Consider the following 58,489-nt stretch of genomic DNA (forward strand, 5'->3'; position numbering starts at 1 on the left):
CATTCCTGACATGAAGGTTAGCATTCATCTAGGCGAGGAACAATCCTTCTAATATTGTAGAGATATCTCAGCAACATGGCCGAGAAGATTTCCCTCCTTCTCCTCCTTTGTGTAGCCGGACCTGTGACAAGTGTCCCTCTATCTCCACCATTACAGGTAAGATCCATCTATATGTCTACACGACAGCAAGACTCTTACATAAGCTGCGGAGGGATGGGAGACTTATTGTATAGTTCTCTGCTATTGGTGGATTATTCTTGGGGACTGAATTTCAATGTCATTACTGAGACCTGTAAATAGTTTTCTATAACTAACACTCTAATATGATTAAAACCCAATATTACTGTATTATTATTAGACATTTCATATTTAATAGACATCTTAGACACATTGCTAATTCCTTTTAATCTTGTTTTCCTTTTGTTTTTATATCTTCTATGACCTTACAGAGTTTCATTCTGAAATTATTATTTTCAGACATTTCAAGTTAGAAAATATTAAGATTTTTTTATTTATTGGACTTATTTTCAAATTTTTATTTTAATGCTTTTATAAAATATTGATTTTTTTTACTCTAAATAATTAGTTTATAATTGGAATTTTACTACTGCAAAAACTACCTTGTATATTATATATCACATTTCTTATAGCAATCTTTTCTTACATAGATCTGTTTTTCTTGAAATTGACTTTTTACTAATGATGACCAATGTGTTTTCTACAGATTTCCATTCCAGGATTAGATGAATATGGTAAGAAGTCTACACCTGGTATTTGGGCTATTCTTAGGTGTCCGCACCTGTCATTTGTCCACAATGTTATTAATGTAAATATAATAAGATGAAGATCATTGCACAAGGACTGTTATACTAAGAAATAGAGATGAGCGAACGGTGTTCGATCGAATTGATATTCAATCGAAAATCAGGCCGTTCGAGGTGTTCAATTCCAATTGAACACCAGGTGGCAAACTCACTAAAAATTTGATTTACCTCCCACCTTCCCTGGTGTGTTTTTTGCACCCATAAAAGCGCAGGGGAGGTGGGACAGGAAATACGACAACGTAGACAGTGAAAAAAAATCGGAAAAAGGAATTGGCGGCCGGAAACAGATAACCTCTAGAGATGAGCGAGTAGTACTCGATCGAGTAGGTATTCGAAATACTAGTACTCGATCGAGTACCAATCACTATTCGAAAGTAAAAGTTTGATGCAGAACCAGCAGTGATTGGCTGAATGCTATACAGTTGGCCAATCAACGCTGGTTCTTTTCCTACCTTTAGAAGTCTTCTCCATGCAGCTTCCCCGCGGTGTCTTCCGGCTCTTCATTCACTCTGCCAGGCATCGGGCCTTGGCAGAGCCGACTGTACGTGTCCGCTTGTAGTGCGGGTATGCGCAGTCGGCTCTGCCCAGGCCCGATGCCTGACAGAGTGAATGAAGAGCCGGAAGATGCCGCGAGGACGCTGCACGGAGAAGACTGCTCGGAGGATCCAGTCCGACCCTCACTCATGGACTTGGTAAGTATAATTTGATCGAATGTTGCCTACCCCTGAAACAAGCATATTCACCCCATAGACTATAATAGGATTCAATATTCGATTCAAGTAGTCGAATATTGAGGGGCTACTCGAAACGAATATCGAACCTCGGACATTTTACTGTTCGCTCATCTCTAACAAAGAGGTTTTTTTTTTTCTAAATTTCTTCTGGTTTCCAGGACTTGAGAATTCTTCCATATAGATGGACTTTGTAACCTGATCAATATTCTTCTCTAATTTTATAGAAAATACATTAAATATGAATAAGAAAATGTCAACATCTGACCCAGGTAAGATAATGTTATATAATGTAATGTAATATAAAGAGAAATGAGATAAGATGAGTTAGAATAACTCATAAGATTTGTGACGTTATTGTCTAACCATTGCTTCATCTCTCTGTAATGTCCATGAAGGTGTAATATTAAGAGTAATATATGTGTGATATAGCATTTATAATGGAAATCTTCTTTATTTAGCAAATCCCACGGCCGTATATCATGATGACATGCTGATAAATCCCGGACGCAGTGCTACAACCTGTACAGATTGCTTGTGGCCCAAATCTACAGATGGGACGGTCAATGTGCCCTATGTAGTTTTCTCTAATTATAGTGAGTTTTTGCTCTTTATTTTATACCTATGGTGGTCCTGCCAACTGCCCAACACTGGATCACCCTATAAATATTCATGTCACCCCCCAGGTTCTTGGCAACTCAGCTTGTTTAACAATTCAATGCAAGAATTTGAGACTCTTACATGTGTGAGGTTTGTACCCCGGACAACGGAGAACGACTACCTCAACATTTTGGATACAGAAGGGTAGGTCCCACTACTCAGACTGCAGATTTAGTGGACTAAAAGCTTTTTTAGAAACAGAAAAGTTATTATAGAAATGATCATAACATGTTATTTCTTCTATCTATTCAGGTGTGTAGCGAATGTGGGACGAGTCGGTGGAGGTCAAAGAGTTGGATTGGACGGTGGTTGCATGTACAGAGGAATTATACAACATGAGCTAAACCATGCCCTGGGCTTCTACCATGAACATATGAGGAGTGACCGTGATGACTATGTCACCATCATTTACAAGAACATACCATCAGGTAATGTCCTCACCATCTGCAAATATGGACCCCCTGCTCTATAAACCGTCTACCAGGTCATTAATAAAGATTAGTGAATCCAACAACAATACATTTTCTCTAATACAATCAATGTTGTGATCATTACAATATCCAATGTAATAGAATTTTTTTATGTTTCAGATTCTGTTTACAATTTTGCCAAACTGGACACTAATAACCTTGGTCTGGAGTATGACTATGGATCGGTGATGCATTATGACCCGTAAGACTGACGTTAATAATAAATACTTCATAATATCTAGATACAATAGAGGACAAAGCTGTAATATGTCTGATTTATTCTGTTCTATGATGTATCATTCGGTCACATCCTTATGTCTCCTCCTTGTGTCTATCTCTGGCCAGGTGGGCATTCTCTAACACATCAGGACAACCCACTATTGTGACCATCCCCATCCCAAACATACCAATAGGACAAAGAAATGGACTCAGTGTTCTAGATGTTTCTAAAATCAACAAATTGTATCAATGTGGTAAGTTCTTGCAGGTCTACAGTCTTCAAAAAGTTGTATTCAAGATCTCCCATCAAACCATAAGAGACCAATAAAGATATTTTTCTAAAATATAAATATATTTATTTTTTCCCTTTTAGACATCTGTGCTAATTTACTGAATGATGACAATGGGACTCTGACCTCAGCCAACTACCCATCATCCTACCCACATAATACCAACTGTGTATGGCTGATCAGGACGCCATCAAACCAGGTACAGCGATGAAGAACCAGAACTAGTATATCAGGCGGATCCGGTATATCAGGAAGGAGATCTCAGATCACTACATGTATACAATCTTCCTCCTGATACATGGGGGTTATCAATTAACCTTCATTCAGCAAATCAGACAGCAATTGTAACCTCTGCATTAGAACCATGGACTTGTGGTCCCACCATTATCGCATACACTACATAGAAATCCAAATGTAACATGGCGTCATAATAGAATTAAATGGACAAGAAAATTAGCCCCATAGCAATTCAATATGGCACATCCTTAGCTTATCTATATAAAATCCACAGCAATAAGACACTTGCCATAAGCACATTATTGGACAGAATTATTAATACCAGTCTGGTGGTTTATTCATCAGATTTCAGTTTTTTATTGTTTTTCCTTTTTTTTAGATTTCCTTGAACTTTACTGCCTTTGATATCCAGTCATCTCCCAATTGTGCATCTGACTATATTAGGATTTATGATGGTCCCACTAAGAACTATCCCCTGATTTTGGACAGAACTTGTGGGTCCGGACTGATCCCTCCGATTATTTCTTCTACTAGCCAACTACTGGTGGAGTTTTCTAGTGATGACAGTGTTGCTGGGGTCGGCTTCAAAGCTTTATACAGCTCAGGTATAGGATAACATTGTGATTGTCATATAAATAATTGTTGTTATTTAATAATATAAATGGCTGTGGAGGAATTACATTGATGGCCTCTCCATAAGATGGATCACACCATTGGAACCTTCCTGATCAACACAAGAGATCAGATGATTGTTTTTCATTAGAGATGAGCGAGTAGTACTCGATCGAGTAGGTATTTGAAATGCTTGTACACGATCGAGTACCACTCGCTGTTCGAATGTAAAAGTTCGATGCAGAACCAGCATTGATTGGCCAAATGCTATACAATCGGCCAATCAACGCTGGTTCTTCTCCTACCTTTAGAAGTCTTCTCCGTACAGCGTCCCCGCGGCGTCTTCCAGCTCTGAATTCACTCTGCCAGGCATCGGGCCTGGGCAGAGCCGACTGCGCATGTCTACTTGTAGTGTGGGCATCCGCTGTCGGCTCTGCCCAGGCCCGATGCCTGGCAGAGTGAATGAAGAGCCGGAAGATGCCGCGGGGACACTGCAAGGAGAAGACTGCATGGAGGATCCAACCCGACCCTCACTCGTGGACTTAGTAAGTATAATTTGATTGAACGTTGCCCCTGAAACAAGCATTTCCCCCCCATAGACTATAATAGGGTACGATATTCGATTCGAGTAGTCGAATATTGAGGGGCTACTCAAAATGAATATCGAACCTCAGACGTTTTACTGTTCGCTCATCTCTATTTTTCATTTGATCATTTGGAACATGGCAGGTCAGCCAAAATTGACTTGATATGTGACACACTACATACTATGCAATGTAATCTCATGGACTGTATTAAATGTTAATGTAATGTTTGAGTCGAATGAATGTTTTCTGCATCTCTAGTTCCAGATTTTTAGCCCTATAATTGCTCTGTGTAATGGGGCATTACTATGTAAGGAATGTATCGGTCAGCTGAAAACCATTAATATATAAGAATGAAAAAAAACTATTTATGGGGCCACACGGTGGCTCAGTGGTTAGCACTGCAGCCTTGCAGCACTGGAGTCCTGGTGTTCAAATCCCGCCAAGGGCATAAAATCATCTGCAAGGAGTTTGTATGTTCTCCCCGTGTTTGCATGGATTTCCATCCCATATTCCAAAAAAGACATACTGATAGGGAAAAATGTACATTGTGAACTCTATGTGGGGCTCACAATCTACATAAAAAAACAAAAAAACAAAAAAAAACTATTTATGTACTTTATCCTCTACAATATAATGTATGTTTTTCACAGTGCAATGTGGAGGAACCTTCTATACACCACAGAGAAACATTACTTCACCTGGATACCCCGTACGCTATTACCCAAACATGAGATGTATCTACACAATCACGGCTCCTGTTGGACGCCGGGTAAGGACTTATATTCTTTTAAGATGTTGGGTTTCTTAGGGAAATCCTGAATCTATCCTACAATGATATCTCTTTATATTGTCCCTGAAATTGATCTTAGGTGTCACTAGTTGGTGCGATGTCTTTATGGCCTAATCTGAATTCCACTACTAGGACCCATGTTATGTAGAATATATGAAGGAATTTCATAATGTTCCTCATTTTCTCACTGATACAAGATATTTTTTAGTCTGTACATTATAATCATTCTGCCTTTGATGTAATAGAAAACAGGTCTCCATGTCTGACCTTCTGAGGAGCCTGTGATAGACTTATGTTTATACTTGGTGGTCAGCCTAGGGAGGGAAAACTTCTGGGAAGGAGAGAGAGGAACAGCCTGATGGAACCAATGATGTATGGAGGGTCTCAGATTACCAAAAACTTCATGTAGACACAGTAGCCAGTCAGTAGCCATCATTCACAGCTCTGCCCTAAAAAAACTGAGATACAAAGCTGCCAAGGAAAAAGATTGTGACTTAAAGAGAACCTTTCACCTCCTCAACACAGTCAATATTTTACCATCTGTTAATAGTCACTGCAACAATGATTCCCACACAGTTAGAATTTTCTCTCTAGTCCCCATCACTCCCGATCAACAAGTGCAGGTAGTTTTGGTGCCTGATGTGCTATTTAACATCTGCAATTCCAGAAGGGTGGTGTCAGGCAGGGGGTGTGATTCAGAGCTCCAATCAGAGGCAGCCAGTGTCACAGCTCAGAATCACACCCCTTGTCTGCTCCTGCCTGACACCGCCCTCCTGACAGTATGAAGCCTTAGCTGCTGATCAAGCCCCAGGAATGCTCAGGAACTGTGGGGTCTACAGAAAATGTTCCAACTGTTCCAGAATCAGTGGAGCAACAATTATTAAACTATAAGTTGCTCTTATAAACCCATGTAAGGATATTGGCTAAACTTCTGTCCTTGAGAATCTTGAAATATATTCCCAAACTACTTAACTCAGAAAAAATGAAAGATAACGTAAGGGCAAATACAATACGGCCCAGCTTATGATGCCGAGGAGGTGTTTACCAGGGTTGCCTGGGATTTTGTACAACAAAGTCTCTATACATAAATACAATTTATTTCTGCAATATTTACTCTACAGACTTGTCCATTGACACATATTACAGATAATGTTCTCTCCCCCCACTTTTTAATAAAAAATCGGTACAGTCATGGGTTCCCCTTGTTACGCTCCTCTTCTGATATTAAGGGTGTAACAATAGGTGCTCAGACACATCTTACTTTCTAATAATGTTACCGAGTTTCAGATCTTTGAGGACATTGGTCAGATATCCAACCTTAAAGTAAATTGTGAGAAACCTGAGATATTGTAATATTCTGCCATTATTCCTCATTATTAGTTCCCATTGTATGTTATAGTGTGATGTAATATTCTGTATTACCATTGTGTTATGATAACATTACAATATCTGCTTCTTATCTCTACAGATTTACCTGACCGTCAGTGATTTCCAGGTGGAGTCTTTTACTTTCTGTGCAGTTGACTATTTAAAGATCCTGGATGGGACCAAGAGACTGGCCCCCCAATGTGGTGAAACTAAGATAAATCCCTATACCTCTTCTGGGAACACCTTGCAACTGTTATTTGTTAGTGACAGCCGAAATGAGCTCCGAGGCTTCCAGGCATCATATAAATTTAGTGAGTATTTCAGTAGCTTCTTTATATAACCCTCCCAGTACCAGTGGTGTAACTAGGAATGATGGGGCCCCGTGGTGAAATTTTGACATGCCGGCCCCAACGATCCAGACCGAACCCTTCTCCCCGCCTTCCTACCACAGTATTATACCCCATTGTGGCTCCTGCACACAATATTGTGCCCCGTTGTGGACCTCCCATGAACAATTTTTATACTCTGGGATCTTTTCAGAGTATGATAATTGGAGACCCAGAGAGGGGGGGGATTCAAGCATAAATAACCTATTACTTACCTCTCCCTGGCTCTGGCGCACTCCCTGGTGATGTCAGCCATCTTCAATGATGGAAGAGACGTCACTTGACCTGGGTCTTGTATCGCGATGCATAAGCCCATGTGACATCTGTGACATCACCAAGTAGGCCTGAAGCCTTTCAGAATGTAGGAGAGGTAAGTAACAGTGTTTTTCTTTAGGTTCCTTCACCTCTCCCATCCCTCCAATCATTAAACTCGGGGGGGGGGGGGGGGGGTTGGAAAAGACCCCCCCGAGTATAATAATAATGGTTGTGGGGTTCACAGTCTCACGACCTTACTTACCGAACCCGGCTTCTGCTCACAGCCTCCACAGAAGAAGAAGCGCCAGTGGCCATGAGCAGGAGCCAGGATCGGTAAGTAAATAGGGCCCGTTACCTGTTGGATGTATAGATTGGACGTCCTGTATTTGATCTTCTAATCCATCTTTATGTCTTTCTCTACAGTATAACTGGAGATCACCGCACACCAGAGTACAGATTCATTCAAACACTTTATTCCGGAAATAACATGAAGAGAAATATCTATAATATTCTTCATCTCCTTCTTCTTTACCGAATATATAGGAAATAAGTAATGATTTCTGTCCCTTATATACATTCCAATAAAGTTTTTATTTGCACCATCAATAATATTATCTTCTGTGTTTAACTACTGAAATGTGACTGCATGGTTGTATGGATTAATGTGAGGATGTGCGGTAATGGCGGCCATGTCAATGTCTGTCTAATGTGACCTGATGAAGGCAAAGATCTAAGATCTACATCATCGTGTTTTTAAGAAAGTTCATTTTAGTCCGTGTCACCACGTGGTGTAAACACTCAGATACTGTCATCATGGAAACATTGCATTAGAAAAGGTGGCGTTTTACAGTTACTATTCTAGTAAATCACATCCACACATTACAGAAACATAAGCCAGAATGCTTTCTGACAGTTTTGGAAATTACAGCATGTCTATTATAACTACGGAAACACCAGAGGAGTATCTATAGGCAGAATTAGAGATGAGCGAAGTTTTAAAAATTTCGATTTGACAACTTCGTACAATTTTCCAAAAAGATTTGATCTGAATTAATTTGCAATGGATAACATTAAGTCATTTCCTGGCTGCAGAGAGCCTGTTTAGTGGTGTAGGATACTGTGCCTTGCAGTGACAAACATAGGGAGTCTGCTGTGGTAGTGAAACAATACAGTGAGTCAGAATAACCCGCTCATGATAGGACTCATTCTTAGAACCAAAAAGGCAAATTAGTGGCCCAGTCATGGAGTGGGGAGTGAGGGAACTGAGAAGTGACATAGTTTTAAGGTAGCAGCAGCATGAAGAGGCCACAGAGTGACCTGGTGAGAGAGTGGGGAGGTGAAAACAGCATGAGGAGGCCACAGAGTGGAGAGGTTGGTGGCACAAACAGTACCCCCTGACAATGGTGGCTGTAAGAAGGAGCACTTGGCATCACATGTGTGGCATCAGGTGGTCATCAGCATCAGAATAGTAACTGAGGCAGGTAGCCAGATGAAACTGGTCTCTTTTGTTAAGCTTTGGGTGAGGCAGCATGCATCATTTAATCTGATACATCAGACGTTGGTTGTTGGAAATCCTAGCTGATCACACCTGATTTATGTTGACAAAGGTCAGTCTCTTCATATCTTGGGTAAAAAGAAGACGTTCTCCTTGGGGTAGCTATGGTCCGTGCCACACTAAACACCCACTCTGATGCCACATTACTGGCTGGGCAGGATTGCTTTTCCAGGGAAAACTTAGCCATTTGCGGCCACAAATCCAGCTTGTCTGCCCAGTAGTCCAGAAGATCTTTCATGACAGAAGGCAGGATGCATTCCAAGTATGCCACCACCTACTGGTTCAGGTTCTGCTCTGTGTCTAGCTGCTGGTGAGTAATTTCTTTACTATGCAGGTGAAGAAAGCTGTTAATCAGCGACTCTAGGCTCAGGCTGCCGCTGATGGAGCTGTTACTGCTCCTGCCCTACCACTTCCCCACAGATGCCATGGCAGTGCAAAGTGAGTGCCCAGGGCCCCCCTAGTTAGACCTGAAGAAGGATGGACAATGGCGCAGATAGGCAGTGGCCAACTCAACTACATAGAATGTCTCTATATTAGTTCAGTTTGTCCTCCCTCTCAGTGGGTCTAAAGCAGGCCCCCATTTTTGACTGGCAGCAAGAGTCTAAAATGGTGGCGCGTCAGTAGTCATCCCTCTGCCTAATGGTGACAATTCAGCTGTCACTACGCAAGCAAGTGAGCATGCTTCAGGCCAATTTTGCAAGTGACTTATAGAGACTTTCTGCATCCATCTCCACTGTATACTGCCATGGTGTATCTGGGTCATCTGCCTCATCTTCCTCATCTTCCTCTTGCTCTTCCAGCTGCTCCTGCTCCTCTTCTTCTGTCACCTGTGTAGAAAAACCACAAATTTAGCTACACATTGCTTGTGCTCCAATGTCCTCCTCCTCCACTTCATAGCTCAGCCCTCCTTGATGCAGCTCCGACACCATGTTCCTCCTATTATTGGTCACCATGGTTCCGATTTTGAGTTGTCACAGAGAAAGCCAAGATTCAATTTCTTGATGCAGGGCACGGAGTAGTTCCTCCCCTGTTTGACTCTGTATGCGTAGACATACAAGGTTTAGAACAGCGCGACACCGCCTTACCCTGCACATGTGGTATGCTGGAGGAGCACTGTGAATTGTCCCTGCAGTGGAGGCTGAGGACACAGTGGAGGATGAGACAGACATTGTTTCAGGACCAACGTGATGAGAACGTGGGGGTGGTAGCAGTGTCACCTGGCCAAGTTGCTGGTGTGTCTGGGCTAGAATCACATTCACCCGTAAAGGACATATATTGTCCTTGACCGTAGTTACAGCTCCAACGTCAGCGCTGCCGTCCACTTTGGCAGAAACTGACATGCTCGAGGACTGGCCAACCTTCTGTTCCACATATTTGTGCAGGGCTGGTCCTGCCTTTTTGGCTAAGAAATGATGGCTTGGGACAACCACATTGGCTCGGCACAAGCAATCAGGTCTCTGAAAGGTGCAGAGATGACCACTTGGAAATGGAAAAACTGTAGCACCAGCAACTTGGACAGGGGCACGTTCAGCTTCAGCACCAGTGGATGAGTGCACACATACTGTTGTCTCTTTGAAATCACTTCGGTGATTGTTTGCTGGTGCAATGGCTGACTAGGGGGGGAGGAGGAGGAGCATCAGGACCAGCAAATAATGGGAGGGACACCCAACTTCATTCAGCTGAGGTGGTGGAGCTTTGACTGCCTGAAATGGGGTGCATGCCACTGGGTGATGCAGCGGTTGCTGCGGCAGGCTGGACCACCACATTAGAGCCACAATTCTCCCAGGTCACTTTATACTGATGCTGCATATGTTGACGAGAGCTGGTGGTGCTACCGATGGCACCCTGGCCGTGCTTTACCTTCTGTCCACGAATGGCCATGTTCAGCTTTCCCGGAGGCTTAACCAAAAAACTGCCACTAATTTTTTTCCCCCATTAATTTCCAATTATTATTATTATTTATCTGATTATTACAGATAACTGCGGAGATTAATGGATAATCTCTTTTTATGGCACTTAATCACGGCAAAAAGGCCTGTAATTTTGCTGCGCATTACTATAATGGCAGTCAGTGCAGCCAGTCATAGTAGTATTGTTACTATTACCCAGGCTGCAAACATCACTGTTTAACCATTTTCTACCACTGTCCCTAGCACCTGCTGAACTCTCTCTGTGCACTAAGTACAATGGAAAATGCTTGAACCTAAGATGGTGGAGGGTATTTATAGGGCTGTGACAGGGCTGGCTGCTGATTGGCTGCCTGAATGATATTGTGGGGGATCCTGAGTTCCCAGAGTTCCTTGCCCCATGTCCCTACTTCTCAATTAACTTATTGACTCTGGGAATTGGGTAGGCATCAAATTTTGATACTTCATTTAGTTTACGGAAATCATTACAGAACCTTGTGGTACCATCTGTCTTAGGAATAAAAACAAAGGTGTTCGACCACTGACTGTTTGACTCCTCAGTTACCCCAATTGCCAACATATTTTTGGCACTTGGTGTAATTGAGACTGATACTTTGTAAGTCCGACTTAATAAATTGTCCAATAAGTGTAAATCACGCCTGATTCATCAATAGGTTGTGTCTTCTTAACCCTTTCTTGACATTGGCCATAACAGTATGGCGGATTCCGTGTCTTCGTGTACTTGTGCACTTGTCCCTTATATACTTGCCCCTTGTACATTTGTCCCTTGTACTTGTCCTTTGTACTTGTGCACTTGTCCCTTGTACTCGCACACTTGTCCCTTGTACTTGTGCAAAGTCCCTTGTACTCGCACACTTGTCCCTTGTACTTGTGCACTTATACTTGTATACACCTGTACCTTGTACATACAGTACTTGTCCTTTGTCCTTGTGCACTTGTCCCTTATACCTTGTGCACTTGTACTTGTAGATTATAGAAATCTATCCAATTACAAAGCAGAAATAAAGATATCTGTAACAGTCAGTAGAAGACCCTGGGGCCGGTATACGCCTGTTATCCATACAGAATTAACTTTACATGTGACCACATGGTGATTACCAGGACAATACAATACTGGGCAGTTTCATGGATTACTGATGTCAGATTTTTGATGTGGATAATTTTGTCATATTTCTAAGGTACATACAATAGAATAGTCATTGTTACAGCTGTTACTAATATCCAGTATTATTTTACACTCTTTTGATTTGGCTTAATTTAAGAACTCTTCAATGGAGTTATTATGTATTATTATGTATAGACCTTCCATTGACAGCTACCTGTGTAAGGGGTTACTAGAGTTCAATGACTTTGACCCGTGGGAGCTCCAAGCGCTAGAGTGTGGGGACCCCTCTGCTACTGATAGATACCCTGCACTTGTGGGCCTACTTTCTCTACTTCAGTAACCAGAAGCCTTGTGATGGAGCCCTGACATCTAGTGAGGGGACTTATAGACCTCTCCTCTAGAGAGTTTTTGACTTATGTGAACTACAATATGTCGACCTGCATTGCTATTGAAGGTCTTGATTTATTTATTTATACAGTTATCCACTTACCTTGCGATATATATATATATATATATATATATATCCTTATACAGTGGGGAAAAATTATTTAGTCAGCCACCAATTGTGCAAGTTCTCCAACTTACAAAGATGAGGTCGGCCTGTAATTGACATCATAGGTAGACCTCAACTATGAGAGACAAAATGAGAAAACAAATCCAGAGAATCACATTGTCTGATGTGGAAAGAACTTGTTTGCATATTATGGGGGATAATAAGTATTTGGTCACCTACAAACAAGCACGATTTATGGCTCTCACAGACCTATAGCTTCTTCTTTATGAGCCTCCTCTGTTCTCCACTCATTACCTGTATCTGGGGATAATATCACTCCTTAAGGAGACAGCACCTTTGCAGGCATATGGAGACTTAAAAGCCATTTTTGCTCCACTGGGGGATTATGAGAAATTAGCAAATCAGTTTTCCAGGATGTAATTAGGAAAACAATGCCTCTGCTTGCTGCCCTCTAGAGACAGCCCCCTTAAACATCATGCAATACTTTTTCAACAAGCCTAATGTTATGATGCGAGGTTTAGCCAAACCATTAAACCTATTCCAAAAGGAACAATATCCCAAATATGGACAGCACTGTTTCAATCTGTTGGATCTTTTCAGCAGAGCGTAGGGAAAACTGGTTTGGCTGAGATGAGAAACTTCTAGGCATTGTTTCCTAATTACATAGTAGAAAACAGATTTACATATTTCTCATTACCTGTAGTAATGGCTCCTGTTTGAACTTATCAGTATAAAAATCATCTGTCCACAATCCACAGTCAGACTCCAAACTCCACTATGATGAAGACCAAAGAGCTGTCGAAGGACACCAAAAACAAAATTGTAGCCCTGCACCAGGCTGGGAAGACTGAATATGCAATAGGTAAGCAGCTTAGTGTGAAGAAATCAACTGTGGGAGCAACAATTAGAAAATGGAAGACATACAAGACCACTGATAATCTCCCTCCATCTGGAGCTCCATGCAAGATTTCACCCTGCGGGGTCAAAATGATCACAGGAATTGTGAAATGGCAATGAATGGATATCCAGCACTCCGTAACTTCTTTGTATTAAAAATAAATTTTATTTCGGAGACATGCTCCCTTTAAAATCCGAGTATATACAAAAACATATAAAGATGCAGACGTTACCATCCCGTCTGCATCTTTATATGTTTTTGTATATACTCGGATTTTAAAGGGAGCATGTCACCGAAATAAAATTTATTTTTAATACAAAGAAGTTACAGAGTGCTGGATATCCATTCATTGCCATTTCCTCCTCACCCACCGGAAGGTTCTCCGTGCATCTCCAGGATACTTCTTGGGTCTCATCGCATTGGACAAGTAAGCAAATAAGCAATCTATGTTTTTGTAATTACACGGGGCTGTGACTACACTTTGTATTGTAAGGGCTAGTTCACACGTGAGTATAAGGGGAGGTTTTTGACAGCGGATTTCGCGTCCAAAACCTCCCCTTATAATGGTGGTCTATGGAGACCGCTGGGCTTCTATTCTCCGCTAGCGGCAAGCTGCTGCTAGCAGAGAAAAGAAAGGACATGTCCTTTCTTCAGGCGGAAGCCGCGCTGTCTCAGTCGCGCGGCTTCCGCCCCCCGCAGCTCCCTCCTATGTCGGCTCATTCATTTGAGCCGACAGCAGAGGGTTAAGCCGCGACAGCGATGGTCGCGGCGGGTGGGTTTTGACAAGAGAGAGACGCGGCTCGCCGCGTCTCTCTCTGTGTCAAAACCCGCGCGGGCAGTTCACGTGTGAACTAGCCCTAAGACAGGAATTGTGCGCAAAAATCCCAGAACCACACGGGGGACCTAGTGAATGTCCTGCAGAGAGTTGGGACCAACATAACAAAGGCTACCATCAGTAACACACTACACCACCAGGGACTCAGATCCTGCTGTGCCAGGCGTGTCCCACTGCTTAAGGGTGCATTCAGACTACGTAACGCCGGGCGTGTATGAGAGCCGTACATGCCGGCATTACGGCAGACTGCCGAACACTTCCCATTCACTTCAATGGGAGCGCTCGTAAACGCCGCTGTTACGAGCGCTCCCATTGAAGTGAATGGGAAGTGTTCGGCAGTCTGCCGTAATGCCGGCGTGTACGGCTCTCATACACGCCCGGCGTTACGTAGTCTGAATGCACCCTAAGTCAGTACATGTCCGGGCCCGTCTGAAGTTTGCTAGAGAGCATTTGGAGGATCCAGAAGAGTATTGGGAGAATGTCATATGGTCAGATAAAACCAAAGTAGAACTGTTTGGTAGAAACACAACTCGTATTTGGAGGAGAAAGAATGCTGAGTTGCATCCAAAGACCACCAGCATTGGGATGGCAACATCCGGCTTTGGGGCTGTTTCTCTGCAAAGGGACCAGGACGATTGATCCGTATATATGAAAGAATGAATGGGGCCATGTATAGGGAGATGTTAAGTGCAAACCTCCTTCCATCAGAAAGGGCATTGAAGATGAAACATGGCTACGTCTTTCAGCATGACAATGATCCAAAGCACACCGCCAGGGCAATGGAGGAGTGGCTTTGTAAGAAGCATTTCAAGGTCCTGGAGTGGCCTAGCCAGTCTCCAGATCTCAAGCCTATAGAAAACCTTTGGAGGGGTTGAAAGTATGTGTTGCCCAGCGACAGCCCCAAAACATCACTGCTCTAGAGGAGATCTGCAGGAAGAAATGGGACCATACCAGCAACAGCGTGTGCCAACCTTGTGAAGACTTACAGAAAACGTTTGACCTCTGTTATTGCCAACAAATAATATTGAGATGAACTTTTGTTATTGATCAAATACTTATTTTCCACCATCATTTGCAAATAAATTCTTTCCACATCAGACAATGTGAGTTTCTGGATTTGCTTTCTCATTTTGTCTCTCATAGTTGAGGTCTACCTATGATGTCAATTACAGGCTGACCTCATCTTTTTAAGTGGGAGAACTTGCACAATTAGTGGCTGACTAAATATATGTCTCTCTATAACAATAATGATAGGACTGATCTCACTGGGTTCTAGTTATATCCTGAGTGATTATGGGATACAATGAGTTATATTGTTGGCTCTTCATTCTAATGTTCTCTGGAAACAATGTTATCAGGACATTGAGATAGTGAGGGATGTTATTGCAGCTAGTGTCCTATATCTCCATAGTGGTCCATGCCCCTCTCTTACTATTGGAGGTTGGAGTCCCGGGGTGCATGCCCGTGGATGACAATTATGTTTTGGTCTTAGATGTCCATCTTGCCTGTTGCTGCTGTGTCAGTTGTGGATGGGCAGAGAAGGCTCTGCATTGAGGAGGAGGCGCTATGGCTTCTAAACCTCGGCTTTTATGGACCATGTGTACTGTTATTACGGACAGACATATTAATCTCATTATGTCACAATGACCCCTTTGGATATAAGAAATAGGGGCCAGATAATAGGCTTCAGTTTCTCTGTATTTTACCCTATGGCAGGTGGTTTGTCCCATCTGACATGGTGAAAAACCAGTAGCCTGAGGGTTAGGAAGAGATCACCATCAGAAGATTAGTGTAATTGTAACCATGTAGATTTGTCTCTCCATAGGCTTCTATGATCAGTCCTCTTGTTGGAGGTAATTATTATATATTGAGCATAGAATCTATTGATTATGTAGCAGTTGTGAACTTTGAACTCTCTGTCTGTTATCTTCAGTGAATTGGTAGATCCAATTTTGAGGGCATTATATTACTTTACAAGTGAAGGCGCACAATGGCTATGGGATATTAGTAGATTGTTGGTATTGGTAACCAAGTGTTATGTGTTTTGTTTTTTTGACACGTATGCATAAAATTATTAACATGACATCTGTAAACCATAAAACCTTGCAGAACAAATTGTAGAACATTTCCATAGACGTCACCATGGTCTCATATAGCGATAATTATAATCATAACAGGCGTATACCTGCCCCGGGGTCTTCTGACTATTACAGGGATCTTCTTTCTACCTTGTGATTGGTTAGATATCTCTCCTCTACATGTATATAAGACATTCCTGACATGAAGGTTAGCATTCATCTAGGCAAGGAACAATCCTTCTAATATTGTAGAGATATCTCAGCAACATGGCCGAGAAGATTTCCCTCCTTCTCCTCCTTTGTGTAGCCGGACCTGTGACAAGTGTCCCTCTATCTCCACCATTACAGGTAAGATCCATCTATATGTCTACACGACAGCAAGACTCTTACATAAGCTGCGGAGGGATGGGAGACTTATTGTATATTTCTCTGCTATTGGTGGATTATTCTTGGGGACTGAATTTCAATTTCAATCAGACCTGTAAATAGTTTTCTATAACTTACACTCTAATAAGATTAAAATCAAACATCACTGTATTAATAATACTCATTTCATATTTAATAGACTCTTAGACACATTGCTAATTCCTTCTAATTCTTGTCTTCTTTTCAATTTGTCCTTATATCTTCTATGACTTGTCAAAGTTTAAATCTGAAATTATCTTCAGAAATTTTAAGTTATGGAATAGAAAGATTTTTTTTAATTATTGGACATATTTTTAGATTTTTTATTATTAAGTTTTCACATCATATTGCATTTTTTACACTAATTATTCAGTTTATATTTGGAATTTCACTACAGCAAATACTACTTTGTATATTGTATATCACATTTTGTACAGAGATCTGTTTGTGTTGATATTGAATTTTAGTAATGATGACAATTATGTTTTCTATAGATTTCCATTCCAGGATTAGAGGAATATGGTAAGACGTCTACATCTGGTATTTGGGCTATTCTTAGGTGTCCGCACCTCTCATAAGTCTGCAAATGTGACTTCTCAGATTTCATATTTACTGAATATATATTATGTTATTTAGTGAATTCATAAAAAATAATCCACATGATTCACCATATTTATAAAATGTTTTAAATATTTTAAGTATTTAAAAATTATGATTGAATAATAATAATAATAATAGTAATACTAATAATGTTAATAATAATAACAATGTTAATAACAATAATAATGTTTAAATAATATTATTATTATTATTATTATTATTATTATTATTATTATTATTATTATTATTATTATTATTATTATTATTATTATTATTATTCAATCCATACATGGCAGAAAGGCATGAATGCAACAGAGAACATTTGGTAAAATGCTTTACAGTTTAGTTTACTTTCATACACCATTGTATTAATGCTACAAAGTAAGATAAGACGTCCTCAAACTATTGTATGTATAGATGGTGTTAGACATGACTGAATGAAATGGGTTTTTATACTAGTACAAGGACATCAAAGTCTTTGTCCACAATGTTATTAATGTAAATATAATAAGATGAAGATGATTACACAAGGTCCGTTATACTAAGAAACACTGGATCCAAAGTGTTCCAATTGGGAACATGGCGGCCGGGTCTGTCCTATACAGTCTTTACACATAAGATCTTAGAATAAGCCAGTGCCAAGTGCCAATAGCGCGGAAATAAGAAATATTATATATAGGAAGGAAACATTAACTCAGCCATCACTTTCTATCAGGATCCGGTTACGTCACATTCTGAAAATACAAAGAGGGTTCTTTTCTAAATTTCTTCGGGTTTCCAGGACTTGAGAATTCTTCCATATAGATGGACTTTGTAACCTGATCAATATTCTTCTCTAATTTTATAGAAAATACATTAAATATGAATAAGAAAATGGCAACATCTGACCCAGGTAAGATAATGTCATATAATATAATGTGATATAAAGAGAAATGAGATAAGATGAGAGTTAGAATAACTCATAAGATTAGTGACGTTATTGTCTAACCATTGCTTCATCTCTCTGTAATGTCCATGAAGGTGTAATACTAAGAGTAATATATGTGTGATATAGCATTTACAATGGAAATCTTCTTTATTTAGCAAATCCCACAGCCGTATATCATGATGACATGCTGATAAATCCCGGACGCAGTGCTACAACCTGTACAGATTGCTTGTGGCCCAAATCTACAGATGGGACGGTCAATGTGCCCTATGTAGTTTTCTCTAATTATAGTAAGTTTTTGCTCTTTATTTTCTACCTATGGTGGTCATACCAACTGCCCAACACTGGATCACCCTATAAATATTCATGTCACCCCCAGGTTCTTGGCAACTCAGCTTGTTTAACAATTCGATGCAAGAATTTGAGACCCTTACATGTGTAAGGTTTGTACCCCGGACAACGGAGAATGACTACCTCAACATTTTGGATACAGAAGGGTAGGTCCCACTACTCAGACTGCAGATTTGGTGGACTAAAAACTTTGATAGAATCTTAGAAAAGTTATTAGAGAATGATCAAACATGTTATTTCTTCTATATATTCAGGTGTGTAGCGAATGTGGGACGAGTCGGTGGAGGTCAAAGAGTTGGATTGGATGGTGGTTGTATGTACAGAGGAATTATACAACATGAGCTAAACCATGCCCTGGGCTTCTACCATGAACATATGAGGAGTGACCGTGATGACTATGTCACCATCATGTACCAGTACATATCATCAGGTAATGGCCAAAACATACATACATAGTTACATAGTAGATTATTTTGGATTAATACACAGGTCCTTCAAGTATAACTTAGCTGATGCCAATTGACATATGTCAAGGGAAAAAAATTAAAAAGTCACTAGCCTAGGAGTAAAATTATCAATAGTGTTTTCACCAGACACCTTACCCAGTAATTTACTATAAGTACGTAACCATATACTGTATTACTTCAGCTAAAATCCATAACCTTACATTTGCCCACATTAAACTTCATTTGTGAAGTCTCCACCATGCTTCTAGCTTCCGTAGACCCCCCTGTAATATTCTACTATCTACCTGAGTATTTATTACTTTACAGAGTTTAGTATCATCTGCAAATATGGACCCCCCACTATATAAACCGTCTACTAGGTCATGAATAAACATAGTAAATACAAGAGGACTCAATATTAACCCCTGTGGCACCCCACTAGTGACTGTGACCCAATCTTCCCATTATTAAGCACCTTTGTTACCTATAACTGAGCCAGTTGTAAACCCAACAACATTATATTTTCTCCTATACAATCAATGTTGTGGTCATTACGATATCCAATGTAAGAGAAATCTTTTATGTTTCAGATTATGTTTTAAATTTTGCCAAACTGGACACCAATAACCTTGGTCTGGAGTATGACTATGGATCGGTGATGCATTATGACCCGTAAGACTGACATTAATAATAAATACTTAATAATATCTAGATACCATAGAGGACAAAGCTATAATACATCTGATCTATTCTGTTCTATGATGTATCATTTGGTCACATCCTTATGTCTCCTCCTTGTCTCTATCTCTGGCCAGGTGGGCATTCTCTAACACATCAGGACAACCCACTATTGTGACCATCCCCATCGCAAACATCCCAATTGGACAAAGAGATGGACTCAGTGTTCTAGATGTTTCTAAAATCAACAAATTGTATCAATGTGGTAAGTTCTTGCAGGTCTAAAGTTTTCAGAAAGTTGTGTCCAAGATCCATCATCAAACCATAAAAGACCAATAAAGATATTTTTCTAAAATATAAACATGATATTAATTTTTCCCCTTTTAGACCTCTGTGCTAATTTACTGAATGAAGACAATGGGACTCTGACCTCAGCCAACTACCCATCACCCTACCCACATAATACCAACTGTGTATGGCTGATTAGGATGCCATCAAACCAGGTACAGTGATGAAGAACCAGAACTAGTATATCAGGCGTATCCGGTATATCAGGAAGGAGAACTCATATCACTACATGTATACAATCTTCCTCCTGATACATGGGGGTTATCAATAAACCTTCATTCAGCAAATCCACAAGGATTATTGTAACCCTAGCATCAGAAATCCAAATGTAACATGGCGTCATAATACCAATGGCCAAGCAAATTAGCCCCATAGCAATTCAATATGGCAAATCCTTAGCTTATCTATATAAAATCCACAGCAATAGGGCACATTCCGTAAACATTTTATGGGACAGAATTATTAATACCAGTGTGGTGGTTTATGCATCAGATTTCAGTTTTTTTTATTGTTTTTCCTTTTTTAGATTTCCTTGAACTTTACTGCCTTTGATATCCAGTCATCTCCCAATTGTACATCTGACTATATTAGGATTTATGATGGTCCTACTAAGAACTATCCCCTGATTTTGGACAGAACTTGTGGGTCCGGACTGATCCCTCCGATTATTTCTTCTACTAGCCAACTACTGGTGGAGTTTTCTAGTGATGACAGTGATGCTGGGGTCGGCTTCAAAGCTGTATACAGCTCAGGTATAGGATAAAATCCTGTTTGGGTAATAATAATAATAATTGTTGTTGTTTAATAATTAGAGATGAGCGAACAGTAAAATGTCCGAGGTTCGATATTCGTTTTGAGTAGCCCCTCAATATTCGACTACTCGAATCGAATATCGAACCCTATTATACTCTATGAGGGGAAAATGCTCATTTCAGGGGTAGGCAATGTTCAATCAAATTATACTTACCAAGTCTACGAGTGAGGGTCGGGCTGGATCCTCCGAGAAGTCTTCTCCGTGCAGCGTCCCCGCGGCATCTTCTGGCTCTGAATTCACTCTGCCAGGTATCGGGCCTGGGTAGAGCCAACTGCGCATGCCCGCACTACAAGTCGGCATGCGCAGTCGGCTCTGCCCAGGCCCGATGCCTGGCAGAGTGAATTCAGAGCCGGAAGTCACCGCCGGGAAGCTGCACGGAGACTGTATAGCATTCGAATAGCAAGTGGTACTCGAATGAGTACGAGTATTTTGAATACCGTAGTATTCGATCGAATAGGTATTCGGTCGAGTACTACTCACTCATCTCTATTAATAATACAAATGGTTGTGGAGAAATTACATTGATGGCCTCTCCATAAGACAGATAAAACCACTGGAACCTTCATGAACAACACAATAGATCAGATGATTGTTTTTCAGCTGATCATTTGCCACGTTACAGATCAGCCAGATATGACTTGATATGTGACACACTACATACCATGCAATGTAATCTCATGGACTGTGTTAAACTTTGGTTTGCTGAGTCAAATGAATGTGTGTTACATATAAACCCTTTTTATGTACTTTATTCCCTACAATATAATGTATGTTTTTCCCAGTGCAATGTGGAGGAACCTTTTATACACCACAGAGAAACATTACTTCACCTGGATACCCCGTACGCTATTACCCAAACCAGAGATGCATCTACACAATCACGGCCCCTGTTGGGCGCCGGGTAAGGATTTATTTTGTTTTAAGAAGAAGGATTGAAGGATTAAGGAGAAGCAGTGTCAGGGCTCAGAATAACACTCCTGCCTGACACCGCCCTCCTGACAGTACCGAGCCTTAGCCGCTGATCAAGCCCCAAAAATAACTAACTAGATTAGATTTATCGGGAACTGTGGGATCTATAGACAAGTTCCATCTGTGCTAGAATCAGTGGAGAAGCAGCTATTAAACCATGACATGGACTTGATGGTCACGGTGAAAGCTCTTATTTAAATATCATTTTTGAGCTCTTGATTGGACAATTTCCAGCCATAAAATTATCAAAAGGCAAAACAAAAATCAATACGTGAATTCTGATTCCCCACAATACATTGTAATATATTAGAATTTTTTATTCAAATCTGTTGTTATTGAAGCTTTAAATATAACAGATGTGTAATAGAAAAGTTACAATGACATGAAATCATTAGAATTGCGGCAAGTAGCTGGAGAAAAGACAATGGGGAGTAAAAATACAAAAAAAGGAAGCGTAGTGATATCAAATTAGAAGAGGTGGGGGGAGGAAAAAATTGAAAATGATGTGATAACATATGACCAGCAAAGAATAGTGTGATCTAATATACTGTATTGCCATTGTGTTATGATACATTACAATATCTGCTTCTTATCGCTACAGATTTACCTGACCGTCAGTGATTTCCAGGTGGAGTCTTTTATTTACTGTGCATTTGATTATCTAAAGATCCTGGATGGGACCAAGAGACTGGCCCCCCAATGTGGTGAAACTAGAGTAGGTCCCTATACCTCTTCTGGGAACACCTTGCAGCTGTTATTTGTTAGTGACAGCCGAAATGAGTTCCGGGGCTTCCAGGCATCATATAAATTTAGTGAGTATTACAGTCTCTTCTGTATATATCCCTCCCATACATACTGTAGTAAATACATAAGATAATCCTTTAATAGTCCCACAATGGGGAAATTTCAGTGATACAGTTTCATAGATGGTACAGTAGTATATAACAAGAGAAAAACGCATACAAGGTCATGGCAGATAGAGAAATCCTAGGAATCATAGCAACTAAAAAAGAAAGAAACACAGACACACTGCAGGATCATTTAGTTCTCTGTGTGAAGTGATGTTAATAATACAGCCCGACCGTGGTTGGAGGACACGAGGAGTGGGGGTCACAGCATGTAGATATAATAGGCAAAAAACCCCCCGTTTTTTGCAGAGGTGGGGGACATATGCAGCTATCATGATAACATGTGGTAGTTCCTTTGGTAGGTGGTGAGATCTCATGCTCACAGCTGATAGTTCGGTATCTTACATCAGCACTATTGTCCATTAACCACAAAAAAAATAAATGCCCCAAATATCCTTCATCACAAGCCCTCCTCTTCCTTTCTTCTTACCACTGTGTTCTACTGCCCAGAGAGGTCTGAAGCCATCCAGGTAGACAGGGTGCTGCTCTCTTGCCAAGCTTCCATAAACACATGGGTAGGTGGGTGATGGTAGGTTCCCAGGCTGTAACAGAGTCCCACGTGCCCACAGTAAAAGAAAGAAATACCAGTGAGCTGTAGGCATCTTCACACATCAGCAATAGACTCCAAAAATCATCTCCTTGAAAAGAAGAAGTCCACACTTCCATGTAGGTTTCTCCTTCATGCCACATGGTGTCCATGCTGTCCTTAGCTCCTGGGGGGATGGTAACAGGCACATGTGCGCAGGAAAAAACTCCAGGTCTTGAGTCATTGTCCATGATTAACAATAGAAACAAAAGGAACAAAATACTCCACAGGATCTTCCATTCGATTTATAGTTGCTAATTCATAGTACTAGTTTGCTTGGTTACAGGATTCTTGAAGATACAGAGAAAAAAAGAGTGAAAAAGGAAAGATAAAGGTTGCTCCCAGCTTGGAGCTCTGTATCAAGGCAGCCACACAAGGTGGCACCAGGAAGTGTAGGAAGTGTACATGTTGTGTTCTCCAGTTCCTGTAGGCCGTCTGTGTAATGTCTGAGTTGAGAGATGTTCTATGTAACTATCCTGTACTCTATCTAATAGGAGGGGGTCCTGGTGAGCCCCTAAAGGAATTAGATTTTATAAGCCATACAATCCCTATAGTAAATATACCATATAGTAAGAAATGTTACATCTTTTTATGTATTAAGGACATTGTATTACTTTGACAATAACATGGAAGGTAATGTATAGATTGGACGTCCTGTATTTGATCTTCTAATCCATCTTTATGTCTTTCTCTACAGTATAACTGGAGATCACCGCACCCCGGAATACAGATTCATTCAAGCACTCTATTCCGGAGATTATATGAAGATAAATCTCTATAATATTCTTCATTTCCTTCTTCTTTACCAAATCATATAGAATATACATATAATATATAGGAAATAAGTAATGATTTCTGTCCCTTATCTACATTCTAATAAAGTTTCTATTTGCATCATCAATAGTATTATCTTCTGTGTTTAACTGTGACTGCATGGATGTATGGGATAATGTGAGGGTGTGCGGTAATGGCGGCCATGTCAATGTCTGTCTAGCAATGCTGCCTGATGAAGGGGATGATCGAGGGTCACAACTTAGCGTTTTATAATAATGACCATTTTGCTATTCTTTCTGTAGAATATATAATCCTCTTCTCTCACTCTGAAATCTTGTTGTTGCTGGGGAGAGTCATAAAATGACCAGTTTATTGGAACTTGGTAGATGAACACACCTTATTGGTTCCAATTTGGTATAAGTGATAGGTGTTTTCTTCAGGAAGAGAGAAATGAGAATTCTGGCTTAATTTGCAATAAAATGACCTCCATATTATGTGATTAAGACACCTTTTGTCACGTTTTCTTCTGACAAGAGGTCATGGTTTAAGTGGAAAGGGGAATAACTTAGTAGGAATAAGGGTAGTTGCCCAGTTGTATCAATTCATCTCAGGAAGCTGAGGGTCTTTGGAGTCCAGGGGTCACAGTAGCATTATCCATCTTCTTCAGTGTGGCCTACTGAGGAGTAGCAAACTGTTACAGTTATGTGTATATATAAATATTTTTTTAAACTACAGAACCTCTTAGCTGTAGAACACTACAGCGAGGTCCACAGACCCAATGGTGGGCAGCTGTATGTCTGAACTCAATGTGAACTACTGCAAAGACACTGCAGCCTGGATTAATGTGAACTACTGCAAGACACTGCAGCCTGGGCTAAATGTGAACTACTGCAAGACACTGCAGCCTGAACGCAATGTGAACATTGTGCACTGTGCAACACTCCATGTGAACAAGGTGCAACTAAAATCCTGTCAGTTTAGCTCACTGGCCAGGTGCACCAGTACAAGTGAAACACACACGGTTGCCAAGGATTAACACTCACCCCAGGCCAGCAAACACACACTTACACCTGCAACAGCTAGGGGCCACCATGGACGTTTAGAACATTCTCCTGCACACAGCTTGGAGTTACCAGGGGAGTTTGCATGCTCCTGCACACAGCTTGGAGCCATCAAACACCCATGCTCCCGCATACAGCTAGGAGCCATACATGAAGCAGGCAGTAACATAGGCTATCTCAGAGACCAAGCCTACTGCAGCTCCACAAGCTGGAATGGCGTCTACCGCTCCTAGCCCTGGTGTAGAGCTGACAGTTAAGGGCTTACAGGTCTTAACTAACAGCACCCAGATTGAAGCAGAGAAACCCCACACAGAGGCCTAGTCTGACAACCTGCCTGAGTACTGGAGCCTATCCCTGACTACTGTCATTCACTCCGTGGACTTTGAGGAAGTTTTAGACAGTGTGAGCACCCAGCAGGCATCGGCTCACACTATTTAAAAGGAAGTCCCCGCCCAATAGGGGCGGTGGCAATGACCTCACACTCATGCTCAATAGGGGGAAATGGCACTTAGCTTGTGAGCAGCTCCAATACATCTGAGCATGCTCAGTAAGGTGAAAGCTGGATGGTTGGATTGACCCACAGGTGGCGCTGCGGGTCCCAATCCTTTTTTTTTTTTATGTAGATTGTGAGCACCACATAGAGCTCACAATGTATATTTTTTCCCTATCAGTATGTCTTTTTTTTGGAATATGGGATGGAAATCCATGCAAACACGGGGAGAACATACAAACTCCTTGCAGATGGTTTTTTGCCCTTGGTGGGATTTGAACACCAGGACTCCAGCGCTGCAAGGCTGCAGTGCTAACCACTGAGTCACCGTGTGGCCCCTTGTGGCTCACACTTTTTAAAGTGGAGTCCCCGCCCAACAGGGTGGTGGCCATGACCTCACTACTCATGCTCAGTAGGCAAGAAGTGGCACTTAACCTGTGAGCGACTCCAATAGGTCTGAGCATGCTCAGTAGGCCGAAATCTGGACTTACACTCCAGACACCTCACTACATGAGGCCGATGGCGAGGGTTAGATTGACCCGCAGGTGGCGCTGTGCGCTGAGAGTGGACCCTGTGAGACCCAATCCTAACATACAGGCAGATTAATCTTTTGGATCTATCTATAACTAAGGAAGAGTCTGGTCATTTATGGACAGTTGTACATAGGAAGTCCACCGCCACAAATTCCCTATTAGCCTGGGACAGTAGGCACCCGCCATCACTTACAGATGGAATACCAAAGGGACAGTATATATGTGTGCGCAGAAACTGTTCGAGATTGTCTGACTTTCATGTTATGGACAAAGACCTTCAGGGTAGATTCTGAAGTATTATGGATAATGCTAAATTACAATACTTACAATAGTTAATGCTTTTTTTCTCTATATGAGGGTCCAGCCATGGCAGTACTCGCCATGTCCCCCGATGCTATGCATGTAACGGGTCTGTTAAGCACCACACTTCCACACTTCAGTGTGTACACCCCACTTTGGAGTTTGTTTTCATTGTTCCCTGTTCTTACCCTCCCTTCCTTAGCACTGCCTTTAATCTTTTGACCTGACCTCTTTGAGCTTTACTTTATACTTGTTCTTGAGCCTTATTTCCATACCCTTCCATATGTGAGATATTTTCCCACAATGATGACATAAGGCATTCCTACAGTACTATAAATTACAAACTGATATTTATATTCAAGAATCTTATATTATTGCCTACATTTTTTCATTCCCACTATAGCCTATTAGGTCATGCACCTAGACCAAGAGCAGAGATGTAGCTGTTCTGGTCAGAAACACTGCCCCTTTACAGGACCATTCTATGAAAGTAGACTCTTAGAAGGAGGTATATTATTATAATGACTCTCTGCCCACATCCCAGACTTCATATCTGCAGACGAGAAGAGGAAACTCTACATCCTACTGGGAGAAGAAGAGGCCACTGTGGAGATCGCTGCCCAATACGTGTCCAGCTGTCACCAAACAAGAGGAAGATGAGACTCCACGGACTGTTATACCCCAAACCACCCCCCCACCCCCATATAGCGGTCACCAACTAAGAGGAAGATGAGACTCCACGGACTGGTATACCCCAAACCACCACCCCACCCCACCTCCCCATATAGCGGTCACCAACTAAGAGGAAGTTGAGACTCCACGGACTGTTATACCCCAAACCACCCACCCCACCCCACCTCCCCATATAGCGGTCACCAACTAAGAGGAAGATGAGACTCCACGGACTGTTATACCCCAAATCAGCCACCCCACCCCCATACTCTCCCCCTCGACTCCAACTCCCCCCTCCCCCACCCACTTTACTAGCTTTGGCAATGCCAAATATCTATTCGGACGTGCCAATAAAGCCTATTTGATTTGATTTGATAATATGCCAGTTCTATGTCACCTCCTATGACCCCAACAATTCACCAGTTTCCATGAGCTATGTGATCTACTAAGGCAACTTGAATACTATAAGATAGTTTGGTGCGGGGGCTTTAATTTTACTCCCAATGCAGTTTTTAACCGCTCTTCTCACACTGCAGATACATTATCATCCAAAACCAAGGGTGAGGTTTGTAAGGCCTTCTATTCACTTAATATTGTGGACTGCTGCAGTGAGTTTAATGGACAAAGGGGAGGGTACACATCTTTCCCCTGCACACTTCCATTACATTAGAATTGACTTGTGTCCACCACACTGCTTACTAGCTGTTATGGTAAATTGCAAGACCACAATACAAGTAATAGCAGAAGAGACAGCTATCTAAAACTAGCACACCCCTGCGAGCCAACGCAGATCCCGGAAACGACTTAACCAGAGCTCACCGCGTGTCCAGTTGGACTTGTGCTGAATCTGGGAATCTGAATTGTCACCAAACAGATGTACCAATAATAAAAGCACCAACCTCATTCCTTATACAGCTCAATTTAAAATTAAAAACTTTTCCTGCATGCCTCTTGATAACTTGACAACCATTCTTAAAAAAAGTATGACCATGTCCTGGCAACGGCAAGATTTTAGGGTGAGAGAGGGAACATCAAGGGATTCTATATTCTACAGAAAGAAGATTGAAATGGACTCTGGCCAACCAGGCATCTACATGACAGACATGGCTTCCCATTATCACATATATTCACACAGTAGTAAATAAAGAACATAATGATACAATTAGATGATCGATGATACAATTAGAAACTTTATTCGGACGATTTATTTTTTTTAAACAAACCGAGTATTTATGGGACAGAAATAATTTATTAATGCAAATATTTTAATTCTATATGATTTAGTAATGTAGAAAAAAATATAGAACATTATATAGATTTCTCTTCATGTCATTTCCGGAATAAAGTGCTAGAATGAATCTGTATTCCGGGGTGCGGTGATCTCCAGTTATACTGTAGAGAAAGACATAAAGATGGATTAGAAGATCAAATATAGGACATCAATCTATACATTACCTTCCTTGTGATTATCAAAGTAATACAATATCCTTAAACATAAAAATGTTTATATTTTTTACTATATGATGTATGTCCTTATGTGTCCGTATGCATCGCAACGTAAGTCCTGGCTTAAGTGACGTCTCTTCCATCATTGAAGATGGCTGACATCTCTGGGGAGTGAGTGGTGCCAGGGAGAGCTAACTGTGTTTTTTATGTTTGTATCCTCCCCTGGGTCTCCGATTATTATACTCTGGGGTCTGAAAAGACCACAGAGTATAATAATTGTTCATGAGTGGTCCACAATGGGGTATAACACTGTGTTCAGGGGCCACTATGGGGGATAATACTGTGTGCAGGGGCAACTATGGGACATAATACTATGTACAGGGGCCACTAAGGGACATAATACTGGGTTTAGGGGTCACTATGGGACATAATACTGTGTGCAGAGGCCACTATGGGGCATAATACTGTGTGTGTAGGGGCCACTATGGGGCATAATACTGTGTGCAAGGGACACTGTGGGCATAATATTGTGCAGGGGCAATTATGGGACATAATACTTTGTTTAGGGGTCACTATGGGACATAATAGTGTGTGCAGAGGCCACTATGGGGCATAATACTGAGTGCAGGGGCCACTAAGGGACATAATAGTGTGTGCAGGGGCCACTATAGGGCCTAATACTTTGTGCAGGGGCCACTATGGGGCATAATACTGTGTTCAAGGGACACTATGGGCATAATATTGCGCACAGGGGCCACTATGGGGCATAATACTGTGTTCAGGGGCCACTATGGGACATAATAGTGTGTGAAGGGGCCACTATGGGACATAATAATGTGTGCAGGGGCCACTATGGGGCATAATAGTGCATGTGGGGGGAGTTCAGTCATAATAGGAATGTGGGGGGAGGTTGGTTGGGGGGGCAATGTCAAAGGTTCACCAAGGGGCCCCACCATTCCTAGTTATTCCACTGCATGGGAGGGTTATGTAAAGAAGCGACTGTAATACTCACTAAATTTATATGACGCCTGGAAGCCTCGGAGCTCATTTCGGCTGTCACTAACAAATAACAGCTGCAAGGTGTTCCCAGAAGAGGTGTAGGGACCTATTTTCATTTCCCCACAATTTGGGGCCAGCCTTTTAGTCCCATCCAGGATCTTTAGATAATCAAATGCACAGTAAATAAAATACTCCACCTGGAAATCACTGACGGTCAGGTAAATCTGTAGAGATAAGAAGCAGATATTGTAATGTTATCATAACACAATGGTAATACAGAATATTACATCACACTATAACACAATGTTTCATGAAATAAGACATCAGGTACCAAAACTAACTGAGATTGCTGCTCAGGAATGGTTGGAGCTAGAGAGAAAATTCCAACTGTGCTGGAATCATTGTAGCGACACCTACTAACATATGGTAGGAACTTGGATGGATAGTGGTGGGGAAGTGTCCTCTTTAAGTCACAATGTTTTTTTTTCTTGGCAGCCTTAACAATGCAGAGTTGTTTATGACTACCGACTGGTTACTGGGTCTACAAGAAGTTTGTGGTAATCTAAGCCCACCCCCCATTTCATCAATGGTTCCATCCAGCTGTTTTTCTCTCTCCTTTCCTGAAGCTTTCTTCAATAGACAGAACATTGAATATATCTATGAGTCTATCACAGGATTATCAGAAGATCCAACATGGAGACCTGTTTTCTATGACATCAAAGGCAGAATGATTATAATGTACAGACTAAAAAATATCTTGTATCAGTGAAAAAATGAGGAACATTATGAAATGTTGGCACATATTCTAGGGTTCTAGTAGTGGATTTCCGATTAGGCCATAAAGACATCGAGGCAACTAGTGACACCTAAGATCTATTTCTAGAACAATCTAAAGAGATATAATTGTTGGATAGATTCAGTATTTCTGGGATCTAAACTCAAGTCGAAACTAAAAAAATCCTTCTTCTTAAAAAGAAAATAAATCCTTACTCGGCGTCCAACAGGGGCCGTGATTGTGTAGATACATCTCAGTTTGGGGTAATAGCGTACGGGGTATCCAGGTGAAGTAATGGTTCTCTGTGGTGTATAGAAGGTTCCTCCACATTGCACTGGGAAAAAGATACATGTTGTATTGTTTATGAAGGTTCCAATGGTTTCATCCGTCTTATGGAGAGGCCATCAATGAAATAGCAACAATTATTTCTAAGACACAAACAGGACGTTATCCTATACCTGAGCTGTATAAAGCTTTGAAGCCGACCCCAGCAACACTGTCATCACTGGAAAACTCCACCAGTAGTTGGCTAGTAGAAGAAATAATCGGAGGGATCAGTCCGGACCCACAAGTTCTGTCCAAAATCAGGGGATGGTTCTTAGTGGGACCATCATAAATCCTAATATAGTCAGATGTGCAATTGGGTGATGACTGGACATCAAAGGCAGTAAAGTTCAAGGAAACCTAAAAGAATAATTAAAAAATTTATATCCTATCTGTAGAATAAACCACTGTCACTGCTTAGTAAATAATTCATGTATAGTATGGCGATCAATCAGCATTGTAGATTGGGCACTGTCGCCTGATCTCTGCTAAATTATGTTACTTCAACCTCTTCCAGGTATACGTCTTAGTGATCTCTCTCTTGTTCTGCAAGGACGTATCAGTATTTCCTTGCAGTTTGCAGCAGATGCACAAAATCATGCAGCTACTGAAATGGGGAGTCAGCTGTAACTAGAGCCGGAGCTCCTCTAGAGAAAGCAGGGAAGGTTTATGATGAGCTCTGTATACACAGCAATGGGCTCTGCCATGATACAGCCACCTTCTGACCCAGTGGTTACGTGATCCACTGGGATCAGAGTCTCTTAGAGCTTCTGGGTCCTACTGGACCCAGATCAGCTCTATAGTTATGGCCAGGAAGCTGTATTCTTCCCGCAACTGGGGCAAAAAAAAGTGATCAGATGTCCCCAAAGGTCTATTGTGATCTTATAGGGACAGAATGTAAAAAAATAAAGAAAGAAATATATAGAATTAAAGAAAGAAAACAGTAGAAAAGTAAAAAATTTAAAATGAAAATAAAATAAAAAACAAATAAAATAACAAGTCTATAACATGCCCTTATAACAGTTTCTAGCTCCACCAATCCGAAATAAAAATTATTGCAACAGAGCGGGAAAACTATTTTCTAAAGTTTTTTAGTAGTTCTTTGTGATATTAAATAACAGAAATGAAAAGTGAAAAACAGAAACTTTTTCCCTCCACTTTTGTTTATATTTTCCCAGATCTAAAATTCTTTTTTAAAAAAATATGCAAAAATAAAAACAGCATAAAATAAATCCCACTGAAAAAAGGTGCAAAAATTAGTTGAATAGCTCAAATGATAAAAAAAATGTTCTCAAAACCGCATATACAAAAAACTCGAAAATGTGTCTGATCCATAACCAAAAATTGGCTCTGTACTAAAGCGGATAAACAATGAGAACAATAACTCAGAAATATCAACATTCGGCAGAGCCAATTACACATGTCTTGGCCATTTTTCTGTGGCCGCTACATAAGCATACTGCGCATGCAGTTCTATGGAGTAGAGCGCATACTGAGCATGCTAAGTAGCTCTGTATCGGCATCACGTACGCGGCCATATTTCTATGGCCAATACACAAATGAACGAAGTTTTGCGGCTGTAGAAAAGGAAAGGCGTCGCTAGAGAGTCTTCAACAAGGGCAAGGGCTGTTTGAGTGCAGGGGGACTGACCCCTGAGCTGTCTGGAGGCTCATTTGCATACAGAGAAAATCGGGAATATCACCGGAACGGCAGTGCAAAATATAATTCTAAAGGTAGGGGAAGAATAACCTTTCTTAAGGCTATTCTGATGTGGTAGAACTGAAAAAGGGGATTATAATGATGGAATCCCTTTAATGTAGTGATATGAGATCTCCTTCCTGATATACCGGACCCGCCTGATGTACTCGTTCCGGTTCTTCATCACTGTACCTGGTTTGATGGCCTCCTGATCAGCCATACACAGTTGGTATTATGTGGGTAGGATGATGGGTAGTTGGCTGAGGTCAGAGTCCCATTGTCTTCATTCAGTAAATTAGCACAGATGTCTAAAAGGCGGCAAATTAATATCATGTTTATAGTTTAGAAAAATATCTTTATTGGTATCTTATGGTTTGATGATAGATCTTGGACAAAACTTTTTGAAAACTGTAGACCTGCAAGAACTTACCACATTGATACAATTTGTTGATTTTAGAAACATCTAGAACACTGAGTCCATTTCTTTGTCCTATTGGTATGTTTGGGATGGGGATGGTCACAATAGTGGGTTGTCCTGATGTGTTAGAGAATGCCCACCTGGCCAGAGATAGACACAAGGAGGAGACATAAGGATGTGACCGAATGATACATCATAGAACAGAATAAATCAGACATATTACAGCTTTGTCCTCTATTGTATCTAGATATTATGAAGTATTTATTATTAACGTCAGTCTTACGGGTCATAATGCATCACCGATCCATAGTCATACTCCAGACCAAGGTTATTGGTGTCCAGTTTGGCAAAATTGTAAGCAGAACCTAAAAGATAAAAGATTTTTCTTACACTAGATATTAATGATGTCGAGTTCACAACTGTCTCAGTGATATTATATAGAGGGTACTTATTAATGGGGGGTACTCAAATTGAGTCAGAGTCACCAGTCAGTGCCAGAGGGTTCAGTATTGGCAGAGTTCCAGTCACCATGGGGTGCCACAAGGATCATTATTGGAGGGGTCACAGTTATCATTGGGGTCCCATAGGAGTCAGAATTGGACCTTGTCCTTTTTAATGTCTTGATGAATGACCTGGTAGATTTTTTTTTTTCTACTATGAAATTAAAAGTTATGTTTGATTCCGAATTTTTCCTGGAATTTGCCACTGAATTTTATCCTCATTTGATCTGCTAAAAAAATTGTGGCTATTCAATTTTGAAAAAAAAAGATGACTATAGGGAGATCTAGTAACAATGTAATAACATGAAGGGACATCACCAATAAGTTTAGAATCTTTTACTCATGGTGACAATGGAAAGGGGACATCCTGTATGCCAATATGGTGGATGGGAATACATTACTATAAGAGCAGTGAGACTATGGAAGTTAACTCCACCAGAAATCATGATGGTAAATTAATTGTGTAAGTTCAGTATGGGACTGGATCCCATTCGTGAACAAGAAACATATTAAAGATTACATGAAAAGACAAGTAGAGGATTGTATACTGGCTACCAGAGTTGGGAATTTTTTCCCTTTACATGTGGCAATTGGCATCAGTCTCATATTTTTTTTTTTTTTTTGCCTTCCTGTAGGTTCATAAGTAGAAGTTGATTGACCTATAGTGTCATCGAACCTCATCTACTATGTAACTTATGATGTGGGCATTACCTTTTGGTATGTTCTTGTAAATGACGGTGATATAGTCATCACGGTCACTCCTCATATGTTCATGGTAGAACCCCAGGGCATGGTTTAGCTCATGTTGTATAATTCCTCTGTACATACAACCACCGTCCAATCCAACTCTTTGACCTCCACCGACTCGTCCCACATTTGATATACACCTGAATGGAATCATCAGAAAGGATAAGTTTCAGTATTATTTTAGTGCTACAATTGTGGATTACATAGTTTTTCAGTAATATTTTGCTATATTTGACTCATAGATCTATTATAGGGTCATTTTTCAGTTTAAGTATAAGTGGCCACGCAATTCCCAGTCACATCATTGGGGATTTACTAGACATACACTGTACAGTCAGGACTTATTGTTAGGATAGGTCATCCATATTATATCAGTTAGGTTCCACATCTTGTCACCCTCACAGATCAGATGGTAACAGAAACAGGTCCGAGAATTACATGTGGCACAATGTGCACAACTATACACGCCAGAGGTACACAGCACTGTACACAATATAATGTGTCTTTGGTTACTGATAGTAAGTTACCATTCAAGTAAATTGGATTGAGCTGCATCGATCTGGCATCACCAATACTGTGCTCAGCAAGAACAGCTCTGAGCATTATGCTACTCCTGATCAGCTGATATTTGGGGTAACCAGGTGTCTATATTAATATTCAAGTCCTGGGAAAATACCCTTAAATGCTGCCAGTGCTAGAGTTGCATCTTGTAACCACTCCAAATTCTGGCTGGTAGAGACAGGTGATCACCACCTACTTATGACATTAAAGAAGTCTGTCACTGCCCCGAGCTACTGTAAACTGCTCCCATAGTGCTGTAAATGCTGTTACTAAATTTAAAAAAAACATACCTTTAGAGAGGAGCGAACAGTGAAATATTTGAGATTCGATATTCGTTTTGAATAGAGCCTCAATATTTGACTACTCGATCGAATATCGAATCTTATTATAGTCTATGGGAAAAAATGCTTGTTTCAGGGGAAACCACTATTCGACTAAAGGAGAGTCACCAAGTCCACGAATAGCAGGGGGAGAGTGTTTAGGAGGAGCACTGTGCAGTTAAAGCGCACAGACCCCATTACAGTCTATGGGGTCCGTGTGCTTTAACTGCACAGCGCTTGCCGTTGCGCTGATAAAAAGTAAGGTCCCTCGTAACCGCAAGCTGCCAGCCCTCCCAACTAGCAAAGACAAGCCTGCGGCAAATCAACACTGGTTCTGCAGCAGGCTCGTCCTTGCTAGTCGGAAGAGAGCTGGCAGCTTGCTGTTACGAGGGAGCTGACTTTTTCTCATAGGAATGAATTGACCAGCGTTGATTGGCCAGTGTACAGCATTCGGCCAATCAATGCTGGTTCTGCCGGAGGCTTGTCTGTGAGGAGGCGGAGTCTAAGATCGGACCACAATAAAGACTGCTGTGGGCCGATCTTAGACTCTGCCTCCTCACAGACGAGCCAGTGTTGATTGGCCGAATGCTGTACACTGGCCAATCAACGCTGGTCAATTCATTCCTATGAAAAAATGTAAGCTCCCTCGTAACAGCAAGCTGCCTGTTCCTAGCAAGGACAAGCCTGCTGCAGAACCAGCGTTGATTTGCTGAATGCTATACACTGTAAAGCATTTGGCCAATCAACGCTGGTTCTGAATTGAATATTTACTGCGAATAGCTAGTAGTATTCGATTGAGGACGAATATTTCGAATACCATAGTATTTGATCAAATACCTACTCAATCGAATACTACTCGCTCATCTCTACATACCTTTATTATGTTTCAGAACCCCAGCGATACTTAGAAAAAGTGCTTTTATTCTTTATTCAATTGAGGAGCTTGGATCTTCAGCTCCTTTCCCTGAGCAATGTGAATTGATCCTCCCAGTTGATCCTCACATCGCCCAAGGGGAAGAACTGAATGTAGGATCGAAATGTTTAGTGATGATGCAGTAATACTTAGAAATAGAAGAAAACTCCTCTGTGCTCCAAGACCCTCATTTGAATAAAGAACAAAAGCACTTTTCCTACACATCCCTGGGGCTCTGAAACATAAGAAAGGTTTGGATTTCATTTCACTAATAGCATCTAAAGCAATATAGGAGAAATTTAAAGTATCTGGGGCAGTGACAGACTCCTTTTAATACACTGCAGGGTGCAGAAAAGAACAGAACAGTTTGCAGGCAATATTAATTCTATTTAGCTCTTTATCATAATGGTCTAAACCATGAGTGAAATGAATGATAGGGGTATATTAACGTTTCAAAGTTTCTAAAAAAAAATGCTATTAGCCAACCAAAGGTGAAGTCTGAGTAGTAGAACCTACCCTTGTGAAGACATAATTTTGAGGTAGTCGTTCTCCGTTGTCCAGGGTACAAACCTAACACATGTAAGGGTCTCAAATTCTTGGATAGAATTGTTAAACAAGCTGATTTGCCAAGAACCTGGGGGTGACATGAATATTTATAGGGTGATCCAGTGCTGAGCAGTTGGCATGACCACATAGGTATAAAATAAAGAGGAAAAACTCACTATAATTAGAGAAAAATACGTAGGGCACATTGACCGTCCCATCTGTGGATTTGGGCCACAAGCAACGTGTGCAAGTTGTAGCACTGCGTCCGGGATCTATCAGCATGTCATCATCGTGTATGGCCATGGGATTTGCTAAATAAAGAAAATTTACATTTTAAAGGCAATATTATATATTTTTTCATATTATATTTGAATATTATGATATATATATATATATATATATATATATATATATATATATATATATATATATTATGATGCAAATATTCATATCAAAATTCATGTATGATCTTGAATGATATTATTGAGTCTTACACAATGTTGGATAATACTGAGAGATGAAACAATGGTTAAAAAATTAACTTTAGTCTTGAACCTTTGATAACATTACACACCAGTTTTTACAATCTTATATAATATCACTTTATATCACATTACATTATGTGTTCAAGTTTTAACAATTCTATCCAGAGATGTTTCTGCAATATCTTCTCAGGTAGGACCAGTCTCCATATTGTTAGAGTTAAGATATTCTGGAGACAGGAAGTGCTGTGTCTACAATGGGAGGCCATTTTGAAATCTACTGACAGTGTACTTTGTACTGATCCTGAATTATGTAATATCTATTTCTTAGCTACAGTCCATTATCCTTTCTGCAGGTCTCAGAGCTGACTATTTTGCCTCTGACTTTATCATTGCTTATTTAGTGATGTAAAATATAAAAATAGAGAAAGACACCGAGCGCCAATATAGTGTAGTAAGTTATAGGTATTGTGAACGATTATTCACTGTAGATTGGCCTCTTACCTTCAGTGGTTGTGAATTCGTCACAACACCACAGCAGCATGAAAAGTAGTTCCCATGGTATATGGCAGTAGCCTATTCCCCGTTTGCTTTTAATAGCGTAGACAACCAAAGAGTAGGGTTGAGCGATCGGAATTGGAAAAGATTGGATTCTGATCGGTGATCGAGTAAATTTCACAATCGCGATTGGAATTCCGATCCTGATCTTTTCCGGCGGGATAGAGGTCAGAGTTTATCTCAAGATCGGCTCAACCCTATTCATGTATATATCATTAATAGGGTTGAGCGATCGGGATGTGGATCAGCTGGAAAATGATCAGAAATTGGATTTTAAAATTGATCTTGAAATCTCAAGATCGGCTCAACCCTACCAAAGAGAAATTTCCTCAAAGTGAACCAAACAGGAATGGAGAGACATCATGAAGCGACGCATCAGGTTAGACTACCGCTCGGTTTGTATTGCACTTGAGAAAGGGCATTGCCCAAAACGCGTTGTGCGCAATAAACTGTTGAAAGAATTCTCCAGAAGTGTTCGGTTGTGCGCACCCTCCCCCTTTCCCTCCATTCCTGTTTGGTTCGTCTTGAGGAAATTTCCCTTTTATTTAGTGATAGGAGGCGCAGTCGTCACACCAAGCACGTTACAATAATCTGATACACTATTGTTTCACCCATATAAAGTATACTACAATAATTTAGACCAATCATGACCTTTAGAATTAAAAGTTTTTACTTGAGAAATTACTAAAATAATGACTTAATGTAAACACTTGAGATATAGGGTAATAATTTATATAATGCCCCCCTTATATTTCCTGGTAATTATAAATAATCTTTTACCTTCATTAGCCTCGATTATTTTGCCAAAGGTGTCTTGGGGCTCTTCTGTATCCTTAATATCTGCAACTAAAAGGATGTATAATAAAGTTATCATATAACTGTCTGCAATTATTATCCTTTCTATTAGCTTTAATACCACTATTGGTAATACTATACTAATACTACAATTCACTGTATGAAGTTTTACCCTCAGGGCCCCTTCACACGGCGTAAGCGCTCGGTTCATTCTTAGCCGTACACGCAAGCGCTTCTAAACACTTCCCATTCACTTCAATGGGAGCGCTCGTAAAGCTGGCTTTACACGCGCTCCCATTGAAGTGAGTGGGAAGTGTTTAGAAGCGCTCGTGTGTACGGCTAAGAATGAACCAAGCGCTTACGCCGTGTGAAGGGGCCCTTAAGATTTATTTCATTCCTGACTTATCCTTTAACGGTAAATTAAATTTTGGATAAAACAAAAAAGGATAAATTTCAGATTTTTAGAAGTTTATCAAATTTGTTTACTCCATGTTTCATACAGAATAAGATCATTCAGTTTCAGAAGATTGGATTAATTCATCAAAAAATTAATTATCAGGATAAGGCCCCATGGGATGTCACACAACAATAAAGCTCTGCGGGAAAAAAACGTAGCGTAAACGCATCGCGATTCTACCTGCAGCGCTTTAAACAGAAAGTTTGCTTTATGTTACAATTATACCTATGGGAAACCACTATTATTTCCGTAGATATTAATGACATGCTGCATTTTCCAAAACTGCGCCAGTTTTGGAAATCGCAGTGTGTCCATGCTGCAGTTTTTACCACAAAGTGGGCATGGGATTTGCAAGAATCCCATCCACTTTGCAGTTACTGTAAAAGGCCGCGATTTTTCCTAGCAAATTGCGGTGTTTCCAGTCATGCCCCCCCCCCCCCCCGGCCTATCTGCCCTTACCTCAGTTGTAGTTATGTCTTGACCTGATTAGTTTTAATTAAACTACTTTCTCAGGACACATAACAAGACAAGCCTATTTATAAAATAGGCCAATGGTTTCTTAGTATAATGAACCTCGTGTATTGATCTTCATTAGAGATGAGCGAGTAGTATTCGATCAAGTAGGTATTCAATCGAATACTACGGTATTTGAAATACTTGTACTTGATTGAGTACCACTCGCTGTTCGAATGTAAAAGTTCGATGCAGAACCAGCATTGATTGGCCGAATGCTATACAGTCGGCCAATCAACAATGGATCTTCTCCTACCTTTAGAAGTCTTCTCCGTGCAGCTTCACTGCGGCATCTTCCGGCTCTGAATTCACTCTGCTAGGCACGACTGGCAGGCTTGTAGTGCGGACATGCGCAGTCGGCTCTGCCCAGGCCCGATGGCTGGCAGAGTGAATTCAGAGCCGGAAGACGCCGCAGGGATGCTACAAGGAGAAGACTTCTCGGAGGATCCAGCCCGACCCTCACTCGTGGACTTGGTAAGTATAATTTGATCGAGCATTTTCCCCCCATAGACTATAATAGGGTTCAATATTTGATTCGAGTAGTCGAATATTGAGGGGCTACTCGAAACGAATATCGAATCTCGAACATTTTACTGTTCGCTCATCTCTAATCTTCATCTTATTATATGGTAGAGGGATGCAAGGCCCAAGTTAATGGGTAGGTGTGGACGTAGGGTCCCAACCCCAAATATGTAATGGAAATGGAACGTCATACTTGTAGATGTGCCAGTAATAGTAGTTTATTGAGTAGAGTTAAACGTTTTTCGATATTTCATATATCTTCTTCAGACTCTTCAAATCAAAATCAAAATCCTAGTTAGGGTTTACTGGGTTTAGATACTGGATGTGATAAACTCTCCGCACGGGGGAGCCTGCAGGGTCCGCTTAAAGGAACAAGCAATAAGTTCTATGGGTAGCGTGGTCGCGCCAAAATGAAAGCCATATGCCTCTCCTAACAGCCGTATGGCTTTCATTTTGGTGCGACCATGCTACCCATAGAACTTATTGCTTGTTCCTTTAAGTGGACCCTGCAGGCTCCCCCGTGCGGAGAGTTTATCACATCCAGTATCTAAACCCAGGAAACCCTAGCTAGGATTTTGATTTGAAGAGTCTGAAGAAGATATATGAAATATAGAAAAACGTTTAACTCTACTCAATAAACTACTGTTACTTGCACATCTACAAGTGTGACGTTCCATTTCCACTTCATCTTATTATAGTTACATCGCTAACATTGTGAACAAAGACAAAGACTTTTGTCCCCAACCAGCGGCTTAGGATCTGCATGTGGTTTGTTGGATCCCTGAATGGGATTCTCCGGCTTATGTCAACTGTAGATGTTCTTGTCTAGCCCAAATACCCGGTGTAGACTTCTTACCATATTCATCTAACCCTGGTATGGAAATCTGTAGAAAACATATTTGTAATCATTAGTAAGACTTCAATATATGAGAAAATGCTATAAGAAATGCGTTGTACAACATACACGGTGGATTTTGATGTAGTAAAGTTCCAATCATGAACTAATTATTTAGTGTAAAAAATTCAACTGATGTATTAAAATATTAGAACAAAAAATGAAAAATAGATTATTAAATTATTAAAAAATCTCGCCATTCTATAACTTAGAATTCCTGAAGATAAAAATTTCAGCCATGGAAGATATGATGACAAATCAAAAAGAAGACAAGAATTTGAAAAAATTAGAATAAAGTATCTCTCAATTATTAATGTAATAATATTTGGTCACATGTCGGTGTTATTCATGGAAAACTATTTACATGTCTCAGTTATAACATTGAATTTCAGATCCCAAGAATACTCTACCAATAAAGGTGAACAAAATACAAAATGGCTGACTGAGTCCTATAGAAGATCTGCAAAAATATTACTCTATATAGATGAATGGATCTTACCTGTAATGGTGGAGATAGGGGGACACTTGTCACAGGTCCGGCTACACAAAGGAGGAGAAGGAGGGAAATCTTCTCGGCCATGTTACTGAGATATCTCTACAATATTAGAAGGATTGTTCCTTGCCTAGATGAATGCTAACCTTCACGATGGGACTGGATTATATACAGGCAGAGGAGAGAAATCCAACCAATCACAAAGCAGAAAGAAGATCCCTGTAATAGTCAGAAGACCCCGGGGCAGGTATATGCCTGTTATAAATGTATGTAATTATCTCTATATGAGACCATGGTGATGTCTATGGAAATGTTCTACAATTTGTTCAGCTAATTTCATAGGTTACAGATGACGTGTTAATAATTTTGTGTAAAAAAAAAAAAAAAATTCAAAAATTAAATTCCATTTTTTACATTTGGTTACTAATACCTAGAATTTTATGTTTCTTTAAAGTTTTAAAGAATTTTTAAGTTTGTACCATTGGTACAATTTAATATTCTATACGATATACTTGAAAACATGGAAAAACTTCAGAATGGGGAGGAATTAGAGAAGGACTACATTTGAGTCTTGGAGTCACCATATTCTGACATCTGTAAGTTTTTTTTATAATGGGGCTGCACAAATCATACTCTTTTTTTGTAGGGCCAGATGTGTTTTTTATTTGTACTATTTTCGACATTGTCTGATGTTTTGGTTTATTGACTTTTATTCACATTTTTTGTTCAGCCATTTTTTTTTCCCTGTAATAGTGTTGACTGTATTGGGTAACATATTTTTGAATGCCTGTAGTTTGGGCATTTTCATATACGGGGATGTATAATTTGTTTATGTTTAGTTTTGTTTATTTTAATGTGAAATAAAGTAAAAGAAGGTCATTTGAAATGTAAGCTTTTTTAATTCATTAAAAAAAAATTAATTTGAATTTTTACCGTTTTATTATCCCCACTAAAAATGGCAGTCTATAGGATATTCACTACTTTGAACCAATGTTCTAAGACTATTGCTGGACACCTCCTGCTTGGCCTGAAGAAGACACCCACCCAGTGTCAAAACGCATTGTTCATGTCCTTGGAGCAATAAACAGAACCAATTCATCTTAACCATCCAGATTGTTTATTTTTATTTTTAAGTTTATTACGGATTTTTCTGCCATTAGTACTCGATCATTTCCCATTTTTGTTCTATATATCCTTTCCATTTTGCATCACCACCCACTGTTTTGGACGGTGTCCGGGTAAGAGTTGCAATTGGCCTGGTGGGCTCCTGATCGGAGTCTATTATTTCCACCAGAAGGACGCCAGGTCACTATTTTTTAATTTCTCTCAGCATTTTTGAGTCAGGGTTACTTCTCTTTCTCTGCCGTTGGAACATCTAATTTACCTAGCAGTCTTTTTGCTTTTCCACAGTTGGTGCACCTTCGCTGACACTGATCCCTCATAGTAATTAGAGATGAGCGAGTAGTGTTCGATCGAGTAGGTGTTCGATCGAATACTACGGTATTCGAGATACTCGTACTCGATCAAACACTACTAGCTGTTCGAGGTTTAAGGTTCGATGCAGAACCAGCGTTGATTGGCAGAATGCTATAAATTCTGCCAATCAACGCTGGTTCTTCTCCTACCTTTAGAAGTCTTCTCCGTGCAGCGTCCCCGCGGCATCTTCCGGCTGGAATTCACTCTGCCTAGGCATCCGGCCTAGGCAGAGCCGACTGCGCATGTGTGGGCATGCCCTCGCATGTGCAGTCAGCTCTGCTCAGGCATCGGGCCGGGCAGAGCCGACCGCGCATGCGCCGTTGGCTCTGCCTAGGCCCCAATGCCTAGGCAGAGTGAATTCCAGCCAGAAGACGCCGCAGGGGCGCTGCGCCAGGAGAAGACTTCAAGGGGAATGCAGCCTGATCGTCACTCGTGGACTTGGTAAGTATAATTTTATCAAATTTTGCGTACCCCTGAAACGAGCATTTCCCCCCATAGACTATAATGGGGTTCGAAATCCGTTCAAACAGCCGAACAGTGTGCGGCTGTTCAAATCGGATTTCGAACCTCGGACATTTTAGTGTTCGCTCATATCTAATAGTGATGTGGCATCTGCTGAGAAAGATATGCCCCATAGCGCTAGTCCTTCCATTCTTGATCTTGATGAGTTGGATGTGAACAGAGTTTTGTTTTGTAAGAGACAGAGGTGGAAGAGGTGCTAGAGGTAGCTGTTGCAGGGATACCGGTAGTTATGCTGGTAGGGTCTCATGGAAAATCTAAATCTGGGAATTATGAGTGTGCAAGAAACCCATGACCATGATACACCTTCACTTATAAAGTATGATAGTACCCTCAAAATGGTATCCACAAATTCACTGAAAATCAATATAGGGGACTGAAAAATCCCTATGGAGAGCCGAATATATATTGTTACACTGACACTAATGTACTGTTAGTGGTATCCCCCTAATCCCATCGACTACTGAGGATATAAACCACCCACCACATCGTAGAATACAGGGAAGATGCAGCCTATATTCTGGCCTTGAATGGACGTGTATGGTCCTATATGTATTGCAAGTTAAGTAGATCTCAGTATAAACAAATACCTGCAATAAGTACACAGGTTGACTTGATAACAATTGTGGTTCAAGCTGGTCAGAGTTGATGAGAAATAGATGAAGCTAATTATGGAAGAAAACCTATTGGAGGCTGCAAAAGACTTGAGACTGGAAAGGAGAAACACACAACCAGAGCTACAGGGGATGGTTTATGTGTTAGAGCAGGGGTAGGGAACGTACGGCTCTCCAGCTGTTGCAAAACTACAACTCCCAGCATGCATACTTGCTCTGCTGTTCTTGGAACTCCCATGGAAGTGAATGGAGCATGATGGGAGTTGTAGTTTCACAGCAGCTGGAGAGCCGAAGGTTCCCTATCCCTGTGTTAGAGTGTCCCAGTCAATGCCCAGACCTAAATCCCATTGAGCATCTGTGGCAAGACATGAAAATTGCTGTTCACAGACGTCTCCATCCAATCTAGCTGAGTTCGAGCTGTATTGCAAAAAATTATGGGCAAAAATCTCAGTCTCTAAATGCGTACATCTGGTAGAGACAGACCCCAAAAGACTTGCAGCTGTAATAGTAGGGAAAAGCGGCTCTACAAAGTATTGATATAGGGGGCTGAAGACTTTTGCACGTCACACTTTTCAGTTTTTTATTTTATTAAAATTTTGAAAACCATGTATCATTTTCCTTCCACTTCACAATTATCTGCTACTTTGTGTTGGTTTGTTACTTAAAATCTCAATAAAATACATTTATGTCTGTGGTTGTAAGGTGACAAAATGTGAAAAAGTTCAAGGGGTGTGAATACATTTGCAAGCCACTGGGCCATTGTAAAGATAATTCTATATGTATAACAGGCATATACCTGCCCCACGGTCTTCCTCTGACCATTACAAATACCTTTATTTCTGCTTTGTGATTGGATAGATTTCTATCATCTACATGACTATAAGGCATTCTGATCATGAACATTAACACTCATCTAGGCAAAGAGCAAATCCTTCCAATAATGTAGAAAGATTTCAACTATATGAATGAGAAGATTTAGGAAATCTATGAACCCCATAGACTATAATGGGGTCCGTGTGGTTTCTGCTCAGTTTCAGCGCAAAAAATGTGGAAAGAAAAGTGCTGCTTGTGGAGAGGGGAACGGAACCCGTGAACGCAGATGTGAAACGAGCCTAACTTGCAAAATATCCAAGCCATGCAATATCTTCTAATTAGAGATGAGCGAGTAGTTAAATACTCGATATTCGATATTCGTTTCGAGTAGCCCCTCAATATTCGACTACTCGAATTGAATATCGAATCCTATTATACTCTATGGGGGAAAAATGCTCGTCTCAGGTGTAGGCAACATTCGATCAAACTGAACTTACCAAGTCCACGAGTGAGGGTCGGGCTGGATCCTCCGAGAAGTCTTCTCCGTGCAGCGTCCCCGTGGCGTCTTCCGGCTCTGAATTCACTCTGCCAGGCATCGGGACTGGGCAGAGCCGACTGCGCATGCCCGCACTACAAGAAAATGGCCACTTACAGTCAAAGCAGCCATTTTCTTGTAGCACGGGCATGCGCAGTCGGCACTGTCCAGGCCCGATGCCTGGCAGAGTGAATTCAGAGTCGAAGGACGCCGCGGGGAAGCTGCACAGAGAAGACTTCTAAAGGTAGGAGAAGAACCAGCGTTGATTGGCCGACTGTATAGCATGCGGACAATCAATACTGGTTCTGCATCGAATTTTTCCATTTGAATAGCGAGTGGTACTCGATCTAGTACGAGTATTTTGAATACCGTAGTATTCGATCGAATACCTACTCAATAGAATACTACTCGCTCATCTCTACTTCTAATTAATACACACATGGTTGTAAGCTGCTCGGGAACCTTCGGGTATGATTGCTTACTCAGTTGGACTGTCTAGCCCTGCCAGCCCCCAGCATCTGTATGTCCAAATGCAGTAAATTATTTACAATGTGAATGTTACATCTTAAGAAAACCATTGGCATATAGATCCAGTAGGCATCTGCGTAAGGACAACGGAGAATGACCACCTCAACTTTGTACCTTCATAGGGGTAGGTTCTACTACTAAGACGTCTTTTAGTTTAGTTAATCAAAATCTTGTTTAAAAGAAAATAAAATTAATGGAGTCTTATTATTAGATTATTTTTAATCACAGTTTAGAACATGTTGAAAACCGAGCTGAGCGGAAGTAATATTACAAGCAGTAAATGGATGTCACATGGAGGTGGTGAGCACTAAAGCCCTGTCTATGTCATCCAATGAAAGAAGTAACTCTAGCAATGGCAAATTTCAAGGAGGATTCAAAGGTTAATGTTGATCTAACCTTAGCATAGGTTACAAGTATCAGATCGGTGGAGGTCCATCCACCAGCAATCCTACAGACCAGCAGATTCTGAGGAGCGCAGTGCACAGAACTGTATACTATGTATTGGCCAGGAGGCCTGTCTAATTTTGTCTTTTTAGGTTTTGTTTAAAATTTTGCCAAACAATCTTGGTCTGGAGTATGACTATGGATTAGTGATGCATTATGCAAACAATCATTTTTTTCTGACATTAATAATATGTACTGTATATACAATGGAAGTCAAAGCTATTATAAAATCTGGCATACTCTGTTTTAAGATGTATCATTTGGTCCCAGTCTCATGTCTTCCTCTTGTTTCTATTTTCTAACACATCAGGACCTTGTGTCTATCTCTGGCCAGGTGGGCATTCTCTAACACATCAGGACAACCCACTATTGTGACCATCCCCATCCCAAACATCCCAATTGGACAAAGACATGGACTCAGTGTTCTAGATGTTTCTAAACTCAACAAATTGTATCAATGTGGTAAGTTCTTGCAGGTCTACAGTTTTCAAAAAGTTGTGTCCACAATTTATCATCAAACCATAAAAGAACACTAAAGATATTTTTTTTTACTTTATGTAGATTGGGGGCCCCATATAGAGCTCACAATGTACATTTTTCCCTATCAGTATGTCTTTGGAGTATGGGAGGAAATCCACACAAACACGGGGAGAACATACAAACTCCTTGCAGATGTTGTTTCTGGCAGGATTTGAACCCAAGACTCCAGTGCTGCAAGGCTGTAGTGCTAACCACTGAGCCACCGTGTTGCCCCAATAAAGATATTTTTATAAAATATAAACTATACTTGATTAATTTATTCTTTTCTCTTTTACATATCTGTTCTAATTTACAGAATGATATCAATGGGACTCTGACCTCATCCAACTACCCATCATCCTATTATTATAACATCATCAAACTTTGTAAAGTGATAGAGAACCAAAACTAGTATATCAGGTCTATCCAATATATCAGGAAGAAGATCACATATCACTACATTTATAAAATCTTCTTTCTGAGAATTATCAATAAATCTAGATTTAGCAAATCAGACATGGATTTTTCTAAATTTCATCAGAAATGGTTAATACATGAATTTTTGTTAACATGTTATTCAGTTCCTTGGGATGTCACAAACTCATATCAGAACTGGACAAAGATAGACATTCGAAAGTTCCCGTGTGCTGTGTCTTGCTCACCACATTCCACAAATGACGGCAGAGAGGTTGTAGCTATGCTGGGACCTGAACCCAATATTACTATATCTTTCTAATTTTTTAATTTAAATTTTTTAAACTATTTTATTAGTCCCTAGAGGGTTGAACCTACAATCTTTTGATTGCATGTTTCATAGACTGGGAGATTCACTATATACAATGTACAATGACAAGCAGTTGTAGAGGAGCGGTAAGGAATGTTTTTATTATTTTTTGACATGCTAACCAGTCTTCCCAAAAATGTTACTAAATTGGACGCCCCATTTAAACTAGGTACAAACACTGTAGTATTGAAGAGTGTAAGAAACGTTACAAGGAAAGCTGTATTGCAACATTTTATTAACTTTTATTAGACCGATATCATGAATACTAAGCTTGGTCACAGTTTTGCATGATTTTGAGAAGTGTCGCACTTACATATAAATCTGATATGTATTGAAATATATATATATATATATATATATATATATATACAGTCCTATGAAAAAGTTTGGGCACCCCTATTAATCTTAATCATTTTTAGTTCTAAATATTTTGGTGTTTGCAGCAGCCATTTCAGTTTGATATATCTAATAACTGATGGACACAGTAATATTTCAGGATTGAAATGAGGTTTATTGTACTAACAGAAAATGTGCAATATGCATTAAACCAAAATTTGACCGGTGCAAAAGTATGGGCACCTCAACAGAAAAGTGACATTAATATTTAGTACATCCTCTTTTTGCAAAGATAACAGCCTCTAGTCGCTTCCTGTAGCTTTTAATCAGTTCCTGGATCCGGGATAAAGGTATTTTGGACAAACAATTCAAGTTCAGTTAAGTTAGATGGTCGCCGAGCATGGACAGCCCGCTTCAACTCATCCCACAGATGTTCAATGATATTCAGGTCTGGGGACTGGGATGGCCATTCCAGAACATTGTAATTGTTCCTCTGCATGAATGCCTGAGGATTTGGAGCGGTGTTTTGGATCATTGTCTTGCTGAAATATCCATCCCCGGCGTAACTTCAACTTCGTCACTGATTCTTGAACATTATTCTCAAGAATCTGCTGATACTGAGTGGAATCCATGCGACCCTCAACTTTAACAAGATTCCCGATGCCGGCATTGGCCACACAGCCCCAAAGCATGATGGAACCTCCACCAAATTTTACAGTGGGTAGCATGTGTTTTTCTTGGAATGCTGTTTCTTTTTGGACGCCATGCATAACGCCTTTTTTTATAACCAAACAACTCAATTTTTGTTTCCAAAATGAAGCTGCCTTGTCCAAATGTGCTTTTTCATACCTCAGGCAACTCTATTTGTGGCGTACGTGCAGAAACGGCTTCTTTCTCATCACTCTCCCATACAGCTTCTATTTGTGCAAAGTGCGCTGTATAGTTGACCGATGCACAGTGACACCATCTGCAGCAAGATGATGCTGCAGCTCTTTGGAGGTGGTCTGTGGATTGTCCTTGACTGTTCTCACCATTCTTCTTCTCTGCCTTTCTGATATTTTTCTTGGCCTGCCACTTCTGGGCTTAACAAGAACTGTCCCTGTGGTCTTCCATTTCCTTACTATGTTCCTCACAGTGGAAACTGACAGGTTAAATCTCTGAGACAACGTTTTGTGTCCTTCCCCTGAACAACTATGTTGAACAATCTTTGTTTTCAGATCATTTGAGAGCGGGCTGTCCATGTTCGGCGACCATCAAACTTAACTGAACTCGAATTGTTTTGTAGAAAGAAATGGTCCAAAATCCCTTCATCCAGGATCCAGGAACTGATTAAAAGCTACAGGAAGCGACTAGAGGCTGTTATCTTTGCAAAAGGAGGATGTACTAAATATTAATGTCACTTTTCTGTTGAGGTGCCCATACTTTTGCACCGGTCAAATTTTGGTTTAATGCATATTGCGCATTTTTTGTTAGTACAATAAACCTCATTTCAATCCTGAAATATTACTGTGTCCATCAGTTATTAGATATAGCAAACTGAAATGGCTGTTGCAAACACCAAAATATTTAGAACTAAAAATGATTAAGATTAATAGGGGTGCCCAAACTTTTTCATAGGACTGTATATATATATATATATATATATATATATATATATATATATATATGCAATTACATTTCTAGCTAGTTTTATTCTGCATGATGACTATAAAATATATTGTTTCTTTAAGTTAATAATAAATTGCTCAGGCCTGATTCATTAATGAATTCTTCTCATCTGAGCTGTACTGCGCTTTGAGAACTTCTTAGGGGCCCAACTCCTATGGACAGTGCTAGTGGTCTGCTGCAGTGGCTCTTTTTCAATCACCCCCCCCACCACCACCCTCCCCCAGTCATTTTGCAGAACTCATGGCCCTCTGAGTTCCATCCACAAACAAGACAAGTGGATTCCTGTTGATACTGAGGTTGAGTGCAGGTCAATCAGACAATACTTCTCCCAATTATTGCTGTCACTTGTTCTACTATCTTTCAGGAAAAGCCAAGGTCACACTACGCTCACTCCGCACTGAAGGGTTACTGCACCGATCTTCACTGGAAAGCATGGAAAGTTCCTATTATTGGAAGACTTTCCCACCTTTGTATGACAGTAAAGGGTCAGGCTGTAGTAAGAGTTAGCTGTTCCTTGGGTATGCTCAAAAAGGCACCACCTGCTGTACAGCCAATGAGTGAAAAGGAGTTTTGGCGCACTAGGGGAACATTCTACCACCTCCTGTCTGGATGGGAGCATGGTACTGGTACAGAAGTCGGAACAGGAGAGTAATTTACTGCCACTCTTTACTAGACTAAACTTTGGGGAAAAGTTTGAAAATTTGCTGCAATGTTGTGGAATTAGATAAGATCACATTACACAATCCAGTTGAGGGAACAGGACCAAAGGGGAACCGCTTTAAATTGTAGCTAGGACACAACCAAACCCCTTTTGGATAACTGGTCTGCTGATACCTCAGCACAGAGAGGAGAGAAAGCCATTTCCTCTGTATTGGAACAGAAGGCCTACAGAATTTATTACTATTATTACTGGTACATCAACAGAAGGCCAAGAAGTGAGAAAATTCTATGACTTTTTTTTTCTGGACAATCCTTTTCACTGAAAATATAAAACCATACTTTATAAATCTACTCTCAACTTCTTCTTATGTTGAAAGGCTGTTATATGAATTCATGGTAACAAGTGAAGATGGGAATTGGAAATTCGTGGGACAATATATTTCTGAAGATCTGCAATAATTAGGGTTGAGGCGTATTGTTCCTTTCTGCTACACTCGTGGTACCTCTATGGTACCTCTATGAAGACCTTAAGTGGCCATTACTTGAAAATAGTAGACACATAGAAACCCAACCTCATTCCTTATACTGCAGACATTGACATGGCCGCCATTACCGCACCCCCTCACATTATCCCATACAAGCATGCAGTCACATTTCAGGAGTTAAACACAGACGATAATATAATGGATGATACAAATAGAAACTTTATTGGAATGTCTATAAGGGACAGAAATCATTACTTATTTCCTGTATATTAATTCAATATGACTTGGTAAAGTAGAAAAAAATCAAGAATATGATATACATTTATCTTCATGTTATTTCCAGAATAAAGAGCTAGAATGAATCTGTACTCCGGGGTGCGGTGATCTCCAGTTATACTGTAGAGAAAGACATAAAGATTAGAGATGAGCGAACACTAAAATGTTCGAGGTTCGAAATTCGATTCGAACAGCCGCTCACTGTTCGAGTGTTCGAATGGGTTTCGAACCCCATTATAGTCTATGGGGAACATAAACTCGTTAAGGGGGAAACCCAAATTCGTGTCTGGAGGGTCACCAAGTCCACTATGACACCCCAGGAAATGATACCAACACCCTGGAATGACACTGGGACAGCAGGGGAAGCATGTCTGGGGGCATAAAAGTCACTTTATTTCATGGAAATCCCTGTCAGTTTGCGATTTTCGCAAGCTAACTTTTCCCCATAGAAATGCATTGGCCAGTGCTGATTGGCCAGAGTATGGAACTCGACCAATCAGCGCTGGCTCTGCTGGAGGAGGCGGAGTCTAAGATAGCTCCACACCAGTCTCCATTCAAGTCCGACCTTAGACTCCGCCTCCTCCGGCAGAGCCAGCGCTGATTGGCCGAAGGCTGGCCAATGCATTCCTATGCGAATGCAGACTTAGCAGTGCTGAGTCAGTTTTGCTCAACTACACATCTGATGCACACTCGGCACTGCTACATCAGATGTAGCAATCTGATGTAGCAGAGCCGAGGGTGCACTAGAACCCCTGTGCAAACTCAGTTCACGCTAATAGAATGCATTGGCCAGCGCTGATTGGCCAATGCATTCTATTAGCCCGATGAAGTAGAGCTGAATGTGTGTGCTAAGCACACACATTCAGCACTGCTTCATCAAGCCAATACAATGCATTAGCCAGTGCTGATTGGCCAGAGTACGGAATTCGGCCAATCAGCGCTGGCCAATGCATTCTATTAGCCCGATGAAGTAGAGCTGAATGTGTGTGCTAAGCACACACATTCAGCACTGCTTCATCAAGCCAATACAATGCATTAGCCAGTGCTGATTGGCCAGAGTACGGAATTCGGCCAATCAGCGCTGGCTCTGCTGGAGGAGGCGGAGTCTAAGGTCGGACCTGAATGGAGACTGGTGTGGAGCGATCTTAGACTCCGCCTCCTCCAGCAGAGCCAGCGCTGATTGGCCGAATTCCGTACTCTGGCCAATCAGCACTGGCTAATGCATTGTATTGGCGTGATGAAGCAGTGCTGAATGTGTGTGCTTAGCACACACATTCAGCTCTACTTCATCGGGCTAATAGAATGCATTGGCCAATCAGCGCTGGCCAATGCATTCTATTAGCGTGAACTGAGTTTGCACAGGGGTTCTAGTGCACCCTCGGCTCTGCTACATCAGATTGCTACATCTGATGTAGCAGTGCCGAGTGTGCATCAGATGTGTAGTTGAGCAAAACTGACTCAGCACTGCTAAGTCTCTGCATTCGCATAGGAATGCATTGGCCAGCCTTCGGCCAATCAGCGCTGGCTCTGCCGGAGGAGGCGGAGTCTAAGGTCGGACCTGAATGGAGACTGGTGTGGAGCGATCTTAGACTCCGCCTCCTCCAGCAGAGCCAGCGCTGATTGGTCGAGTTCCGTACTCTGGCCAATCAGCGCTGGCCAATGCATTCTATTAGCCCGATGAAGTAGAGCTGAATGTGTGTGCTTAGCACACACATTCAGCTCTACTTCATCAGGCTAATAGAATACATTGGCCAATCAGCGCTGGCCAATGCATTCTATTAGCTTGATGAAGCAGAGTGTGCACAAGGGTTCAAGCGCACCCTCGGCTCTGATGTAGCAGAGCTGAGGGTGCACAAGGGTTCAAGTGCACCCTCGGCTCTCCTACATCAGAGCCGAGGGTGCGCTTGAACCCTTGTGCACACTCTGCTTCATCAAGCTAATAGAATGCATTGGCCAGCACTGATTGGCCAGAGTACGGAATTCGGCCAATCAGCGCTGGCCAATGCATCCCTATGGGAAAAAGTTTATCTCACAAAAATCACAATTACACACCCGATAGAGCCCCAAAAAGTTATTTTTAATAACATTCCCCCCTAAATAAAGGTTATCCCTAGCTATCCCTGCCTGTACAGCTATCCCTGTCTCATAGTCACAAAGTTCACATTCTCATATGACCCGGATTTGAAATCCACTATTCGTCTAAAATGGAGGTCACCTGATTTCGGCAGCCAATGACTTTTTCCAATTTTTTTCAATGCCCCCAGTGTCGTAGTTCCTGTCCCACCTCCCCTGCGCTGTTATTGGTGCAAAAAAGGCGCCAGGGAAGGTGGGAGGGGAATCGAATTTTGGCGCACTTTACCACGTGGTGTTCGATTCGATTCGAACATGGCGAACACCCTGATATCCGATCGAACATGTGTTCGATAGAACACTGTTCGCTCATCTCTAATAAAGATGGATTAGAAGATCAAATACAGGACATGGAAATCTATACATTACCTTCCTTGTTATTGTCAAAGTAATACAATGTCCTTAATACATAAAAAGATGTAACATTTATTACTATATGGTATATTTACTATAGGGTTTGTCTGGCTTATAAAACCTAATTCCTTTAGGGGCTCATCAGGGCCCCCACCTATTAGATAGAGTACAGGATAGTTACATAGAACATCTCTCAACTCAGACATTACACAGACGGCTTACAGGAACTGGAGAACATGTATGTATGGGACGGATATATACAGAAGAGACTGTGATACTCACTAAATTTATATGATGCCTGGAAGCCTCGGAGCTCATTTCGGCTGTCACTAACAAATAACAGCTGCAAGGTGTTCCCAGAAGAGGTATAGGGATTGATCTTAGTTTCACCACATTGGGGGGCCAGTCTCTTGGTCCCATCCAGGATCTTTAAATAGTCAAATGCACAGAAAGTAAAAGACTCCACCTGGAAATCACTGACGGTCAGGTAAATCTGTAGAGATAAGAAGCAGATATTGTAATGTTATCATAACACCATTGTCATACAGAATATTACATCACACTATAACATACAATGGGAACTAATAATGAGGAATAATGGCTGAATATTACAATATCTCAGATTCTTCATAATTTACTATAAATTTAGATATCTCACCATTTTCCTCAAATATCTAATATTATCAGTAAGTCATCCACAAAAGCTACATTAAGGTGTGTCTGAGCACTTATTGTTACGTGTTTAATATAAGAACAGAAGGGACACCATTGACTGGTACCATTTCATATGTGAAGGATCTCACCTTACCAAGCCACTTGACACACCTCCGATCATCCTTCTTACCTTCCACTCATGCTCCATGAGTGCGTGAATTCATAGGATAATATGAACCGAGCTTTGTAAATTTTATAAATTTATTAACCCGATTGGGTCAGTACTAGACACTAACATATACAGGAATACATATCAGTGGATGACAAGCAAATACAGGTAAAAGTACAGTACAATACAGAAAATAAAAATAGATTGAATAACAGAAAGAATCCGTAATCCGGTTCACTGAGGTCTGACTCCTGGGCCCAGTATCAGAACCAGTGTAGAGGGTCTTCTTGTACAGAAGGGGCACCTCAGCTACCAAGCTGCCTCCTTGCTGCATAGATTGTAAGCTCTTGTGATCAGAGCCCTCACTCCTATTGTTTGATATGTTTATTTCTTTGTCACATTGTAAAGTCGCATATTGTCTGTTCATGTGTCCTCTGATTTATATAGTGCTACTGAATATGTAGTAGCTATATAAATAAAGATTATTATTATTATTATTATTATTATTATTATTATACGTGGGAGGAGATTTATAGAAACTTTGTCGCATAAAATCCCAGGCACCTAAAAATCTCGACACCTTCTCGGCATCAATGTCGAGAAGGATAAGCGAGGTTATTGAGCTGCGAGCATGGAGAATTATATTCACATTGTATTTGTGCTCACGTTCTTTCCTGAAGCCTATTATTTCTGAGAAAAGTAGTTTGTGAATGTACTTAAAGATTCTCAAGGAAAGAATTTTAGCCAATTCTGTTGATTTTGGCTTTGACTCTTTGGAATTTTAGTAATGGAAATTGTCCAATCATGAGCTCAATAACTATATTTAAAGAAGAGCTTCCACCACCTCCATCAAGTCCATGTCATAGTTTAATAGTTTTCTGCACTCCTGATTCCGACACGGTTGGAATTTTTTCTTTAGCCCCCACAGTTCCCAATTAGTCTATGCTGTTATTGTTTGGGGCTCTGTACTGTTAGCAGGGTGGTGTCCGGCAGGAGCAAACAAGGGGTGAGATTCTGAGCTCTGACAATGGCTACCTCTAATAGAGGAAGATATAATTGTTTGTTAGATTCAGGATTTCTGGGATCAAAACTCAAGTAGAGACTAAGAAATCCAACATCTTAAAAGAATATAAGTCCTTACCCGGCGTCCAACAGGGGCCGTGATTGTGTATATGCATCTCAGGTTTGGGTAATAGCGTAGGGGGTATCCAGGTGAAGTAATGGTTCTCTGTGGTGTATAGAAGGTTCCTCCACATTGCACTGTGAAAAAGATACATTTTATATTTTATAGGGTCAATAATCTGGATCTACAGATGTAGAAAACATTCATTTGACTCACCAAACATTAAATTGACATTTGACACCTTTCCATGAGATTACATTGCATAGAATGTAGGGTGTCAAACATCAAGTCAGTTTTGGCTGATCTGCCATGTTCCAAATGAATAGATGAAAAACAATCATCTGATCTCTTGTGTTGTTTGTGAAGGTTCCAACGGTTTCATCTGTCTTATGGAGAGGCCATCAATGGAATTCCTCCACAACCATTTATATTATTAAATAACGACAATTATTTTTAAGACAATCACAATTTTATCCTATACCTGAGCTGTATACAGCTTTGAATCCGACCCCAGCAACACTGTCATCACTAGAAAACTCCACCAGTAGTTGGCTAGTAGAAGAAATAATCGGAGGGATCAGTCCGGACCCACAAGTTCTGTCCAAAATCAGGGGATGGTTCTTAGTGGGACCATCATAAATCCTAATATAGTCAGATGCACAATTGGGAGATGACTGGACATCAAAGGCAGTGAAGTTCAAGGAAACCTAAAAAAAGAAGAAAATATGAAAAAGATTGATTTCCACCTATTCAGGAAGGCCTACAACTTCCAGTAATACTACTGTCACCACATCACCATCTGAACAGCCTCTCCCTTCACTTTTTGTCTCGATCACTCTACCCTCATCGATTGTAAGCCCTCTATCCCACTGTGCGTGTCGGTCATTGTTAGTATCATATCTGTTTGTATATTTTGTGTATCGTATGTAAACCCTCAAATGGAAAGCACCATGGAATTAATATAATAATGTACAGCACCAATTAGCTATGAGGCTAATTTACTTGTCCATTTAATGGTATTATGATGTTACATTTGCATTTCTGATGCAGAGGTTTCAATAACCCTTGTCTGATTTGTTGATTGAAGGTTTATTGATAACCCCCATGTATCAGGAGGAAGATTGTATAAATGTAGGGATCTGAGATCTCCTTCCTGATATACCGGATCCGCCTGATATACTAGTTCCGGTTCTTCATCACTGTACCTGGTTTGATGGCGTCCTGATCAGCCATACACAGTTGGTATTATGTGGGTAGGGTGATGGGTAGTTGGCTGAGGTCAGAGTCCCATTGTCTTCATTCAGTAAATTAGCACAGATGTCTAAAAGGGAAAAAATAAATATCATGTTTATATTTTAGAAAAATATCTTTATTGGTCTCTTATGGTTTGATGATTGATCTTGGACAAAACTTTTTGAAAACGGTAGCCCTGCAAGAACTTACCACATTGATACAATTTGTTGATTTTAGAAACATCTAGAACACTGAGTCCATCTCTTTGTCCAATTGGGATGTTTGGGATGGGGATGGTCACAATAGTGGGTTGTCCTGATGTGTTAGAGAATGCCCACCTGGCCAGAGATAGACACAAGGAGGAGACATAAGGATGTGACTGAATGATACATCATAGAACAGAATAGATCAGACGTACTATAGCTTTGTCCTCTATTGTATCTAGATATTATTAAGTATTTATTATTAATGTTAGTCTTACGGGTCATAATGCATCACCGATCCATAGTCATACTCCAGACCAAGGTTATTGGTGTCCAGTTTGGCAAAATTGTAAACAGAACCTAAAAAGACAAAGGATTTCTATTAGACTTTTTATTGTAATGAGAATGTAACGAATATCAACTGTATTAGAATATTTGATGATGTTTATTTCACAAATGGCTCAATGATAGAAAACAAAGGTGCTTAGTAATTGGGGGCACTCAGATTGGGTCACAGTCACCAATAGGGTGCCATGGTGGTTAGTATGCACTTTTTAATATGTTTATTGCCTGGTAGAGGGTGCATAGTACTTAATAGTAAATTACTGGATAAGACTGGCAATGAAAAAGACTTGGGGATTTTGGTGGACAGCAAGCTTACCTTTAGTGACCAGTGCCAGGCAGCTGCTGCCAAGGCAGATAAAATTATGGGATGCACCAAAAGAGGTCTAGATGCAGATGACAAGGTTATAGCTACAAATCACACATAGATAATTGAATGCAATTTGGCCCCTCATCTACTTCGTAACAATATATTTAGAGTGTGGGCATTACCTGATGGTATGTACTGGTACATGATGGTGACATAGTTATCACGGTCACTCCTCATATGTTCATGGTAGAAGCCCAGGGCATGGTTTAGCTCATGTTGTATAATTCCTCTGTACATACAACCACTGTCCAGTCCAACTCTTTGACCTCCACCGACTCGTCCCACATTTGATACACATCTGAATAGATAGAAGAAATAAAAATATTGGGGGTGGACCTTCTCACTCGAGGGGAGAACAGAAGAACCGTGCTCGCCTGGGTAAATCAACAAACTTTATTTTCACAACGCGTTTTGAGCCTATCTTGCTCTTTCTCAAGTGCATACAGATAACCTTCCCACAATGGATGATTTCTAAAAAGGATTTTAGTCCCCCAGTCTGAGTAGTGGGACCTACCCTTCTGTATCCAAAATATTGAGGTAGTCGTTCTCCGTTGTCCGGGGTACAAACCTCACACAGGTAAGGGTCTCAAATTCTTGTATAGAATTGTTGAACAAGCTGAGTTGCCAAGAACCTGGGGGTGACATGAATATTTATAGGATGATCCAGTGTTGGGCAGTTGGCATGACCACATAGGTATAAAATAAAGAGGAAAAACTCACTATAATTAGAGAAAAATACGTAGGGAACATTGACGATCCCATCTGTAGATTTGGGCCACAAGCAATGTGTGCAAGTTGTAGCACTGCGTCCAGGATTTATCAGCATGTCCTCATAATGTAAGACCATGGGATTTGCTAAAAAAAAAAGATTTACATTGTAAATTCAATATCAGACATATATTATTACTAGTATTACACATTCATATTGTTAGATTTAGGATATTCTGGGGACAATTCAGTTTCAGAAGATGCGGAAGATTCATCAAATATAAATTACAAGAAGGTTTCTGCTTGGTCTTTGTTGTAAAAGACCCCATGTTACTATTTCTATGACTCATTGCCTATCGCAAGCTGACAGGGGATCCCG

At 40.7% G+C, this 58,489-nt stretch overlaps 4 protein-coding genes across 4 annotated transcripts; 2 read left to right on the top strand and 2 right to left on the bottom strand.

The window, feature by feature from the left end:
* Positions 1–75: 75 nt before the first annotated feature.
* Positions 76–7,128, top strand: LOC142213378 (embryonic protein UVS.2-like). Its single transcript, XM_075281696.1, has 12 exons — positions 76–156; positions 725–752; positions 1,783–1,827; positions 2,017–2,151; positions 2,242–2,359; positions 2,468–2,643; positions 2,806–2,887; positions 3,031–3,158; positions 3,278–3,393; positions 3,811–4,036; positions 5,281–5,399; positions 6,889–7,128. Exons 1-12 carry the CDS (start codon positions 76–78, stop codon positions 7,126–7,128), a joined length of 1,494 nt encoding a protein of 497 aa, XP_075137797.1.
* An 11,092-nt stretch (positions 7,129–18,220) lies between these two features.
* Positions 18,221–24,077, top strand: LOC142213379 (embryonic protein UVS.2-like). Its single transcript, XM_075281697.1, has 11 exons — positions 18,221–18,239; positions 18,431–18,565; positions 18,655–18,772; positions 18,881–19,056; positions 19,663–19,744; positions 19,888–20,015; positions 20,138–20,253; positions 20,625–20,850; positions 21,695–21,813; positions 22,483–22,693; positions 24,073–24,077. Exons 1-11 carry the CDS (start codon positions 18,221–18,223, stop codon positions 24,075–24,077), a joined length of 1,335 nt encoding a protein of 444 aa, XP_075137798.1.
* A 5,557-nt stretch (positions 24,078–29,634) lies between these two features.
* LOC142213380 (embryonic protein UVS.2-like) lies at positions 29,635–36,755 on the bottom strand. Its single transcript, XM_075281698.1, has 9 exons — positions 36,629–36,755; positions 36,423–36,540; positions 34,077–34,252; positions 33,149–33,230; positions 32,878–33,005; positions 32,640–32,755; positions 30,884–31,109; positions 30,641–30,759; positions 29,635–29,874 (listed from the first exon to the last, which is right to left on the bottom strand). The coding sequence occupies exons 1-9, from the start codon at positions 36,753–36,755 to the stop codon at positions 29,635–29,637; spliced, it is 1,332 nt and encodes a 443-aa protein (XP_075137799.1).
* A 187-nt stretch (positions 36,756–36,942) lies between these two features.
* On the bottom strand, positions 36,943–58,249 carry LOC142213381 (embryonic protein UVS.2-like). The gene is made up of 11 exons (XM_075281699.1): positions 58,123–58,249; positions 57,917–58,034; positions 57,525–57,700; positions 56,969–57,050; positions 56,698–56,825; positions 56,460–56,575; positions 55,736–55,961; positions 55,273–55,391; positions 53,591–53,801; positions 38,273–38,338; positions 36,943–36,962 (listed from the first exon to the last, which is right to left on the bottom strand). Exons 1-11 carry the CDS (start codon positions 58,247–58,249, stop codon positions 36,943–36,945), a joined length of 1,389 nt encoding a protein of 462 aa, XP_075137800.1.
* Positions 58,250–58,489: the final 240 nt, after the last annotated feature.

Source organism: Leptodactylus fuscus, chromosome 7 (assembly GCF_031893055.1).
Source record: "Leptodactylus fuscus isolate aLepFus1 chromosome 7, aLepFus1.hap2, whole genome shotgun sequence".
Taxonomy (NCBI): Eukaryota; Metazoa; Chordata; class Amphibia; order Anura; family Leptodactylidae; genus Leptodactylus; species Leptodactylus fuscus.

Excerpts from the sequence above, each read along its gene's own strand:
- LOC142213379 (XM_075281697.1), top strand. Across the intron at positions 19,057-19,662 it reads GTACCAGTACATATCATCAG|ATTATGTTTTAAATTTTGCC; the intron begins GTAATGGCCAAA and ends TTTATGTTTCAG. Across the intron at positions 20,016-20,137 it reads CAACAAATTGTATCAATGTG|ACCTCTGTGCTAATTTACTG; the intron begins GTAAGTTCTTGC and ends TTCCCCTTTTAG.
- LOC142213381 (XM_075281699.1), bottom strand. The coding sequence starts at position 58,249 with ATGGTCTTACATTATGAGGACATGCTGATAAATCCTGGACGCAGTGCT. Across the intron at positions 56,826-56,968 it reads TCGGTGATGCATTATGACCC|GTGGGCATTCTCTAACACAT; the intron begins GTAAGACTAACA and ends ATCTCTGGCCAG. Across the intron at positions 36,963-38,272 it reads AATAATCGAGGCTAATGAAG|TATTATCCAACATTGTGTAA; the intron begins GTAAAAGATTAT and ends TTCATCTCTCAG.
- LOC142213378 (XM_075281696.1), top strand. The coding sequence starts at position 76 with ATGGCCGAGAAGATTTCCCTCCTTCTCCTCCTTTGTGTAGCCGGACCT. Across the intron at positions 157-724 it reads CTCTATCTCCACCATTACAG|ATTTCCATTCCAGGATTAGA; the intron begins GTAAGATCCATC and ends TGTTTTCTACAG. Across the intron at positions 5,400-6,888 it reads CGGCTCCTGTTGGACGCCGG|ATTTACCTGACCGTCAGTGA; the intron begins GTAAGGACTTAT and ends TTATCTCTACAG.
- LOC142213380 (XM_075281698.1), bottom strand. The coding sequence starts at position 36,755 with ATGGCCATACACGATGATGACATGCTGATAGATCCCGGACGCAGTGCT. Across the intron at positions 34,253-36,422 it reads AAAATTATGTCTTCACAAGG|GTGTATATCAAATGTGGGAC; the intron begins GTAGGTTCTACT and ends GATTCCATTCAG. Across the intron at positions 32,756-32,877 it reads CAACAAATTGTATCAATGTG|ACATCTGTGCTAATTTACTG; the intron begins GTAAGTTCTTGC and ends GCCGCCTTTTAG.